This window comes from Nestor notabilis, unplaced genomic scaffold (genome assembly GCF_000696875.1).
Source record: "Nestor notabilis isolate BGI_N333 unplaced genomic scaffold, ASM69687v1 scaffold33001, whole genome shotgun sequence".
NCBI lineage: Eukaryota > Metazoa > Chordata > Aves > Psittaciformes > Psittacidae > Nestor > Nestor notabilis.
In genome coordinates, this window is record NW_009916704.1 from 5803 (window position 1) to 77891 (window position 72089).

General features: G+C 39.9%; 1 protein-coding gene across 1 annotated transcript; it reads left to right on the plus strand.

The window, feature by feature from the left end:
- The first annotated feature begins 2064 nt into the window (after positions 1-2064).
- PKP2 (plakophilin 2) lies at positions 2065-35536 on the plus strand. The gene is made up of 12 exons (XM_010024687.1): positions 2065-2172; positions 4120-4814; positions 10597-10735; positions 13124-13331; positions 19078-19255; positions 28323-28440; positions 29862-30023; positions 30827-31000; positions 31602-31755; positions 32665-32854; positions 33842-33929; positions 35468-35536. Exons 1-12 carry the CDS (start codon positions 2104-2106, stop codon positions 35534-35536), a joined length of 2244 nt encoding a protein of 747 aa, XP_010022989.1. The 5' UTR covers positions 2065-2103.
- Positions 35537-72089: the final 36553 nt, after the last annotated feature.

The following is a 72089-nucleotide window of genomic DNA, read 5'->3' on the forward strand; positions in this document are numbered from 1 at the left end:
ACCTGAAATAGTACATTGATATGGGGATTATATCATACAAGTGATTGATATGAATTTGTAGACTTTGGATGTCAGTGTATGTTGGCAGGGATGTTTTGCAGTAAAAACCAGTGTTTTTCTTTTACTGCTTTCTCATGTACTTAGGTAACCCTTGGGCTATGGTAATCTTGTAATGTCATGAAGGAATTATTGCAATCCAAATCATGAGTTTGACCAAGCTGCATCATTCCAGTCTGATGACACAAAGTTACTGTGAATGTGTCTTAACAAATCACTTAATACATGTTTAAATCTGTCTTATATGGCAAAAATGAAAGAATTGGAAAATATGATTAAGCAAGATAACTGTGAAGTATGATTGAATTAGGCCTCAAATTACTGTAGTCTGCTGTTATATGGTTTTCTATTATACTATATTATACACAAATTTGGATTTATCCAAGTAGCTATGTGCTAATGAGAATCATTCATAAATTATTGTTGTTACATGAGTCTCTCTTATATTTTCATCTTTGTCAAGCCCTTTACTAACTGTGGACAGTAAGGATCAAAGACACAGGTGTACTGAAGTTCCTAGGGATACCCATGTGCACTTAAGAAAGCCCAGGGTCTAACTCTGGACATGAACCAAAAGCCTCAGCTGTTTGACATACATACACCAGGTGTTTTCAAGAATCCCAACAGGCACCTGCTTGCATGTTTCTGACACCTGAATTTCCATGGGCATGTGACTCTTGCTGGTTTTTTGGAGTGGAGACTTCAGCAATTTGACCAAGTTAATGATTTGTTCTTTAGATTTTTTTTTCCACAGTATCTCAGGTAATACCTGCTACTGTGAGAATTCACGGCCAATTAACTTCTTTATTGACCACTGTTACCTTCTCAGCCTAAACTTCTGCAGCATACGCTGTCCTCATTTATGACTGATTTGACGTGTATCTTACTTTCAACTTCTGTTTCACCTTTTTAAACCTATGTTATTTATATTCCTATGTGTGGATTATCGTAGTAACACAGGAATCTCATGAATAATTATTTCAGCAGTATGTGTTGCTTTAGAAAAAAAAATAATAGAAGCACTTTGATGTTTTTGTTTGGTTTTTAATTAAAAGAAGAATGCAGTATTAATGAAAGAAATAATCAGAATGCACTTCTATTTACAATGCAGAATCATGGGGAAAAAGAAAGAATCAGAGCAGATACGCTGTGGATCTTCTACATTATTTGTAGGATTAGTGAACTTTTTATGTGCAGATTTGAAGTGTCATTAGACAACGCTACTTCATAGCATTATATGCCACCTGCCTGTGGCATAGAATTTATTCATGGACTTTTTGTGCTCTTGGGTGAAGCTCTGAGAAGACTGGTGAAGCATTACTTGCTCCGATATATTGTCATTGCACCAGCATGTAAGCAAGAAGAAACATGAGCAGTTGAGGTAGACAACTATGAAATAAAGCCTACACTCAGTGTATGGTATTTGTTTGCAGTGGTACATTGTGAAAATTGCTCCTCTAGGGTGCACATTAAGAGGTATACACATCAACCCATGTTTCACATCTACAATCTATAATCTACAGCTGCAATATTTTAATTTCTTGTGTACTGTGCATGTTACAGCCTTTAATGTAAACCATTCGTATATATTCAAAGTGGTTATTGTGGAAAAAAATGTTCTTAGTAGCTGCTTAGTGATACCATTTATCAGTACTTAATAATCTGTCATTATCTGCGATATTTAAAATATCTTGCTTTGTTAAAATATTTTTCATTAAATAGCTGCATGAACAACAAGGCTTCTAAAAGTTAAAAATACATCTTAAGTAAAATAAATATGAAACCAAAAAAATGGCTTGCATCCTCAGAAAGCTTTGCTTAGCCATGTTTTGCATGTGACACACCAAATGCAAACGTCTTTCCATCATTTCCTTATCTTGATTTTCAGCTTTTATATGTTAATGGCAGTGCAGACAGGGACATTTCCCTAGTAGTGAAAATTGTCCTTTTTAACATTATCGTGTTCTGTTAAAATCTTACTAATATTAGGTTTTGATTACAGGAAGTTTGCATCGTGCATCCAGTGTTCCAGAGCGTGTCTATAACATGGGGATTACTGAAAATGATTTTGCACCAAGAACTCCCTATGGTTTCTCACATTACCAGTCAAACCAGGTGAGGAAAACAAGGCAATGAATAGAAATAAATATAATATCACATGCATAGTTTCTTATTTTTTTACCACTAATAATATCATGTAGATGGTGTTTCAGGGTTTTCTTGCTTGTTTGTTAGCTTTTTAAAGCCTGAAAATGAGGTTTTTACAACTGATATGTGTTTGTTTGTCCCCTTTCCAGTGACTTCTGAGCCCAGTAGTTTAACTCAGTTGTACAGATGGGCTTTTTGCAATCCTGTTGTTTTTGTGAGAATTGGCATTGGGGTAGAAAATGAAAAAACATATTAACACCCCTCTAAGGCAAAGGCAGTGACAAGGCATATCTTTATCCATCCCACCAAGCAGCAGGTCAGTCAACACTCTGGTGGCTTGAAGCAGGGGCTATGATGCCGCTGTTGGAGGCCAAACAGTTGGAGGTTGCTAAAGGAAGTCCAGCAATCGTGCAGTGTAACTAGTGACATGTGTAGAAGCTGGGAATGTGTGGTGAAAGTGGTTAGGGAATTAAGCATCCAAAACCATGGGAAAAAAGATTGCTTTGTTTTCACAAGGACAGGCAGAGTGTTCCTTATCATTTAAAATAATCCTGTTGTAAAATGTTTTAGCATTACAAGAACTTTGGCAGTACAGTCCTTGCAATACAATGATGTTTCTAAATGGTCTATCATAAATTCACTTGTTACTTTGACCAGCTTTTCTTGGGTTCATGGCCTGAATGCTAAGATAAATGATTGGTTTTCTGCAGGGTTTGTGACACAGCTTATAACTGGTGTGAACCTTTTTGAGGGAGAAACCGTATGAGTTGGAAATCAACACATAGCTCAGTAGCAATGCTGCTGCATGATCATTAGTAAACTGAAAGCAGTTGAGCTTGAGAACAGAAATATTTTAGTAAACAACTTTTCTTTCTTGATTTTAGATTACTCAAGAATGGCTTATTGGCGTTAAAGCTTCTGGCCACTTTTTGAAGCAGCTCTGACTCTGTATGGGGAGAGTTAGAACCATTTCCTTCGATGTATTTCCTTCTCTGTCCTTCTAGCCTCTGTTCTCACCTATCATACAGTCCATAATATTTGAGATTAATTCCTTTTTTCTAGAAGAGAGCAAAAAGAGGAAAACTGGATGTGACACAGGAACCACAAGAAAACACTAGTTTTCAGGATGGTGGAGAGGGAGAGAAGTGCGGGGAGAGAAGTGGGAAAGAAGGAGACTATTTGTCCTGTGTAAAAGTCAGGATATGCAAGATATCCTTACATAGCTTTTGTAGAATAAACAGGTCCAATGATGCTTGCCTCTGCCTTCTAGTGTCAGTGACCTTTACTCCTTTTGTGAGTTGAATATCACCCTTAGTAACTCCTTAACAGTGAAACTAAAGGATTTCAGCCTGACAGCTATCTATTAAGCACTGTCTCTTCAATTAATAACTCATGTAAGCTTCTCAGTTTACTTTAAAAGATGTCTTTAGTATTACAAAACTTTAATACAGCTTGGCAATGGAGTATAGGGGGCTTTGATTTATGGCTGGATGCCACTGTACTTACTGATTTAAATAAAAACAAAGGGCCATGATGATTTGGTTTAATAGCAGATGTGGGTGTTAATACCCAAGGAGTTTCAAATTGAAACTAAAATCTCTATTAATAAGCAGAGTGTTCATTACCAGGCATAATTGACTTAAACACCTATTTTGAGTTAACGACAGAAGACTAGATGCTTAGACTTAGTCTCCTAATGTTTAGACTGTACTACTTCCTGCTTTCATTAGGCAGATGCAAAGAAGTGTTGCAGAATCCCAGTACACAATTTTGGTGAAGTTCACGTTTTCTGTTACTGACAGCAGACCTTAGAATTTTCATGTTTACTTTTTTGGTTTGGTTTCTTTGCTATTAATCCTAATTCTGTGATCTTACTGTGACTCCTGTCCTGTTCTTTTATGCACCTTTGAACAGGTTGCCTCACCATCCTCTTATACAAATGGCTGGGGGACAAGGTTTACTTACAAGACAATGGAAGAGAGAGCTCAAAGGCAGCCTCTGAAGAGACTGGAGGTTTCACCCCAGCAAAGTCCTGAAAGATTGGCATATGTGTCCAGTGATTTTCACTATGATGGAGGAATTTCAGCTGGATTCTCCATGAGGCATGGAGATAGCAGGAGATCCAATGGGACTGTCCCACCAAGATATGCTCGGTCTGAGATTGTTGGTTACACTCTTCGTGATTCAGTGAGCAGGGGACGCTCTTTTAAGAGGCACTCTCACATGGGGGCTATTAATGATGCCATCCTTGATGGTGTTTACCCCAGCCCCACTGTACCTCTGTACCATCAAGGAGGCAACAGTCGCAGTATGTCCAACCTTCTGGAGAAAGAGAACTACCTGACCTCAGGCAGTGCAATGGGACAAGTGAGATCACCGGTTGCTTCCCGTTTGGGACCTCAGAATAGGCAATCTTTAAGGTCCAACTGGTACCAAACTACTTTCAGAAGCACACAGACCAGGAGGGAAGCTTCCCAGCCAGCTTCAATAGCCAGTGTTGCTGCAGAAACAGATGGGAAGAGGATGCCATTGACAGCTGCTGTGGCAGCAGCTGGGAGAAATGGTTTCCTGCAGAGTGAACAAGTCACCATCGATGGCTCTCAGCTGGGGTAAGCACAATGTAGGATCTGCTTTGGTTTTGGGGTGTCACAGCTGAAAGGAATCTATCTGTTTAAAAGAGAAATTAAGCTGACACCTTGTGGTTCAGCAGCCAACAACAGTGTATGAAATGTTGGTGCAGAGGATGCAGAAATCCACTTCCAGTGCAGCAGAGGAAAGGGAGGAAAAAATATTAGTGTATGTATACTGCAGGGTCCATACCTCCTACTCCGATTTGCCGGAGTTTACCTTTTTGCCAAAAGTTAAACAATTTTACAAGGAGATATGAAGTAGTCACTGAGTAATTTACAGCCTAAGTCACAATCAAACTAATGTATTGGCAAATTTTGTGCTTGTAAAGACCAGATGATTTCGGCACTAGTTCTCATAAGAATAGGTCCCCACCAGTGAAGCAGCTTTAGGCAGATTGACAATTTCCAGTTAAAAAATTCTTCATGGTTTCAAGGAAACTTTTTAGTTTTGGTTAACTTCAGTTAAAACACAGGCAGAAATTTTTTTTAGCCCTGTAGCACCATCCTTTCCTAGAACAAACGTAAAATACTCTGAATCTCAGGACCCCAGAGCTGCTTATTACTATGAGATTCTACATGCTCTGAAGACAATATGTTAATTTGAAACCCAGGTAGCTCCATGGCAGAAATTCCCAAAGCTGTCCTCAGACTTCAGGAAAATAGTTTAAAACCTTAGAAAAATTCTTCTTCCTTCTTTTTTCCATTTTTTTCACCCTCCAAAATTACCTTTTTTCCCCCCGAAATTCCCTTCCAGAGAAGATTTCAGAACTTCTACAATCGATTTCATTTTAAAACAAGAAAATTTATTAGTTCTGAAATTCCCCTCAGGAGTGAATAGTTTTTTTCATTTTAGAATAATTCCAAATGTCCCCAGAGCTCTTCAGGCTCAATGGACAAAATAAACCACTTAGTAAACAGTAGATGGTTACTTGTTCTGTTTACTGTGGGTTTCATTGTTTTCATAATCCAAATATGATCCCAAGGTTTCTTATGTGAGTAAATTGTGGTGTAATTTGCAACAGTCTTATAAAGAAATGTTTCTTTTTCCATAGCTGTGTAGCTGTTCATTTTTCTGAAGGCCACCTTTCTCCTTTTCCTAACTTTGCTACTGTGTGAGATGAGGCATCATCTGATATCACTGCTATCAAAAGATCAGCTATTTTCTGTCATCAGCTGCATGTTTTGTGTTATGACTAGATTTACAAACATAGTATTTTGCCCACATCTGATCTGAATTGAAACTTTAACCTCAGGGTGATAGAAGTTAAGATATCTGGTATTTGCGATGTGACTCTTAAGTTTTCAGTCTTTACAGCAAGTGAGTCCAGAAAAAATAGCTGAGAGCTCACAACAGCTGAAGATTTGGGAGTAGTAATGTTGAAAATAGGACTTTGGGAGGACTTTGTTTCTCAATAAGACAATTTACAGACAGGCATATATCCCATTGACTGAATAATCTACCTAACTTCAATCACATACCTGAGTGAATTTCAGAGCCAGAACCAGCAATTTTGATATGTAATTTTGTGTAGGAGCAATTTTGGTTCTTTTGCAGGTGCAGACACTGGAGTCTGGTTGTCTGCCTGCACAAACATCAGCCAAAGTGTTTTTCTTCCCTGCAGATGTAAACATGTATCTTCAGTCATTCTGCAAGTGACTTGTTTGAGACCATGCTGAATTCAGGTGGAAGATTTGTGACATAATGGAAATCTTTGACAACATAATAACTTAAGTGCCAGGTTTTAAGTTCAGCTTTTGCTGGAAATTACAGAGCAAAACAATTTGAAGTGCTGTGAAAGCCTCTAAAGTTCGTATTACAGATTTCCTTTATCTTAGTACTTCTATTTAATTTACTTGTACACGTCTTACTTAGATTTCTTATTAGATTTCTTACTAGATTTCTTATTTATGTTTCTTATTAGAATCTTATGTAGATTTTCAAATGTCCTAGGTTCTACTTTAGTTTCATAGCTCAGTTTTGGGGGGAGCGAGGGGCTCTTTGTTCTACCTGAAGTTTAAAAAATTGTCTGTAAAATATAATAGCTTATGTTAGTGAAGAGGCTGGTAAAAAGCAGCATGTAAGATAAAATTCTGAAGGAGATTTGCACCACTGGATTATTAAATGATGAGGAAGAAACTATAGCCATTTTAGCTGACTGAAGACAGTAGTTGTTTCACATGCTTATGTAATAACATGTGTATGGTACCCACATACATCATTACTGGTTTTGAACATCTAAAACACACATTTAAGAACCTCCCTTGTAATTCTCACCACTGGAAGGGCTGGATGCAGAAGTGTTCAAAACATAATAGACATAATTTTTCTTTGTGGTATTAACTGCTGTCAAATCAGAGATATTTCACTGAGGTCCACCATTCCACCTCTAGTACAATAATTTCTTCTGATGAGACTTCTCAGTTTAAGAAGTTAGTAGAGACTTTCACCTTTCTAGTCATTTCCCATTCTCTTTGATTTTAAAGTTGTGCTATCTGACACATTGCTCACTTATCTGTTGCTCCCTTAATAACTGGAAGGGGGGGAGGGTGGGAAAGATAAGCTTCAGTTTCCTGAATAGTTTGATTTTTCCAGAAAATTGTACTTTTTCACACAAATCACAATTGAGGTCTTTCCAAGGCTAATTAAGAAGATGTAAAGTAGTTGTTTAAGGTTAAAGAGAAACAGTGGACTACCTGTGTATAGTATTTGGAATATATATAAAAGCATTTTCAAACTTTCTGTAGAAGAATTAGCTTATGCTAATTCAAAGTAGAAAAATCAGAATATAGAGATGCTATCTCAGTATCTTCTGATAAAGTGAAGCAGTTAAAAGTATTCTCATACCAAGGGCTTAGGAAAGAGAGAGATTCAATCTGAAGCTCTCTGGAAAAAAAGGTACTTACAGAATCTGACTTCAAAGTGTGCCATCACACAATTATTAGACAACACAGTGTTTATATCTCAAATATGTTACATTCTGGCAATTAAGGTGAAGTCAAAACTTGTAGACTATTGTTCTGTTTAACAGCCATTGCCTAACTGTCCATCTGTTTGTTACCATTACACATGCTAATCAGCCACCTAGCTATTAAGTTTTCTTGTAAATGTTTTGAGGGTAGGATGGAACAATTGAATCAAATCCTATTTTGACAGGAGTTACAGTGCTGCAACCATATCATTGAGGATCAAAGATTATATTGTATCCTTTATTACTGTAAGATAAAACAGTGAATGTTATTTCTACCTAACAAAAAGCAATCCTAGTATGGCAGTGCAGAACAGGAGAGAAAGGGTTTGGCTACTGCACATGAAAAAGTAGCAGCCATGAACAGCTAACTAACTCTAGTGAATGGTCTCAATATACACTCAGCACTTAGAAATTTGGTCTTTGGCTGTACATGTGCTGGCATTGACTATTAATGGACCTGTACTACTCAAAGATATTTTTGGCATCCTGAGGCTGAGTTCCTGCATAGATTCTGCGGTGTCCCATGAGGAATCAGCTCATACAGCAATCCTGATCTTGGGAAGTGCATGGGTAGAGTCCTTCTTTGCTGTTAATCACTGAAATTAAAAATTTAATACATTGGAGGTATCTGCCCCTCTGTAGAAGGCAACTGAATTTGGTCAAAGGGCTCCAAAGTTATTGCAGTGACTAACAGGCAGGTAGGCGTGCACACATGTACACATATATAACATGGTCATAAAACCCTTGTTGATTTAAGAAACATGACTAAAACCCAATCTTGAAAAGCCTATTTTCTCTCCCACTTTAAAGAGAGTAAGAGGAAATGTCATTTGGCTTTTTTACATAACTCACTGGTCAAGATCTTTAAATAAGTTTCTGATTGGTACCTCTAACTTGCAACTCAGAGTAACTTAATAGCTACTTTGTTTTAAATCTGGGCTGAAGTAAACTCTGAAAATCTGCGATGTGTAAGCCTTGCCATACCAGAGCCCAGGGGACTAGAGATACTAACCATCATTCTATCTAATTTCACTTGATTTAACCACTCCATTGACTTCCTCAACATACTGTCCCCTTCATTTCATCTTTATCTTGTACAAGCATGCCTCAGCATCTATAGATGTAGCATATTTGCTCAAAACACTAACTCAGAGGAGGGAGAAGACAAGAAATAATATGATTTATACCAAAAGAAAATAAAAAAGGCAGGTAGAAACCTCAGGAGTATAATTTCATTTGAAACAGGTGCATCAGAATTGTTCTTCACTTCTTTGCCGTCCTTGCAGCCATGCTAATTGTCTTTTGCCTTAGCAAAAGCAAGCAGCAGATGTTGATTTACAGTTTAACTAGCAAGAAAAATTCCAACAAAATCCGTTTTTGTCTCAGAGCTCATGAGTTCATCATAAATATTTAGGGGACAAGAACTGGATTTCAGTGCATTTCCAGCAAGGTTCCCTGTGATAAATGTGCCTTATTTCTGCATGTGTTGTCTGCCTTGCTCCTCCACAGCCTATTCTGGGCAAGCCTGGACTTCTGGGCTTTTTTGCTCCTGCCTGTCTGTTATTCAGACTGTCTCAGATCTGAAGAACTGAGTGACTCCTGGTGCAGCCCTAAAATACATGCTTTAGAAATGTTTCTTTTCTCAGTATCAAAACGTTTTGTATTTCGCTTTTCTGAAAATTATTATTTAGTATTTTTGCTTAGTTTAAAAAAAAGAATTCAATTTAAGCCAATTTATTTCCCATGCACCTATTTTAAGGTAATTGTATCAAAATTTCTAGTTTTAGATGCACTTACTGAGAGGATTGTCAAGCAAACCATTCTCATTCTCGTAACTCTGAAGGAGTTATTGCCAATAACTACTTGTTACAAAGCTGTTCACAGACTGCCCTCTGATCCCTGTTTCAACAAAATTATTTGGTTAAAAAATAACCAGAATACTCATGGGTTTGGCCACTTCCCCTCCACCCTCTTTTTTTGTCTATGTGGAGTGTATTTAAAATCAAAAGTAAATAAAAAGGCTGGGGAGCATAACTACCTGTCCCAGAGGTAATGCACCTGATTGTACCATGAATTGTTTTATGTTCCATTTTTGGGGGAAAAAATGGGTCTGCTGACTTTTCTTCCCAGTTTTCATATGGTTGTCTAATATAATCATCATTCTAACAAATATGCTGGAATTTTGGAGGAAAATAGCCACACATATTTTCAGTCCTACCACAGGCGATGTGCACACTTTATTTAATGAGTGGTGGTTTTATTTTGTCCCACCTGAAAAAAGGCAACTAGAACAAGTTGTTAAGCTTGAAAAAAGCAGATACTGCTCTGCATCTATGTAGCCTGGGAACTAAGAAACTGAAGATAGGCATGAAAACAAATATACAAATATAATAAAGCAATCAATCATCAATCAATCAATGTTTTACTACTGAGTAAAACAGGTATATTCATGATCAGTAGAAGGCACTCTAATTTAGTTACGGCCTTCTTTGGATCTTAGTCCTTCATCCTCTGATGTTTGCATTTTGGTTTTATAATCTGAAGCATGACTTGCTTTGTGCAGACTTCTCATTGCCGCAACACTCCCATTTATTATTTTCGTTTCACTCACGTTATTAGTATCTCTTAAAGCTTTTATAATATTTTCTGCTACTGAAAGGGGAATAATTTTCCAAGAAAAGCTAAAGTTACTTGAAAATTATTAAAATCCTGGCATTACAAGAATTTTTACAGGGCTAATGGTGATTTTTCTGCAGTCTTGCTTCACTATATATGTTGTTTATACTTTTAAGGAGCCCAGAAGGGGAGATGACTCTGGAGCGTGCAGTGAGCATATTGAAGAGTGAAAACACACAGTCCACACCTAGGATTCTTGCTGCAGTGACTTTCATACAGCATGAGTGCTTCCAGAAAGCAGATGCCAGAAGAAAAGTAAGTAATTATTTTTATGCCAGTTACAATCAGGTAGAGCAAATAACTTTCTATACTGTTTGGCACTGTGTGCCAACATGAAAAAGAAAGACACTCCAAGAAACCTTGTAGGGTACTGATGTTGAAGATTTTCCCTAAAATAGGCTGATGTTTTTTGCTGCAGATTCTCTTAAAGCTGTGGAATGGCACTGGTCTATGCTAGCATTTTGTGATTGAAATGTAGGGTTAGAATTCACCCAAACCATCTGTAACTACAGATCTTTATTACCAGAAAATAAATTTTCTATTATCAGAAAATAAAACTTTGGGAGTACAGTGCAAACATCCAAGGTTCAGGATAGGACTGCACAACTGTATTAATACACTGTTTGGATTAAACAAATTTGTTAAGTCTTACAAGTTTTTTGAAGGAGTGTATTAAAAATATTCTCTTCCTCCTTTTTTTAAACATCATTATCAAACACTATTATGGCTCTCTTGCTGAACAGTTCTGTACATTAATGTGTAAGGTGGTTGTTTATTTCAACCAGTTCAGTGCAGTCCAGTTCGGTGACAGCCAAACATCACTCAGTCCTTTTAACTTGCTTCACAGCAGATCAAAGTCTGTTTTGGAAAAAACACCAGTACAATTAGCAGCCTTAATGTCAATCTGAGGACACAGCTTCAGAATTGAATGTTTGAAGGTGTTTATTTATTTAAGGTGGTTTATTATTCAAACTTCTCTTGGGCAGCTTCCTAGAAGAACAAGTGGATGAGTAAAAGAGTTCAAATTGAAGCAATCAGACTTTTTTAGCCTTTCAGCCTGCCTTTCATTTCTGTGTCTTCTGATGCTTTGTTCACAATACTTGATAGTCCTTGGGTCTAGTGGCTTTTCTTTTTCTTGTGAACTTGTGGTCGTAAAGTATATTAGTCAATTTTGTCTCCCATTGAAAATTTAGAATGACCGTTCAATAGGTTTTGTAAGTTCTCCTCTGCATGTGAGGTCAAAATAGCACCACTTCTTTTAAAAAAGCTTTAATTCCTTTAAAATTACCAACAGAAAGTCTGCATATATGTTTGAAAAAAACAACCAGCTATGGTACTGGTGTCAAAAGGGCTTATCTACTGTAATAAAATAGGTCCATGTGCCTTCAGCGTGCTTTATGCTCCACTTACCTCAAGATATATATTTCTGTATTTCATTCTGCTAGCATCTAGATGATAGCTGAATGAACGCAGGGGGAATCAGGTCAGCAGTGCAGTAGCAAGAAGCTGTGCCTTTTGTACAACCATATCAGAAGAAAGGCAGACAGGCAATGTAGTTTGCCAGGGCATGAAGGGCAAAAGGCTTTGTTCCGTTTCATTTCATTGTGTTGCAAACACATCAGCTGCATTGAATTCTTTTTATCGTTAAACTCTGGTCCACTCAAAACAGTTGTATCAGATTTCTAAGTCTTTCACATGCTGTTGATTCTACGCAAGGATGAGTTTGTCCACAAAACCATGTGGCATTTTCAGATGCTGGAGGAAACTGTCCTCAATTGTACATGAATGTAATGTATTTTCCATAGTAAACTCAGTCCTAAATGAGCCAAGGCTTGCTTATGCCACATCACAGCTCATATGGATTCACCATTTGCCACAACATGTAGAACTTGGAAACTGTTTGTTTCAGTACAGCTGCTCTAAAATAGCACCTTCTTGATTCTTTGTTAATTTCAGGGCAAAACCTCATTTTCTAAAGAATTAGACACTGAAGAGTAGTCTTTGTTAAATGTAGGTGGTTCAGTAGCTGACTAGCTTACAGTATTTAATGGTCTACATTTTGAAGTTTACTAGTTTACTATTTTTTTCTCAGTATGATAAAGATAGGAAGCATTATGTACAATTGCTATTTATTTAATACACTTTCAATAAGTGCACAGAAGTTTACAGAGAAAAATGCTGTCTTTCCATCAGGCTGGCTGCTGAGAGAAAAAAAAACCCAAACCAGACTTGGCACATCAGGAACATTTCACATCCAGAAATCTCAAAGCAGTTTATAAATGTTCCAGAGTTAAATCTCAAATACCCATTTCACTAATGTGGAAGCTAAAATACAGAGCAATTAAATGCCTTGTCAGAGAGTACAGATCTTTAGCAAAGCTGGAGGAGATTTAGTTTCATTCTCTTACATTAACTATAAAAATATGATGCCTCCCTTAGTTGTGGATTTTAACTATGACTCATATGAAAGCCCAGAAGTTAACAGTCATGTCCAAATGATTCATGATCTGTGCTTCTAGTCTTTCAAAAAGGAGCAAATGAAGAAAAGTTCCTATGACTATTTAAAGGTTTGCTGGAGGGGAGGGTGGAGTTTGTCATTTGCAGTATCTAACTATTCTCTTCTGTGTTTTGTTTTCCTCACAGGTTTTCTCACTTGGTGGTATCCCCAAGCTTTTACAGCTTCTTGATGTTCAGAATGAGGACATTCAGCGGGCAGCATGTGGTGCATTGAGAAACTTGGTGTTTGAGGACAATGACAACAAATTGGAAGTGTCAGAGCAGAAAGGGATCCTACTCTTGCTCCGCCTACTTCGAAACACCAGGGATGTAGAGACTAAAAAGCAAATAACAGGTAATGTTTTCTGTGCAGTCAAGTGACCATATAAAAGAACAGTGTCACCTATTGTAAGCTTTTCTCTTATGGTGAAATTTCAAGGTCCTTACTCAGGACCAATCTTTAAGACAGTAAGAAGAGACTAGGAACTTCAAGTTCCCCTCTTAAATCTTCTTCAGAAATTACATCGGTCTGTCTGTTTTCAGGAAGCTTAAAGTCCTAGACAGTGCATAAAAGTGAGGCTCCAAACAGCAAATTCTGTAAAACCTTTTTAGTGAGCAGTGATTGGAGCAGTCCCAGAGTTGCCTGGGACCATAATAGATGCCGCTTCTTAGGCAACACCTCAGCCCTCACTTTTTGACACGATGCTGCCAGTGCATACTGGGAGGTCCTTGCTGAAGACACTGCCCCTAAACTGTCAGGTGCTGTGGATAGAAATGGTTTTTCTACTCCCCACAAACTCTACTGCCCCAAATTTTTATTCTGAGCTCCCACTTGCCTAGCTATTTACCTGAGCCTGTCTTCTCAAATCAGTGACAAGCAGAAAGCTCTGCATGCTTTCTATCTGCATAGAGGGGAGAGGATTCCTGCAGGACATCCATTTGTCTGTAAAGATCATATGGCACCACCGGTGGAGTGACCTGCATTCTGGATTCAGTGTTTGCAGGGCTAACATTCTCACCCTTTAATTACTAATGTCCTTGGGGAAGAACTGCTAAAAATGAATAGAGCCCATTGCAGTTTTAAAGGAGGAGCCCTTCAGATCAGAAACCCCATATGCCACCTCTTATTTACATCAATGTAGCAGAAGGAATGGTGAGAGGAAATATCCACCGCTTCTCAGAAAGTAATGTGTGGCTACTGCCTGGTTAGCTTTGCAGCAGCCAGTTAAGAAATGCCCACCACTTCCTCCTGGCACTCCTGATTGACCATGATGTGCCTCTAGGAATTCAACTGCTTGTGACCTACATTCATTCTAATTAGCATGCAGAGGAAGGGTAGGGTTATAAATGGAAGAAAACACTGTGAATAAATTAATGCGGATTTATTTCAAGTGATCTTTAAAGATACCAGTAACATGAGCTATTAAGATAACTGTGTTTGAAAAGATGCAGAAGGTGTCAAGCAGCCTTGAAGCAAAGGCATGTTGAGACCTTCTGTAATTCTGCATTCTTTCAAGTATTTGAAATACTGTGCTCCCTAAGCTGGAGAACAAAGCTTTGTATTGTTGGCTCTATTGGCTCAGTGAACAGCTACGCAACATCAAAATGTTTTAAAGCTTTTCAGATTCATCACATGCAAAATTGGGTCACTTAGTAACTTACTGAATAGTGTGTTGTCTCTGTGCTATTACACACCAGTGAGGGAGGCAGTGAAACTGGTGATACAGTGGCCAGAAAGCTAATGGTCTTTTCTTTATAGCAATTTCATAATTTCTGACAAAAGCTTTGACTGTTTCTCAAGAATAACTCATATGGATATTGTGAATATTACTCTCTTCCCCTTCACCAGTGTGAAAAAGGACGAAGGACCACCTTCTTTCTACAATTACTGCTGTCATTGAGCTTGAATACTTACTTACGAAACATGCAAGACACCAACAAAATATTCAGGCAATATCGAGCAGGATGTTGTAATCTGCATAGAGCAAAATATTCTTATATACTTTCATGCTTAGCAGTTGCAAAGGAGGGCCTTAAATTTACACTAAGAGAAAAGTATTTCTTGCTTTGTTCAAGACCAAATGTGCAGTCAGGAGGAAGCACACTTGGTTGTGGGTCAGGAGGGTCCCTTGGTGAATATGGCACCAGGCCATACTTTTGCCATCACTTGAGCAATTCTTCCAGCTCCCTAGCAAGTTGCAAGTAGTCTACAGGGCAAAGGGCAGTCTGAATGAATGAATTGCTACAAGAGTACTAATTTTCCTTCCAGCCACTTTCCTTCCCAGGCCACTTGCCAACCTTCAAAGGCAGGCAAGGAGTGAGCTGCAGACAGAGGTAGACAGTCACTGTTAAGCATATGCTTACTAAGGTCAGTGCTTCCAGATGATCTTGGCATGTACAGTGATATCTAGGAAACACTGGAATTGCTGTCCTGTACTGATTGACTATGTATCCCGAGAAGAGCTGCAACACAAAGCTTTTCTAAGCACACTGCAAAATACTGAGTGCCTTTCTATGAAAATGGTTAATCCCTGCTGAGCAACAGTTTCCCTGTCTGACTAATGGCTCACATACAAGTTTTGGTTTTCCTCTTGCATTGCCTTTGGCTTCCTACAAGGACTACTGGAATATCACAGCTATACATGCAATCACACTGCAGCGTTGTAACAGTTCCAAGAAAAGGTTAATGCAGAATCTTTGGGCTTCCACCTGGTTAGCATGAAAAGCCCATCTTATTTTCTACAGCATACTTATTGCTTGCCTGCTTTGAATGTAAATTAGAGACTTCCAAATGTGTGATATGATAATTAGGTGAACATCTTCCCCCATAAGAGATGAGTAGAATAGTCTTGGTACCTGATAATACCACACTGAACTCTGATGAAAGACTCCCAGCCAAGGATTGAAAGCATGTGATACTCCTTAAAAAGATGTCTAAGCTCAGCAGAGGGAAGTTCTTTCTTTGTACTGGTATGTAGGAAGCATGGTACCAAACACTCCACCTGACCAAAATACACAAAGATAAGGAAGTGTTGGGAGGAAGGAAGTTAAAACTCTGAGACACAGAAGTTTTCTCATACTGTACTTCACTACCTGTCAGAAATCTGATCTAGTACTTGTGCATATAAGTACATCTCAGCCTTAGATGTTTAACTTTAAGGTCACTTGCTTATTAGTACCAGTAGTGTTGACACAAACACTTGCCTAATATTAAGCTGTATCATATCACGTTTTCTCAAAGAATATTTTGATGGCCTGTATTAGAATACAGTCTGAGCATAGTCATACAGTGTGGTTTGTATCATCCTATGAAAAGACTGAAAGCGATAAGAGTATATGGAGATAAATGCTGATCATAGCAAGTGCTGTCTCACAGTCTATGCATCCCAGGAGAACACACAAAAAGCACAAAAGCAGTACCCCCACCAAAGTGGTTTTGTGCTTATGATGATGGTTTGAAAGCTGCCATGGACAAGTTTACCTAATGGCCCTGTGCAGAAAATAGCTGCCTGGTTTCTTTCTGCCATTTCTGTGCTCATCTGACCTCTTCTTAGTGAGAATGAGATCTCAAGATCACATTGACTGAATTTGTGAGCTTCATAAAATCATTAATACAAGTAAAGTCAAGGAACCATAGGCCCTGTCCTTTGTTTGACATAGAAACAAACTTCTTGCAAATTCCTTAGGAAAGGGATGAGGTTATTCCCAAGGAGAGGATCTCACTTAGTGCAGGAGCCAAGACAGGAATGGTATCTTGTAGTATTTGGAGAGCATACTGAGGATGAGAAAGAAAAATGGCTGTAGCATGAAAAAAAAAAAAAACCAAAACAAAAAAAAAATACTAGTTTTCGAAGATAAGCCAGATGAGCCTCCAGGGAGTATCTAACCTCTTGATCGTGTTATCATGCAGCATAAATCTAAGAAATGAAAGAAAATTTTTCCTGCAGGGAAGATTACAGCACAAACAGAACTGTCATCAAAAGAAATATACATTTAAAAGGAGACCACACCTGTTTTCCCAAATAACCATCTAAGGGAAAACTATACCCCTATGAATACATTATAGCATAGCTGCAAGGTTAGAGCCCACTCCTGAAGACATTTTCTAATGTGAACAAATTCATCCACACCCAGAATGCCATGGAGAGAATCCTTCTGAGCCCAGTGAGGCAGTGCCTGTGGGTAAGGGAAGGATTTTCGATGGAAAATTTAGAGAGTGAGCAACATCTCAATGTTTTTTTTCCTGACAATTCTATTCTAGGTGTCTGTCTATAATTTAATATGCATTTGTTCCTATGATGTTCTGTCCCTGTGCTCTTGCTTTTGTGCCATTCTGTCTCAACCTACTTCTTTACCAGTGTCCTTTGGACTGCATGTGTGGTTTCCTGTAAGCCTTGTTTATCCTTAAAGAAAGTACATACTTCCTTTTATCCCCTGATTCAGAGGTTGAAGAGCCAATCCCAGAAAAAGGAATGGGTAGCTTCTGGCTGGCTTTTGTTTTGATTTTACTATTGCTTACAATAGCTGAAATTAAAGTGTAAGGAGATATAAAAGAAACATTTTTTGTTGTGAACTGATGAAAGGAACATTCACTAATACTCTGCCGGTGTTCAGAGGAGGATGATTGTGAAACTTAGAGCAGCAAGCTGGGGAAAACAATAAATGCCTTTGTAGTGAAAAGCAGAAATACATGTCTTTTTCCAGGGGAAGAGTACTTTAAAAAGAATTTTCATCTGTTGGAATAGAACATAAGCAAAGTTAATCAGTTGTTTTGGGGTTTGGAGATTGTGAGTAGACAAGGTGTGTAGTGTTACTTAATGATTTGTTTAGTGACAAATGTCTGGACAGTAATGACCAACCATCATTTCAAAATCTTTCCCTCCTATAAGGAATTTTGCTATCAGGTGTTAGAGAAACTACTTATCTCTTGTCTTAAAGTGGATTTCCAAAGACCTATAAATTCACTCTTTGTCCCTCCCATCTATCCCCTTTGCATGTGAGTTTATTCTCCCTCTCATTGGTTTTTACTTGTTAGTTGGCAGTGCGACTAGTTCTGCCAGGCATCTAGAAAGGATGAATTCCTCCCTCCAAGTGTGGAGCATGATCACTGGCGTCAGTGTTGTTAGTCCTGTCTAGCTTGTGTTACTTTGGTAACAGAGATGATTGCTACAGATGGGCAATGCGCATGCAGAGCCATGGGAAACTGCACTTCTTGGCCAGGCATTAGACCAACTGTATAAAGATCTGGCATTAATTACATGGATAATTGTACACCTTTTTTTGTCCCATTTCCATGTCCTCAGATCAGGGCTGGCGAAATCTTATCACCCCCTTCTGAGAAACTCGACATGAGCAGGCAGTGTGCGCTTGCAGCCCAGAAAGCCAACCATATCCTGGGCTGTATCAAAAGAAGCGTGACCAGCAGGTCAAAGGAGGTGATCCTGCCCCTCTACTTTGCTCTCGTGAGACCTCACTTGGAGTATTGTGTCCAGTTCTGGTGTCCTCAACATAAAAAGGACATGGAGCTGTTGGAGCAAGTCCAGAGAAGGGCCATGAGGATGATAAGAGGACTGGAGCACCTCCTGTATAAAGACAGGCTGAGAAAGTTGGGGCTGTTCAGCCTGGAGAAGAGAAGGCTGCGTGGAGACCTCATAGCAGCCTTCCAGTATCTGAAGGGGGCCTACAAGGATGTTGGGGAGGGACTCTTCATTAGGGACTCTAGTGGTAGGACAAGGGGTAATGGCTTCAAGCTTAAACAGGGGAAGTTTAGATTAGATATAAGGAAGAAGTTCTTCACAGTGAGGGTGATGAGGCACTGGAATAGGTTGCCCAAGGAAGTTGTGAGTGCTCCAACCCTGGAGACATTTAAGGCCAGATTGGACAGAGCCTTGGGCAACATAGTTTAGTGTGTGGTGTCCCTGCTAATGGCAGGGGGGGTGGAACTAGATGATCTTAAGATCCTTTCCAACCCTAACTATTCTATGATTCTATGAAGTGCCAGGCAGAGTTCTTCACTCATTAACTTCAAGGAGCTTGAGATTAGGCATTTCAAACTGTGGGGGAGTCCTTTTGCCACTCTGATTTTGGTTTGGATATTGCAGGTTTGTTGTGGAATTTGTCCTCCAATGACCAGCTGAAGCACCTGTTGATTAGAGAAGCCCTGCAGACACTGACTGAAGCTGTTCTCATCCCTTACTCGGGCTGGCCAGATAGAGATTACCCCAAATCAAGTGTTTTACCTGACCCCGATATCTTCTACAATGCCACAGGATGCTTAAGGTGAGCACTCAGTCTACAGGTACCCAAAACAATAGTGATGATAAAACAGGCTTGCATACTTATTTTCTTTCTTCCTTTGAACTTTGATGGCTCCATTTGAAATGCTTCATGTGTATTATACCAGAAGAATTACTGCTCAATGCAATGAAAACAGCTTTCTTTATAAGGCTTCTGTGTATTAATTTGATGGGTACTCCACAGACTAAATACACCCATAACAGAAGATAGTAATCTGAGGCCTGACTGGAGCATAGTTGCACTGAAGTCAAAGAGATCCTTCACAGAATAACAGTTGTTGGTATGATGTATAGTACTAGCCCCTGACTGATGACAGTAGTAAAGCCAAAGCTTTTTTAGATGGCTGTAGGAGTGGTATTACAAATCAGCACTGGAGGCAAGCTAACAGAAGCTTTAGAACTATGTGAGCCTTTGAAAGTTATTTGAAAGACTCTAGTGCCATGGTCTCCAAACTTTTTTGATCATACACCCCTGTCAATAAAAAGCTTTTGAGAACACTCCCTCAGTACATGTATATTTATTTGTTTATTTATTTATTTATAGATTATATACATGTACTGCTGTGCTAATATATTATGTACGTTATAAAACATATGTAAAAACAGAAATTAAAAAGGGTGTTATAAAGATGACATAATTACTGTTTTATTTCTTTTTAATTTTATTCATTAATAGAATGAAAATATTTCCTTCAGCACCCTAATGGACTGTCTTGTGCACTCCCTGGGGAGACCAGTGCTCTAGCGGATGTATAGCATGGTGACCTTTAAAGCCTAGGTCTACAGTTATGTGATCGACTGATACAAACACAACACTGATACTTTCATAGGATGTGAAGTTCTTTGACCCATATAAGTATCATTTATAACATCTTTGTTAATAACTCTTCTATAAACAGTTCCTGCTTCATTTTTATTTCTAGAATTTATGAAACACAAGAAGCAACCATCCACTGGAGTCACATAAAAAATATGCCTACTCCACAAGTCAAAATAATTAAGACTCTTAATCATAGATTGAGTATTTGTCTATACTTCTGATTGGCAGAACAGATTTATGATTGTGTTTGTGAAAAGTAACAGTGCAGAACCCCATGAAGAGTCCTAGACAATAGCAGGTAAAGCAGTAAGGTTTATTTTTTTGAAAGACAATTTCTCATTTGTGCTGGAGCTAAACAGTTATAGACAGTAATAGGATTTTTATCATCCCATGCCTCCATTTAGAGAATTTAATTCCGTGAAACAAGAAACTAGTTTTATATGAAGAGTAAAGAAAATTCACAATATTCACATATCACTGTTTCCGGGCAGCCTCAATAGAAATTTGTTGTCATCCATGCTTTATTCAAGCAGTGGTAATGCTGTTTACAGTGGATAGCTCATTGTGGGCAGTTCCTTTGAGGAGTCTTGGGTTCAGACATCCAGCAGTGTTAGCGTTTCCTATAAGAACCACAAAGTTGGCAGTTTTCTCTGACAATTTTTTCCCTTTGCACTTCACTGTTGTATAGCCCTGTAAGTGCCATTTGGGCCACTGAAAGACTTAACATACTCAAAGGTTTAGTTCTGGGTGTCATAGGTTCATCAGTGGGACAAGTGAAGGGCTCATGTTCCTGGAATTTTCTTTCAAGAGAGTGAGCAAGTAATTTTCATCTGCAGCAATATTAGGTATTAATGGGACCATAGTGTTTTCTGCCATTTGTGCTAGGTAAGTTCTACTCACCTGCTATAATACCTGCTGAGTCGTACCAGCTTTACCAGGCACTTTCTACCTTTGGGTAGTAAACAGGACATGCTCAGCACTGGCCAAGTCTTTTTTTCTCCTTGTCATATAAACCACACCTTATAGTTGCATCTATAGTTGCTACTAATAGTAGCATCTCCAAGGACCCTTTGGATAAATGCATAGAGTTAATCCTGAGCCATAGTCACTTCTCATCTAAATCGATGACTTGGAAAGGGGACATGGTACCTACAAGCACATAGAAGTGTTCAGTTTTCAGCTGCTGTCCAAGATGCTTACTTTGATGTATCATAATCTATAGCTAAACTGATTAGAAAATTACTTAACCTAAATTAGGAAAAAGGCTTTTTCAATTTCCGTAGGAAGCCCTGCCCAACTTTTTGCACAACTTCAGTGAACTGAGGACAGTTTGCAGCCATGGGTGGAAGAATAGGTTTAGAGATGTGTATTTACTTCTGTAGTCAGCTAATAGCCTCATGAACAAAGCAGCTATTATAAAGAAACACACCAAAGGCCTTAGTAAATACACCCCTAAGTGGCTGAGGTATAAAACTTATGTCTTTAATAAAAACACCTTTAAAAATAACAGTGTTATTTTAATAACACATAAAAATGTGGTCCTTTGTGAACTCGAAGTCATTGCACGTTAAGTAAATACAAATATGTGTATCAGAGATGCATATCTTGTTTTTACACATTAAAAAAAATGCACGAAAGGACATAGTTTGAAATAATGAGCAATATATAAGTGCAGAGGCATGGCCTGAGTTTTAAACTCTTCTTAGTAAAGGACAAGGAATTAAGTTTGAAATTTAGAGGCTGGGAAGCTGCCCAGTTTTGCCTTACACATACCTGCTTTGCTAACATGTCCTATAGCAGAGTCGCTGTATCTGTACTGCATGAATTTTTACTGTGTAAACAGCTCTGAATCTGAGTCATGTAGTTTCAGAAGACAAATGAATTGTTAGCTACACAAAATACCCAACAATAAAGCACCTTTTTCTGCAGGAACTCCTGTCAGCCCACTAACTACTAATTAACTTCATCTCTAAGTAATAATTAACTTTTATATACTTTGATGGTTCAAAAGCAAATACTGAGAAACATTAACTACTCATAATAAAATCTCTCTAGCTAACGCTAGTGGTGTTGTCTATGAAATGAAGCAGGTTGTCTTTTTCATATTAGTTAGTCCAAGCTGTATTTCTAAAGAAACGAGTCTGGCTGTTAGGTGTGCCATTCTGCAGTGGCACGTCCTGATTCCCCACTGTGTTTGGACTCTGGAACCATCTCTTCCCTATGAGTCAGCCAAAGAGGGCATGGTATTGTTCTCAGTTTTAGCATGGTATTACTCTTTCTGAGCTTGATGGAGCAACTTGACATGTCTTGATATGTGACAAATAAGGCATAACAGAAGCCAAATTGTTTTAAAGTAGATTCTGAATGTTCCTTACTCTGTACAGAAAGTCAGTGAGTTGTCTAGATGCTGAAGGTTATATTACCTATTTTAAAAATATGATGTCCATATTCTAGTCCTTAATTTTAAGAGCTTGGACACTGAAAATTATAATTAGATCAAGAAGGGCTTGAAAATACACAGATAAGGTTGATCTGCAGGCTTGCCAACACACTTTGTAGTAGCAAACAATTTTTAGTGAGGCTTACCACATTTGTACAGACCAAATATCCGAGATTTTTAAGATGAATCAGTTTGTATCTCTTTACTGGAAATTAACATGCCTCTGAAATTAGGTCCCTAGAAGTACTCCTTCTGTATGTATTAATTAAATAAAAAAAAATTAAAAAATATCTGCACAAAGCAAAGTAGAAAACTAAAAGAGCAGCACTGTACAAAGTAATGTGCACCTAGACTACAAAGTAAAAACTACTATGCACTGAGGGAATGATGTTTAAAGGGTATATATATATGTGCCAGAATATAAATCTGTAATTAGTCTTCCCTTTTGTAATACTAACATGTTTGTTGTGCATGTTGATAAAGTCTATAGCCTGCAGCTTCTATTACAGGGTAAAAAAAGTGCTTTGAAGTGCAATACATTATTCATAGTACATTACTTAGTTATAGGAAAATGCTAAAACTTCCTTTCAAAAATTTGCATACACCTATTGACTGAAAGGGACACCCACAGTCCAGATCTAACACTATCATCCGATGTAGGCGTATGCTTTGTACCACACAGCTACCAACTAATAAATTAAAGCTCTCTTCATCCTCCTTGACAGAATTTCAGGAGGAGAACAGAATCCACATCTGGCAGATAATATTGCAGATACTGACACTGGAATGAGGGAATGACCAGAACACTCCCCATTCTGCTAACCAGTTACTGCCAGAAGTATTGTGGAGTCCTGAATCTCAGCTGCCTGTGTATGCAGTCACTGATAAGAAAGTCTGACGTCAGAAGGATTTGTTAATCACATTCTCTAGGCCTGTAATTTGTCTTAAAGCTTTGCTTCTGAGACAGATTTACAGAAATTGGACGTCACAAAACTTAACATAATAAAAAGAAGCTGTGTACACTACACAATTCTGCATTAGCAATTAGAATAAGTAATGGTATTCTTTAGTCCTGAAATATGATAAAAAGCACTGCACCCTGAATAGGCAGAATAAGCCAAATCAAAAGATTCACTCATTGCCTGACAACAAGCTGAACAAGTAAAATTGGTGTATTAAACTATCAAGAGGAGCATTGCAGACTTTTGCAGACAAGTCTTGTGGGATTTTAAAGGCAAAGCCACTTTTTCTTGTCTTGAAAATCATACACATAACAGTTCTGTCTCCATTTCCAATAAGAATAGGTAGAAATCTTGAAGGTACTTAGCCTCCTCCTTCATATGCCTTCTCCGAGTCTGAAAGGGTAAGATGCCAACAGCATCTTACCAGAGTATATGGGTTTGAATATTATTTATGTACATAAGTGAATTTCGGGCAAAACTCTGCCTTTGATTAAAAGGAAATCTTAGTAGCAGTCTGTTGGTATTATACCTTGAAAACTCATAATGATTTTCTTCCATTTTTACCTGGAAATACCTGTTTCCAAAGTTCTACCATGCTGAACTTTCCAAAATTTATGTTTAGTGGTCACACTTCCTCCTGCAAAATATTTCATTTAAGTGTTGGAGCAAGTAATCACAACTGCTGTGTTTCATTACAGAGTGCTCTTTTTAGTTGCTCTTTAACTGGAGCATCCTGTGGCCCTATGTAGCCTAATTCTTCAAATCTTTCTTCACCTATCTCTAGAATAGTCAGCTAACCTCTCTGTTCCTGGTTCCCCAAACAGTAAAATAGAAGTAACACTTCCTTTTCATTATGATTTTTCATGCTTTATCTGTCCCGGCTCCCTTTTAAGCTCTTTGTGAATTACACAATGACCCACAAGGATAATGAAAACTTTGGTTGGAGGAAGTAATATTATTGCACCTCAGACCAGGAGGCTGCATAAATGTAAACTTCCATTTGCTCTGGAGGAGAAGTGAAGCCACAGCTCTCACCGTATGTTGAAAAGCATAATGGCAGCTCAGTTTCATAATGGAAGCTTCTAAGAGAGAACATAAAACAAATGACTGATAACAAGTCTTTGAACCAAGGCCTCTTGAGTAGCATTGCCATTCCTTTATTTCCATCCATTCTTATCTTTTCTTGCCTCCTCTTCAGTTTATCTGCTCCCCCAGTTCCTGAAAGGAATTTTGTTATTTCCAGCAAGCAGCTTGCAGCCTGGAGCATGTGGTTACTAAGTAGATCCCAGATACCTTTCCCTCCTTGTCACATTTTTGAACTATGTAAGGTATGAAGGGAATAGAATTTCCCAAACTACTTCAAGAAATTGTTTCCACGTAATTGAGTTAAATTCAAATTACCAGTTTTAGCAGAATGAGTCACAGGGGCAAGAGCCGTCTTCTTATCAGTCATGTGGGTCATTCACAGCAGTGCAAAAACCTTTCCCATTGTAGTCAGCCAGTATGTGTCTCAGTGCTGGCTTAAAGGAAGTACCCCTTTCATGTGGTGCCATTTGCAATCTAACTGAACATATATTAGCATTGTTTCTTTCAAAATCACACTTGATTTTACTATGTTACATTTCTTTGTATTTACCTCACATATCTGGATCGAAGCAACATTTCCCAATAGGAAATTAGATGATCCTCCACAATCCTCCACAGTCCCCCACAAATGCCACAGGAACATGGGCAAACAGCTGTTTTGGTTACAGATACATTTATACTGTGCATGTGAGCAAGCAAGAACAGAATCAGCAAATACGGGATGAGATATATGATGCATGTAGATAGTACAGTGCATCCACATTAGCATGTGATATAGTTTGGGCACATCACCAGGATTACCATATTTAAACATGCTGGAAATCTGAGATTTTTAATAGCTAGATGACACCAAAATGTAAATTCTGAGTCATTCAAAGGAGAGCATCTCTACAAGCAGCAATCTCCCTAAGGCTGTGTTCTTCCTGTGCTGCATTCTCCCAACTATTCAATACCAATACATGGTAGAGGTATCAGAAATTGGGTAACAAAAGAATTCTTCTATGATAAGAATCTTGATTTTGACTCCAGCTGATCTTCTTTTCCCAGTGTACTTCTGATGGAATACAAGCAAAACAAACTTGCACAAGCAGAGTTCATGATTTCTAGGTAGCCATGAAGTCTCACCATGAAGTTTGCCACAAGCCACATTACTGAGCCAGCCCAACCATGGCCATTGCCCAAGCACTGAGTTTTTAAAGGCCTCCAGGAGCTCCATTACAAGACTCCAATTCCTGAGCTCAGAGGGAGGCATTCCAATTGTCAAGATCCTCAAATCTTAGGAAGCCAAGTTAGTAGTCAGTTTTACAATTTTCTAAGCAAAATGTTGCCATTGTTTCAAAAAAAAAAATTCCCTTTTTTAAAAAAAAAAATTACATTTCTGTGGTACTTCTCAGAAACTTTCTTTTTTTTCTTTTCCCCCAATCTAATATTTTTATTTCCTGGAATTTCTCAAGCTTCAATTAGCGAACAAGCTTAAACTGTTGACTGCCTGAAATGCTCTTCTCTGCCTTCAAACCAGCCTTGGCCCTATTCAGAGTAAGGTGGTTACAACTGTAATGGAGCAAGTGGAAGAGCAGGAGCTCTTCCTTTCTCAGTACATCTTGTGGTGATAAGGAAGCAGGCAAAGGTGGAGAAGGGACTGGCCGTATGTGTGCAGATGCAGGCACACACACTGCTGCCTCTGACTGGATGAACAGTAATTAATTTCTTTTGCAGAACAGGACAGTACCTCTGATTCAGGCTTTTCTCTGGCTTGTGAGCGATAAAGCTATGTGCCCCACCATATTCGTGCTAGACAGCAAGGCCAGCCGATGGCCTCTCCTTGCACAGCCACTCAGTATGATCGTAGTTGTCAGAAGTTCATGGATTTTTAGAATAATGTACTGTGACAAAACAAAATACTGGATCAGCTGAAGTGCCTTTGGCAAGAGAAATTCCACACTTATCTTTTAATAGTATTTTTAGTCTGTGTGCCTCAGAAACTATTTTTGCTATGCACTAGAAGGGCTGTAGCTCGTACATTTCTGTCAGCATAACCATAAACATATGAAAGGGTGACGTGCCTCAAATGTGACATACACAGGTAAAATTAAATTCGAACATGGTATTTATAGTAGACCATATTGAGGAATCTGAATATTAATTCTATGATATATAATTCCATGGAAGAATAAATGAACTCATAAATAGAGATATTGTGAAAAGCACGACCTAAAGTAAAACTGTAATTACAATGCATTAGTATTTAATCTGAATATGTACTTCCCAGGGGAAAATAAAAACAGAAATACATTGCCAGTATATAAAACACTACATTCATTTTACAATCACAAGCCACAGGAAAGTTTAATGTAACTTACTGGCTTGGTCATTAATAAAATTTTAAACCATTATAATTTCTAGTGGGTAAAGTAAGCATGCAAAATAAACACCCTGAAACTATCTAAAGGAATATGTCCCTCTCTGTGATGGATGCTAAGACTGGGTTATATTTAATGTTATTTCAAATAAAGAAGCTGGAATGTGATACTGCATACAGCCTTTTGGCCAGCAGAGCTGTGGGAGTCCAAAATAATGAGGACTAGGTTTACAATTCCAACATTCTATAATTCAGAGTTTGCTCAGTTGTAAAAATAATTATACCCCAAAATTGTGAGTGTTGTTACTTCCCTGGAAATCAGTAGCTTATTTAGAGCCAAACTTGAAGCAGCAAGTGTGTGTTTGGCTTTTCAAGAGTTTTTAAATCATTTTCATAATTCATTTTCAAGTCATACTTGGGTAACCACAAAGCACAGGAAATATTACTTGAAAGCCAGACAAATAGTGGCTTCCTTTGGGTCTGAAGGAAGCAGAAAGCATGCAGAGCCATGTCTGAGCCACTGTGGTAGAACAGCAGAAGGCATCTGCAGAAGGCATCTGGCATTTCCCTCTCTGACTGAGCAGCTTCTAGTGGCTTCAGCTTTTTTCTGCTTAGATGCCAGCAGCTTCTCTGGGAAGCTGTGAATCAGCTGAGCACAGCGTATTTTTAACTTTTCCTTGTCTCACACTGCTGGTCTGGCAGTGATTGCAGCCACATCATGATTCATCTCAGCCTCTCACCCAGTGGTGAGGCCAGGCTGCTGCTCTGACCTACTAGCTCAGCTGGTTGGCGTCCCTTCCTGCCCACTAGCACCCCTTGGAGCATTTCCACAAGCACATGTGAATTTAGCCCCATAACTGACTTCAATTGTCTTGATATGTTAATGTACAAATGTTGCCAGAACGCTCAGAATGTGTCTGTTGATGAGTATCTTGGATGATGAGCTGGTTTGATGTAGGTAAATGCTAAAGGACATTTGTGTGTAACGAAATTTTTACAGGTAACTTTCCTCTGATATTTTGACCTAGCTTCTGTCCTAAATATTAAAAATATAACTAAAAGTGGAATAACAAAAAAAAAAAAAGTCCAGTTTTGTTTACTATTTATAAAGGATTAATTTGACTCTAAGATGAAGATTTGAGTCAGGTCTTACATTATCCATCTAAACACAATGGTTTGCTTTTCTGGAGTATTTGTTTTTGTCTAGGAGAGCACTGAAGTGAAAGTTTTACCTAGTCAAGGCTCAGATTCTCTGACAGCTCTGAAGAAAGGAAGCAGTCAACCTTAACTTCAGTATCCTCGAGATTTAGGTAGAAGTTTGTCAGAGGAGCACAGGGAAATGTCTTTAAATCTTTTCTTACCAACATATTCCTTTCTGTACAGAAATATGAGCTCTGCCGGCCCAGAAGGAAGGAAAAAGATGAGAGAATGTGACGGCTTAATTGATTCTCTTGTGTATTATATTCAAGGAACTATTGCAGACCACGAGCCTAACGACAAGGTATTCTTTGAGATGAAAGGTCTTTTCCTAGGGTTCAGAAACAGTTGTGATGTAACTGCCAAACCTATTTCCAGGGCTGTTAGAACTGCCACCAAAGATGAAAGTCCAGGAAGAAGCTTTTTGAAGTATTTTTATCCTGAAATCTAAAAGAATAACATACCTGAGCACTGGAAAAACATTTTCAGAAAGAGACATCTAACAACTTATTTTTTTAAAAGTTACATAAAATCACAGCTTTCAGAGATACTAAAACACCTAGAGTCAGATACTAGCTGTTTAGTTGTCTCAGGGAGCTAGCTAGCTAGAAGCTTAAAGAATTAATCTGGTTACTCTCCTGTATATTGAGTGCTATATACCCCTTAGGAAATTAAGAACCTTAAATCCCTTTGGGTGGCAGTGTAATTAAGGAGCTTGCATCATTTAGAATGGGATTCATTTTCCTAAGTTATAGTTATACTTGCTGCATAAGCCAATAACTACAAGGATATGGACACCTCCAGAAACCAGTTTCTTTCATTTTCTTCCATCATTGACTGCAAATAAACCTTGAACATTGCTTAAACAAGATGCTTGTCTTTAAGCTGGGTGAAGTTGGGTGAGAAGACCAGCCATCACTTACAAGAAGGTTAGCCTTGGCCTGTGAGGCACTTCTAGTGTTCCTGCTACAACTTGTGCTGTTTAGTGGCAATTACCGCACATTTATAGCTCTTTTCTAGGATTAGTTACTTGAGCTTCTCCATCTCCCTGTGTTCAGTGCCATTAGCTTCAGGGAGAATACAGCACATTACATTTGTGCCAATAGATCCCTGCTGCATTTTGTCTTAAAACCACTCAATCCTTTTACTTTCAAGTAAGGAGGGACTGGTAATAAAGCTATTTGCTACTAGACTTATCACTCAGAAATTGTAGACCTGACCTTAGCCATGCCCAGAAAGGCATATAAAATTTAGAAAAGCATTCTAGCATGGAAATGTGCTTCTTCCTTAGAAAAGATACAAAATTTCCCTTTTGCTGACACTACGGCTTAGTGTGTATGTGATCATCTTTATTCTTAAGTTCTTAAACAGTCCTTGGCACACTTCTGGTTTGTGCCGAATAGCACTCGCCCAAACAATTCCCAGGTACAATTCAGAAATTATAATGTCCCAGGACCATTTCCAACAGGCATGCACCCTGCTCCGAATACAAGCCCTGGATGCCAGTTGGCCTCAGTACTCAGGAACATCCTAGGGCATGTTTAATTCATGAGTGTAAAATGCAGTCTTGTGGATCACTGGCATAAAGACTACCTCTTCTGTAAACCATTAGAAGCTCTGCAGTTAGTTGCTGAAAGTCCAAAAATGAAAGCTCTTCCCATGTCTATACATGTCCCTTTATCATATGCCAAAGCTTTCAAGATTTCTATTCTTTTGTTATTTTAGGCCACAGAGAACTGTGTGTGCATTCTTCACAATCTTTCCTACCAGCTAGAGATAGAGCTCCCTGAGAGCTATGCCCAGAGCATATATATGCAAAGAAGAAATACTTCTAGCAATGATAAAACACCAGGCTGTTTTGGAACACGAAGCAGAAAAGTAAAAGAGGTAAAGCATATGTTTAGTTACATCTCATTTTGTCAATCAGCTGTAGCAACTTCTGGAGAATAAGGATGTAATCTATTTAGCAATCTGTTATTGATGTTATCTAGTAGTGTGGCACTTACTTGCCCCAAAAATGCAAATTTATAATAACACTCATAGCAATTCATTGTTTCATTAGATGAGGAATACTGCCACTCAGTTTCATCCGCTCTGATGGATCTAAGTGGTATCTGTAACATGTACAGCAGTTGTGCAAGTACCCTACCGAAGAGTGGGTGTTGTGACGGTTTCACCAGTAAAACCAGCACAAGGTGACTTGCCACTTCCATGACTTGCTGGCATTTGGGCTACCTCAGGACCTCTTGATGCCGTGTAATACAGATCACAAATATTCTGGCAATGGGGCATTGTTGGAGGGAAAGCAGGTATTAAGGGAGGGCAGAAGTGAAAGATAAAGATTTATGACCCTTCCCCATCTACTGTTTTTTCTGGAGTGTATTCTGTCTTCTCCTGTTCCATCCAGAGTACAACTGTAGCTGGCCATTTCTGTTTCTCCTTGGTCTCAGCCCCCAGTGTCAGTTGCTGAGAGATGAGAATCAGCCTCCCCTGTACCTATCTCCTCTTTTTGGATGGAGAGGCCACTATAATTAAGTGTTGAAAGTTTGCATGTTGTCAGCTGAGCTCACAACTTGACAATCTTTGCATAACCTGCTCATAGAGAGTTACAAAATGGCTAGTTTAGCTTGTGATGCATTAAGTCATATAAGATCAGTGTTTCTAAAGGCTTGATCTGTTTGCATGTTTAGAAGCAGCAGGACACCCCGCTACCTGAGGAAAAGAGCAATCCCAGAGGTGTAGAATCACTCTGGCATTCCACACTGATTAGGATATATCTCTCCTTAATAGCAAAGAGTACCAGAAACTATACCCAGGAAGCATCCTTGGGAGCTCTTCAGAACCTCACAGCTGGCACTGGACCAGTAAGTCAGCTTTTTTCTTTTTCTTGTTTTTTAATTCTTAATGTGAATGCATATTGTTCAGGACTGTAGTGCAACATACCCACTGCACGGAGCTCAAATGACCACTGATGAGTCACTGGCTCGCACACATGATCAAGGAAATCAAAGAACATTGAAAGGAAAGTCATAACCAGCAGTGAAGCTCTTTCTTGCCTGGCAAATACAGAGACTGCTTCTTCTCACCCTGTGTACATCTCCATGTGTGGAATTTGTTAATTCATTGCAAAATAAGAGATGAGTGGATGTTAAAAGCACCACAAAAGTGGTTTCTTAAAATATAATCAGTCCCATGGGGAGAAGAAAGCTTTGAAGCAACCATAGATCACTTTTGTGGTGAGGAAACTAATGACTTTTTGTCTGAGGAACTGGCCAAAGAGGACATGGGAGAAAGAAGGCTCGAAACTTCTTTTACATCACCTACCTTTTCTGCTGCCTCTTATATGTAGCTCTGGATTTACACTATTTTAAACATGCTTAAATTGATGTAGAGAACCTCCTGTGGGTTTTTATGAGGCTATACATTCATGGTAATGACACACTATTGCCACATGCCTTATAACAGATGCCGTTTTCAGTGGCCCAGACTGTTGTTCAGAAGGCAAATGGCCTTCCAAGTATTCGAACTATGCTGCATGTAAGCCACCCAACAGTAAAGAAGACAGCAGTCTCACTGCTCAGGAACTTGTCCCGCAACACCTCTCTGCAAAGTGATATAGGTGAGCAAAGACTCATTGTCTCTTGGGCTTTCTTCCTCACTCTCTTTGCCTTAAAGTTTCCGTCTTTTAAAAAAAGAAATGTGTGAAAAAACTGATATGTGAGTTTAGTAGGTTTTTAGGACAGATACTTGAAGTCATTATACAGGGCTGAAAATAAAAGAGTTTTGATTAAGAAAGACTCTAACATCACATTTTCACTAAATTCTGTATTCCTCATCAGCTACTTCCATTGATGTCACTTTCAAAACTACATAATGGAAGTAAAATCTATACAGATTTGGAGAGGGGGATTTTCTTCTGCTTAAAATGGAGTAAAGGAGGGTGAGTTGTGTATTGCCACAGCTATGTAATCCTTTTCAAGAAATCATAGAATATCTGTTATTCTTCAAGCAAAGATTGTATTTTCTTCTTTTGGACACAAAGCTTTGAACTCTTACAATTCACACAGTTTTTCTGCATAAGTTTTTTGATAATGGAAGCTAGAAGGTGGTATAGGGAAGATGGTTCAGGTTTTTTAGAGGACGTTATTCCTAAAATATTATGATTATTTTCACATCAGAAGCCATTTCTCTTCTGAGTATTCTCATTTCAATTTAACATATACTTCGATTTTTTGCTGCTTATAGGATAAAATTAAGTTACATTATTTGTTTTCCTCTGTTCCCACCAAAGCGGGGCAGGTATGGAAATTACAGGCATACAGCTGATTCATGGTGGAGATTAGCCTCCAGAATTCTGCAGAACAGTCTCCTGGGCACTGTTTAATCCTTAGAGAACATTCCCTGTTAATACAAATACTGTAACATGTTGTTGAGTTGATTTCAAAGGGGTAATCCATATGGTCCTAAAAATTACAAGTGGTGAATCCCCGAGTAAGGGTATGAATTTTATCTCTCTTCTAACTTATAGCTAGAGAAGTTTTGCCCGACTTGGTCTCGATACTTCCTGAGACAGTCCCAGGGTCTGATATTGCCTGTGAAACCACAGCATCCATCTGCTACACCTTGTACAATCTGACACAGAGCAATTCACACAATGCACGGCTTCTTCTGAGTGCTGATGGCCTACCGAAGATTATTACCATCAGCATGAATGACAGGTAAGATGGCTGAGAAGCCTTCCCCTCTCCCTTCTGCTTTCCCTGGGATAAAAAGAAACTGCACTCTCTGCCACTTGGGGGATAAAAAAACTGCATCTCAAGGTACAGGACAGCTTAAGCAAGTGACTGTGATTTGAGTAGAATCGCACATATTTGGAAATACAGGAAAAACCTCTTACAGCAACTGTTCCATCCACAGCTAAATTTGCCATGTTCCAGCATTTTAAATAACTCCTCAGAAGATAACTGCACAACATTATCTATATTCTGCTATATACAGTGACTGACCAGCAAATCTTATCTGTCCCCAGAAAGTTTCTATCTTTCCTGTTCCTTGCAACACGGTCCTGATAATCTTTATCAGTAAAGTGCAGGAATACATTTTATAGAACCTACAGAACTGTGCTTTAAAAATGTTTATAAAGTGGCATTTTAGAGAACAGATTTGAAATTCCTTTAATTATTCTTTAATATGTAAACATGTGCAACCAATATTTACTCAAAATTATTAATTAATGCTTTATGAATATGAATAATTATTCTGTTTGCCTTCCTCCCTTTTTACAAAATGATAGAGGAAATCCATCTCAGCAAAGGAAGCCCTCATAAAGTCCTGAATAGTTTAAATCCCATATAACTAACCAGAGATTTTACCTGCTGGAAAGATTCATTCAAATGAATGGTATGCTGGGGTGTATTTTCCTCAACTGAAAATTTCTAGTACTATAGCTGCTCTAAGATGAAGGCTATAAAGTATTTAATTTCTTCTAAATTTTAAATAATTAGTAAAGTAGGGAGGCACCTTTCTTTTTTTTTTCAGTAGTCAAGACTGCATGAAACATTCTAGAATACCTAAAGAGCAGTAAAACAGCACTTAGGAGGAAAAAGGCAGAACAAATGCTACGAGGTTACATTTGCTGAAGTCTGCACATGCATTGTGATATGGGAATTTAAACATTGTTTATCATTCTTTTTGCAAAATTGCAGTAACATGTTCAGCAAGGCTAGTAGGGCTGCTTCAGTCCTTCTCTACTCCTTGTGGTCACATACTGATCTCCACAGCGCTTACAAAAAGGTAAGATCTGGGTTAGAACAAAGATACATGATCTGTTCTTTCAGACCTAGAACCCTCTCATTTGTCCTCTGGGGTCCTTAGCACTTCTGCACTATTAAGAAACAGCCTATGATAGGATTTCCAGTGGTCTCTGAATTTGGTGTTCCTATTACTTGTGCATAGTGCTGCACAAATAATGCATGCTCTTGATATTTGCTCGTCTGTGTTCATATTCTTTCCTTCTGTAGCTTCATATGCACTGGCAAAGTTTCTGAAAAATGTTGCTGCTGCCTGCCAGAAGCGTCAGATGGTGAGAAGTGATGCGTAGTAGGTGTCCATCCACCACTGACTGAAACAACCTGACACACAGAGCTAAGGTGCCAGCAAAAGCAAAGGAAGGGCAAGGCAGCTTCCTGCTGTAGAACCAGAGCAGTTTTGTTCTTGTTGTTTGTATGGTCTGGGAGCCCAGGTGTTAGTTATATTCAGATAAAAAGCTATGGCCTGGCAGAGGTGTTGGCAAATGGTCACTGCCACAGTCAAAATCAAAGAATGACCAGCATGAATCAGCCAACATTTTGAAGCTCCATAACTGCTTTTTCAACACACAGCTGGGTCAATTTCAACCTACATACCTTCAACCTGCATTTCAAACTGTTCGCACTCCTTGTTTTCTTGCTGTTTAGTATTTCTGCCACCTAAAATTCCCTATTACCTAAAACTATTCAATTTTTAAAAGCTCTAGCCTTTAGCATTTCTTAGTCAGCTTATTTCTTGTTGTAGATTTTTTGTTGAAATTTGCTCAGAAAAAGTTACTTTGCGTAGTATCCTTTAAGAATCTTGCATCACACTCAGCAGTATACTGCCCCACAAGCCAGAAGTCTGTGTTCAAGAATAAGGGTGCTCTACCCATATAATCTCTAACTGGATTTTGTTGTCTCTGCTTGTTTGCGAGTATATTCCTGACTTTACTGTACAGCAGTATCCCTGATGACACAATTTTTTTGAAGTCACCGGTACTTTGGGTATGCCTATAAGACACATTTGTCAGATCTGAGTTTCAAAAAATACTAATTACTTGCTGTTCCTGGGCAAATCCCCTTAGAGATACCAGATACAGCACTGAAAACTGCAGGCCACCAAATGCCTAGATGCTTTTGAAAAATCAGTCTAATAAGCAACAGAAATCACTTGATCAAATGAGACTGATAAAATCCTGAGTCATTTTGGCATTGCCCTGTAGTCTTCGTTCAGATAGGGTTAATCTCAGCTGGCATTAGTCACCTAGGAGTTAAGAGTCTGTAGAGTTGAGATAGAAGAATAGGCTCCTGGTACAGTCAGTGGAGAGAGTTAAGCAACTCCAGTGATTCATCATCTCGCCTATCTTAGACTGAATGGAGTCACTCCTGAGAGTTTCCTGTTCTGTCTCTGCTGTCTGTAGGGGACTCTGCCTAGACCCCCCACTATGGCTCCATATCTAGCTTTTAGGAAGCTGAACCCACCCTTCCCTTGCAGAGTTGCCACTGAAGATAATGAATTATTCTGTTTCTTTCATTCCAAAGGCTGACTTTAAGAAGGCAGATTTCATTAACACCCGGACCACAAAAGCCTACAACTCACTAAAAGATTGAATCAGAGCATAACACCACTGAAGACAAATGAGATCATATGTCAGTTAACGTGTCTATCTTCATGCAGTTGGTGTTGCCACCATGAACCAGGAAGTATCTCAGAAAAAAAGAGGTTGATTTTATATAAGACTGGAGTGACCAGAGGGTAGCTGGTTTGTGTTTTTAATCTTAATAACCTTATTATCACTGTATATATCAATATAAGAATAACCAAAGATGGATTCTTGAGAACGTCTGAGGTGAAGTTTCATCCAGGTTTATCACTACTCAGTCAGAGCTTCAGATGTATGTCTTTAGTCTAACAGGCATTTATACAGAGAGGTTTGAAATGCTGATTAGGAGCAAATTCTTTCCAGACTGTTTTATACAGATAGTTTTCTACAGTAGATAAGCATCAAGTGCATTGCTCAGGACATAATAGTTTTTCACTCTTTTGTTTCTTCCCACATGCTGAATAAGAATCTCCAGACTCTGTGAGTATACACAAGGAGCTGTTTCACTACTGCATTATAAAAGCACCTATGAAGTTAAAATTATTATTTTTGTATTGCTTGTATTCATGTGGCTCACTGGTTCCTAAGTCTCTTTCATTTGAGATTTCATTAGCGACAGCAACAAAACTGATTTTAAATAGGTCTTATCCCTTGCTCCTCTCATCCATGGCTGTCAGATTTAATAAATGTGTCCAGAAAGGGGTTTTTAACTAGAACCACTATAGAATCATAGAATAGTTAGGGTTGGAAAGGACCTTATGATCATCTAGTTTCACCCCCCCTGCCATGAGCAGGGCCACCACACACTAAACTATGTCGCCCAAGGCTCTGTCCAACCTGGCCTTGAACACCCCCAGGTTAGAGCATTCACAACTTCCTTGGGCAACCCATTCCAGTGCCTCACCACCCTCACAGTAAAGAACTTCTTCCTTATATCTAATGTAAACTTCCCCTATTTAAGTTTGAAGGCATAACCCCTTGTCCTACCACTACAGTCCCTAATGAAGAGTCCCTCCCCAACATCCTTATAGGCCCCCTTCAGATACTGGAAGGCTGCTATGAGGTCTCCATGCATGAACAGAGCCTGTCCTGTACCCCATGCTGAACTGCTGGCACAGGAGCTATTACAGCTGTTCTTATCCAGAAAGGGATGCATAATCCTTAAAGTAGAGACCTCACAGGGGAGATCATCAGGCCTCTTCACTTCAACACTCCTGGCCAAAGGTCTAGCTCAGAAACTTACCAACAGCAAATTGTGACATCGTGCTGTCCAAACATATTTTGAATATCAGGGAGCTAAATTTTGCTGGTAGATGCACATAGTTCTCACAGGGTTCCTAGGAAATCTCACACGTGCCTGCAGAACAGAACATGTCCTGGGGAGGTAAGCAAACAAAGCTGTTTTCCCATCACAGATCATTTTCATAGGTCTGTTAGTCCTCCACATGTGCTTTGAATAACTCAAATCAACTGCATTCCAGTAAGAGATTTTAAAAATACGATATATTTTTTAGAAGGTCATTTTCAAAATAATCCAGGTCCAAAATCAACACAGAGGAAGGGAACTTACAGCACCACATGTTGAGGAAAATGTTTTTATAATTTTTTTGAAATATAATAGAAAACAGACAATTAAAATCTAATTTTTTTTTCTTCTAACTTGTTAACCCAAGTAACACTGCATATGCCATGAATGAATAATCACCAGAAAACCTGGACAAGTCTACTTTTACTGCCCAAAAATTATCAGTAGGCAAAATTAATATACGAAAAGTAACCTTGAATACAGAGTAGCATGGAAATGAAGAACAGCACTCCAAAGATCAGGAAGGGGACTTTTAGAAATATTCAAGCATTTATTTCATTCTGTGAAACAAAACACCAATGCTGGGCATTTTTAAATGCCCTACTTAGTATATCCATCTCCCTGTCAGATATCCCTAAGTAGGAGATGCAAACTTTTCTGGGTTGTCTCTATTGATTCCATGATATTAAAGGTCTTTTCCAACCTAAATGATTCTATGATAGTGTTCCTTTAAAATCAAAGCAGTGTCCAAAAGTCACAAAGAAGTATATCAGACCTGGCAACAACTGAAAGCCATAAACAGAGATGAGGAACAGTGACACACCTTGTTATGACTGATCTCCTACTTGTATGTAATCAAAAACATTTCGCGGGACTCCAAAGAAAGCAAAGAATGTTAGTCAGAGAAATAATAAAGTGTTTTCTCTAATACAAAAAATCTGTCTTTGGTCTTTATTGTTATTCATGAACCTGCTTGCTGGGATGCAGCAAATGTATTTTCAAGCCTTAGCCCTTCCTTTAAAAGGACGGCTTCATTTTTAAATTATATCTAGATAGAGACACTTAAACTTTCCTAAAACAAGAGGGTGTTACTGACGGAAAGCTGTGTAATGCTCTTGTGGCATCAGACCGTTCCTGCAAATAACTTGGTTTTACTTACAAGATCTGTTAAAGCTTTCTTTGTCTAGTACTGCTGACCTATCAAAGCACCTGGCATCTTTAGTCTTCACCTCTCTTAAACTGGTGTTTGCCAGTAAACTTTACCATGAGCCATATCATGACTGGAGATCTCAAACACTTAAAATCATCCTCACCATAGTCTTGTCCCTGGGAAATATAACCTTCCCACTTGCTCTTTTACAGAGAGGAGATTTAACTTTAAAAATAGTGGTTAGAGTCCAGAAAGTTTTTGGCTGAATGAGGAACTGACCCCAGGTCTTCTTATCTTGAGATAATGTTCTAACCAAAAACATAAAGGGTTTTATTGCAGGAAGTATACATAGATCAGGATTTTGCAATTCTTTACAGTTATACTTTAGATATTTTAATAGGTTTGCATATGATGAGGAAATAAACCCATTTTATCTCATTTCACATATTAAGAGCCAAAAACATTTAACATACACATTAGAGGTATTGTCAGCTCAGGATCAGAAATTAGAGTTTGCTTGCATTCTTTCTTCAGCTGTATCTTCCACTGTCGTGTCCAGTGTGACTGTAAATAATTCAAGTTTAGGAACTTGACATTTGCTACGAATTTTTCCATTATTCAACCTAAGCTCCCATTCTCTTATTTGTATCCTGTTATTCTTAGTGACCTTTCAGACCAGCCTAAATATCCACACATACATACCAAAAAAAAAAAAGAAAAAAAAAGAGGAAGCAGGCATTTGCCTTACATGTCCTTAGCAGCTACAGTTGAGAGCCAGTATTTAGAGCCAAATCCCCACAAGGTATCAGGGCCTTCTGAACATGCCAGTGGTCACAGAGCAGGCATCACCATGACTGTGAAAGGGAGCAGGGACGCCAGCTGCAAATACAGTGTTTGTCATTAAGCTCTTTTTTTCCATGGCAACGACATATTCCCTCTGAAATTGCACAAGGCCCTCTCCTACCTGTGCCTTTGTTTTGCAGTCTCTAAGCTGTAACCAGCTATAGAACTATGAGCCAAGCTGCCATCCATCACGCTTTGGAAGGTGTTGGCCTCAAAAGTCTCCAGCCTGCTTTTGCTTTCTGGGGCTCAGAAAGACACCAGTGTTTAGACATCTGGGAGCCCCTGTAACTTAAATTAGAGATTTCAGGTCTCTCTCAGTTCTAGAGAGATTTAAGGGCATTGTCTGACCTTCGGAAATGGCTGTGTGTTCACCAGGAACTGAAATAGCCAAGCCTGAGCCACTGGGCGAACACGAAAAATAATCAAGAGTGAAAGGGGCTATTTTAGCTGCTGCCTGAGAGGGTTATATCTTTCAGAAAGTTCAGAAAGTTTCTGAAGCTCATGAAGGTCACAAAATAACGGGCCCCAGCCAGAATAGCTGTGTGTGTTTGGCTTGGAATATCAACAAAATAAATCAGGCTTCCAAGGTCCTTCACACTGAGCTAGGGGAAGTCAACACTGGTCTACACTTGCCTCTTGTACAGCCACAGCTGCGGGCCACCAGCCTGACCAGTCCTGTGCCTTCTGAATACACATCTGCCAAGGACTTTTTTCCTAATTACATCACTTATTTTCTACTGTTATGAAAAAAGGTGGACAGATTCACGATAATCTGGGTTTAGGGTTGTAATTAACTTATTGTGGAGGTAATTATGGATAGTAAATGGGGCATAAGGAATTCTGTAGTCTACAATATGCTTACCTATAAAAGAAGAGGTATTTAGTACACCTGAAAGGCATGCACCTGTGTTTTAGAGGCAAACTCATGGTCTTCACATCTACTGCAGTGCCTACAGATGCAGATTTTTTAAATTGGCATTAGAAAAATAAGAGAGAGAGAAAGCATAAAAACCTGAGGTAGTCTTACCTAAAAAAAGTGTTTATATATAGATTTAAAAGATGGGCCCCACTGTAGCCATTTTCTGTATTTTTCAATGGAAAAGTGCTTTCTCCACAGGGCCAGAGAGCTACCTGACTCACAGCAACCACCCCTGGCCCACCCCGAGGCCATGCAAAGCCTTACCCATCTGCTTATGCTCAGGAATAGGCCCCTTTTTATTCTCCACTGCCACAGCAAAAGTGATGCTCTCAGCCAGACAGATGCTGCATGTCAGGCTGGCTCCCTTCCAGTACCCGCTGCACCAGTGCGGGCAGGACACCATGCAGTGGGGATGCCCATGGGAGCCTTTATGGAGCGGACACGTGGCCTAAGGGGCAGATGTTTTGGCAAAGAAGGATTGTTTGAACAAATTTGGAGTGGGCAAAACACGGCAGCCTGGGAGGGCTCTGAGCAGCACAGAGGCTGCTTTCTACTCATCATGTGGGCATCCTCTCCTTGGGAAAAATGCACCTAGCAGTACTGATTACACAGTCATGTTAACTGCAGTTGGCAAAAGCCTTGGAAAGTACATGGCTTCTCTCATGTTCTTCATCAAAGTCTGCAAACAGCAGTTAGTTGATTCCGAGACAGGAAAGAAATCACAGGTAAATAAGGTGTAGCCCTGGACAATGGTCCCTGATCTCTCACTTGTTTATACCAACCACCCGCAACAGATGTGGATCTTGCTCTGTCACTGTTTGTGCTCACGCAGACTGGTTGTAGGGCTTGGCTAGAATTTTATTCTCTACAGACACACATCTAAAAAAATAAATAAAAATCAGTGTAACATCTCCAGCCAGAGAAATGTCTTAAAACAATTCTTGTTAAATATTAAATTCTTGTTAAATATTCATGGCCCTGTGATTTGGGCAAGAAGACATTCTCGTGACTGCTAACAGCATCACTGGCAAGGCTTCTTTCCTTCAACCTGGGCAGTCCGCAGGATGTTTAGCTCTGGCTCCAAACAAAGCCCCCACACGACCTGCTGCCTCCACAAAAAGGACAGCAAATATCCCATAGGTTACCCTGACTTGTGCTCTTGTCCTTTAAGTGAAGGCGTCTTTACTGGAGTGGGATAGTTTAACTTTCACATTTGTGTCACTTAATAATAGCTTTTTCAGGGCAAGAAGAGGAAGTTGAAGAGGAAAACAAAAGGAGAGTGTCTATGAAGATCTTCTCGACATTTTTTCCTCTTTGTGTGCCATTACAATAACTCTTCTGCTGAACTAAGGAAAATATTATTTTTCCCCCACCTACTTCCAAGATAAATTAATCAATGTTTTTTTAGGAAAGACTCTATGCACCAGGCTTGCTGAAAACTGCACGCATGCTATGAAGTACAAATCATTTTTGCTTTGGCTTAGAAGACAATGCCTGAAGGTGACATCTCACTGACAAAGTTGAGATGAGAAATAATCCAGCAGTTCCATCTCTGCTCCCACATCAAAGTCAGTTCCACCTCCTTCATTGAGCAGTGAAGCCAGGGTAACATATTGCTTAGCTCCATAAAACCCAAAAACACTCCCAAACACAGAACAGTCAGCACAGGGTGAATGGAAGGGAGGGTCCCAAAATAGAGGATGTTGCAAATGTGGCTGGAGGATTTTCTTGCCAAAACGAAGGTAGATGCATTTGTTTTGTCCTTCTTCATTACAACAGTAGCTGTGTTAATACAATGGTTGCTCATGGGTGTACAAGTTCTCCCCAGGTGGGGAGGGTGGAGGTTTTAACAGTTCAGGAAAGACCCATGAACACACATATAGACACACACATTAGTGTTTTGCAATATGTCTATACAGAAATAATCCTCCAGGATGGTGACAAGAAATTTAAGAACATGGGCCCTGTAAGGGATACCCCTAAAACAAGGGATATCTCATTGTTGGTGGTAAGAGGTTTCTGAAGCTCCCAGCATTGCTTTCCAACTTGCCATTTCACTGGAAAGGGATACATCAAGAGATGCAGCCTAGCTCACTAAAACTGTTCATATGCAAGATCATTTGTGAAGAAACAAGAGAGCCATGGCAAATGTCTTATGCCCATTTATTATTCCCTGAGGAGCTCTGATGGGGACCATCTTCAGTAATACTGTTCTAGTGGTTGGAGTCCCCTATTCCCCCAAACATACTTCTCAGAAATTGTACCATAATGTCTAAGGTGATGGTCTGTGGGAATACAGAACATTTCTCTGTAAAGTGGTATTTAAAAGCCCTGCATGCTGACATTCCCTCTTGGTGCCAGGTCATTTACCTGTCACTAAATTTCACCCACAGCTGAAGTCAGCAGACCACCCCCATACTGCATCACTTGCCACTTTCTCCTTCCCACTATGACTTTTTCAAACCTGTGAATGCTTCTCTTTATAGCTCTGACGCTTGCAATTTGCAGGTAAGGAAACATAACAGCTTTCTCACACCTGTGCTGTGCAGTACCTAGTTCTTTGCACCAGACTTTGAACTGCATCCGCTATGGACATTTCATAGGAAGAAGACTGTTTCGAGTCTTTCTTAAAAGTCTCCTTATATGAGATACCTGTCCCCATAAAGAGCGTTCTACTCTAAGGGATTCTGGGGGTGTGGGAGGGGTAGGTCTGTGAAAACCAAGCTTGTACTTTGATATAATCAGTGATGTAGTAAAACCTCAGATTGTAAAAAAAATTAAATCACCACACCTGGAAATTTCAAGTTCTGTTAAAAGCTTTCTATAAATGAAGCTATAACTCCTCCCCTCCCCAGCAATTTGAACTGTTTTAAAATCCTTCACGTTCATTGGCCTATAGTTTTTAAATGCCTGGCCTTAAAGACAACTATTTCTGGGGGCTCAGGAGCTTTGCCATCCTGTTTTTTCATTGGTGTTCCACAGACAGGCATGTTTGGGTACAGCATCTACCCCTTTTATCACATACCTTATACGTTATGCATGTATCATTAGAGGTGGCCAGCTCTTCCATGAATTTGTTGCTCTCCAGAGCAAACATTCCATTTCTTTCAGTATGTATTCTTGCTTGTCTCTTCAAAACACAGGCATGCTGGTGTAACAGCCACACTGCTGCTGCTGGTGCTGCACTAGACAGAGGATTTGGTCAGGGCTTACTAGAGGAGATACTAGGGATTTTGCCACCCAGGAGTATTACAACAACAAAACAAAACAAAACAAAAAAAAAAACCCACCTGAAAAAGTGTGAAAATAACTTCAGGTTTGGTTATGAATAGTATTCAAGAGAAACAGGCTATAAGTTTTACAAAATCAAGTTTCCTAGGAAAACTCTGACCTTTCTCAGGAGTGGAAACAAGACTAAGCTGTGTTAGGATCTACAACAGGGACATCCTCACCTTGACACACAGACTCAAGCACTGGGTCAATAAATATTTCGGTGTTCAAGAAGTGCAAATCTCTGTACTGGGTGTGGAATAACCCCAGACATCAACGCCTGCTGGGATTGACCAGCTGAGCAAATGACTCTGGAAGTTACAATGGAAATCAAGTGAAAATTGAACCAATGGCACACTTACATTGTGAACTGGGGAAATGGCACAATGGGCTACGTTTGAAGAAGCATGGCCAGCAGACCAAGGGAACTTGTTACTCCTGTTTGGCAGGGAGTAACACCACAATGGAGTCCTGTGACTTGAACCCTCATAGATCAAGAAGAGGGATGCCAAGAAGCTGGAGAGGATCCAGCAGAGATCTACAACGGCAGTAAGAAACCTAGAGCACATAAGCTGTAAGAAGAGGTTGAAGGAAATGCATTTGTTTGGCCTGGGTGAAGAGGAGGCAAAGCAAGGCTGTAAAGCAACCTGTAAGTACTTGAAAATAAGTTCCAGAGATGACAGAACCAAACTTGTCACAGTAGTGATAGGTGGTGAAGCAAGGGGCAAGAGGGCATCAGCATCATGAGGTTTTGGAGATTCAGACTGGGCGTTAGGAAAAAAATTACCAGGACAGCGATGCCATGCTAGAAATGGCTACCCAAAAAGGTCAGAGACACTTCCACCTTTACCACCTGTGAAGACTTGGCAAATAAAAATGGCATGGTACCATGGTATTTCCTACTCTGTGCAAAGTACAAATGGTGACATCTCCAGTGCAACCAAGACAGTTGTTGACAGTAGATTACATTTCAGTGGTACTTCTGGTTTTGCTCCCTTTTAGTACCATATAATTTCTACAGGATTTTCAAAGCTTCTTGGCATAAGGCCAGGTTGGAGAGGGCTTTGAGCAACCTGCTCTAGTGGAAGGTGTCCCTGCCCATGATAAGTGGTTGGAACTAAGTGATCCTTAAGATCCCTTCCAACCCAACCTATTCTCTGATTTTATGATTCTATAATTCTATAATGTGAAAGAATAACAAACCATTTTAGGTTCATGTGAATAGAAAGAAAAATTCTTCAAGATAACTTTAGCTGAAGATCAGGAAATATTTTCCAGTTGAAGGCAATCTCATGCACTAGTTGGGTATTTAAATTCTATGTGGCCCTGCCTAGCTACAAGAAGCAGACCAGAACATTTGTTCCAACTAACATTAGCACTAATTTGTTTTGGCCAATGACAAGATGCTTTGACAGTAGCATAAAGAAAATACTTTCCTTATTCCCTAGCACAAAGCTTAGCTACACAGCAAAGCAGATAGATAGATTTTCACAAGTTTTAACTACTTCTATACTGCTGTGTTGTTCTAATCAAGCCAAGAGTTCTTCCTCCATGAAATTTCATACAAAACTTACCTGAAAGGAAAAATACATCTTGAGAAAAAAACTTTCCTGAAGTGGAACTTAAAATTGTCACTACAAAAGATCTTCCCTATACCTATTTCCAGAATCCACTGTATTTTTGCTTGAGCTTTGATTTTTCACAACGCTGACAGTTTCCTTTACCATACTTTTATGCAGTTGTCGTCTCCTTTCAGTATAACTCTCACATTACAGCTGTAATAGTCACCGCCAGTCAGATCAGGACAGTTTTACAAATTCCTTTAATCAACTCACTAACCAGGGCCTTATATGTGAGCCCCACATCAAGAAGCAGTCTGATCTCTTAAAGGACTTGGACTCTTGCCTAGATGATGAATGAGCCACTCAGTCAATTGTGAGAAAGGCCTCAGATAAGGAGGAAATCTAACCTTATTCATTAGCTGTTTTCACCAGCTATAATCAATAGATGGTTCCAGACAGATACAAATCTCGGGCCCTCCCCGTAAATGTTTGCATAATGTGGCACTTGTTTTTCTTGTTACAGTTAGTACATTAATTTAATTACCATATTCAGTAGGTAAAAGTATTAAAGGTTTTCATTCGTTAGAGTGCTAGAACTTGGATGTATAGATTAATTTTGGTTTATGGGTCTTCATTCTTTTAATTGTGGGGTGTTTTATTTTCCTTACAGATTAATATCAGGGAGGAAAGGGGAGAAAGATAATAACATACTGTAGAAATCACATTCATTTGACTTTTTTGGAGCTTCTTTTGTAACTAATATGATAACTTAGAGGTTATTTATTCATTCATTCATTTATTTATTTAACTGCTGTCAGTTAGAGATGCTAGGTATAAAGAAGTGGTGGTTAAAGAAGTGTCCATGGAGATTGAGCCTGTATTTTTAAACATATTTAGAAACCTAGTACCTGCCTTATGTAAGGGAAATGGGAAAAGACCTGGGCCTGTGGGTAGCAGTTGATAGATGGGTAAAGTTTTACTGCATCTGTCAGTAAATGCTGAACAAAGAGAAAGGAAGGAATAGATATTGTACCTCAGGAGAGAACAGCCCAAAATCATGTGAAAGAATTTCATAATTTAAGTAATATCTGCTAAAATCCCCGTGTCTCAGCAATTATGCTGTATTGATCAGCCTCAGTTATAGTTCTGTGAAAATATATTAAATAGTCTGCAGTTATTACTAATAGAAGAGTTAGTCCTGCCCTTACAAAACTGAGATTCATGCTACTCTGAAGAGCCCAAGCAGAGATTCCAAATATGAGGAATTGAGTAAGTGGAGGTAAGTGGTTTAGGAACCACCAAAGACCTTGTCATGTAGGAAAACCTCACCCTGGAGTCTTCCTTTCAACATGTTTGAGGCCTTAAGAAGCCTAGTTGCCACCAAGAGTCGTACATGAAAATTGGAACTTTTATTCCTAAGGAATGTAGGAACTTTAATTAAAAATCATATAATGCCATTTAGGAATAGAACTGTCCTTATATATGAAAATACAGAGGAAATAACAACATGAAAACTATGCTCAAACTTCATTCTCTGTATCAGTGTCATCGTTCAGAATGTACTGCAGGAAAAGACCAACAAGTTTTACCTGTTCTTGAAGAGTTTACTGGATTCCTGTGCCCAAAGTTAATCTATTTGTTGTTGCTCACCTGCCAGATCAATGAAAGGCTCTTGGCACTAGTAAAATCTGTTATGAACTAAGTGCCCTTCAAAACAACTCTGCTCTGTCGTCATCTAGAATAGCAGTGGATGAATTAACCTCATCTTTGCCATCTCAAACACACAAGGACAGAGCTCCATTCTACCCTAAAATATCCACCTCGAGTAACTTTCCAGTGACAATCCATGCCACTTCCTCAGCAAAGTACTCATGCAGTAGTTTGTTGTTGTTGACATTGCTTTTTAATCCTTTGATAAATCTTATTGAAAAGACTATTGTTACACCAAGTGGAATTATCTCAGTGTCTGCTAGAAGCCCACATGTATGTGAAATGAATGTACAGGGCTGTATGCCACAACAAAAAAAAAAACGTCAAAGACACTACCAAAGCTCTTCTTTAGGACAATGGGATTATCCATAGCAACTCAGTGTTTCAAAGCAGTGTAACAGTTTAGAAACAAAACAATCACCATTCCTGGCAATAAGCACTTATCCCTGTGGATCTGGAGGCAGTAATACTATATCAATCAAATATTTTCATTAAAAAGTGTACAGTTATATGACCATAAACTAACTTGTAAATCTGCTGCTTTGTGGGTTGATTTTGGGTTTATTTATTTTATTTAACAATCTTCTCTGGTTTCAGTAGATACACCACTTTGGCAGGAAGCTGCTCTTTACTGATATCCTGTAGCAGCAATGGACACTGTGGAGCCCTCCTGAGCATAAACCACACGTGTGTGCAATGCTATACATCAACTTTTCATCCTTGCTGAAAGAAATAAGAAAGGGAAGATCTACATAATTTACAGATTGGGCAAGAATTAGATAAAACAGAAATGTATTGGTTTAGGGGTGGGTTTTTTTTCATAATATAGTTTATTCTTACTATTGTAAAAATGAATGAGATTTTCCAAATGTGCAAGTCATCCATCCATACTACAGCTCAGCATGCCTGACCTCAGCTGTATAAACCGCCTGACTCAGACAGTCCTGCAGCCCAGAGTCAGCCTCAGACTAAGATTAGGAAAGTTACATAATTGCATCTCAGCCATGTGACCAAAGACCTCGAGAAATTTTTCAAGAGATCAGAAAGGCCACAAGGATATGGATAAATCTGTCATTCAACAGCACTTCTTTATAGTTCAGATTGACTGTAATTTCCATTATTTCTATCTATCTCCCTGATCTATCTTGGGCCACTGAATAGCTGAAGATACTTGCAAGAGGGTGAAGCTTAGAAGTGCTCTGCTGCCTTTGAATGGTGGCAACTGGCAGACTCACTTGTCTAGTTTATTTATTTGAAACAGTGATTATACATATATGGACATAGATCAAAAGTACCTGCTTCCAATAAACACATTTCTTTTGCTCTTTCCTTATAAATAACTTTTGATAGTTATTAAACAAACTTGATCATCAACAATAAAAAGCATTGATGCTCCAAGAAGCACTACCTGTGTTCATGAGCATTTGGACTGCTGTAAGTACAGGAGGTTCAGGAGTTGGTTGGTGTTACTCCACCTTCAAGGTCAAATAACTATCAATGTTTTTGTTTTTTTTTTCTTTTTAGATTTATTATTTCTGGTGGACAAATGTAGATTAAATATGTTCAGCAACTTTCACACATATTTATTGTAGGAGCTTCCTCATGCAATATGGTAGCTCAAGGGCATCCTTTTGCCAAGAGAGCTTTCGTATCAGCTAGGTTGTTTCTAGGAAGGTGTGAAATCTATTCAGGCACTCCAAATTCCAGTGTGGCTCTATATATACACCTGTCTGTGTTTGTGTGTATCTGTATAAATTCATGCCATTGGTTATAAGAAGAATGTCCTCAGGAATGTCAAGCATTGAAAATTAGGAAGGACCAGCAGTAAAACTACATTTTTTAGTCTGTCCTTTCATGTTTCCAGCATATGTTCCGCATTGGAACAGAGAGGAAGAGCTTAATCTTGAAACTGAATTACAATCTTAACGACAGTCTCATGCCTTTGTTCACAAGAATTCACAGTACTTTACAAGTAACAGCCTTTGTTGGCAATAGCCATTTTTGACCCTGTGTTACTGCTCACGAAGATTTCAGTTGGTTGAAACGCTTAGTTGCCAGCTGTATACTAGCAGCAGATTATAGTTCTGAAAATTAGAGCACTTTCTTTTTCTCAGCAGTGTTAAAAACCGCACAGGATAATTAATTATTCCAGTTCTGCAACTCGGGCAGAACACTGAACCTGCCTGAGCCATTCTCACTTGAAAGTGACATACCAATCACAAGTTTCATTTGGCTAGAGGCTTTAATTTATTACATTTCAACATTATGCTGAAGTTGTAACTTCATTTCACACTGCACAGGCCAATCCCATGCCAAGAGAGGGCCAGATGCAAAGATAAATCCTGAAGAGAACTTACTTTGGCAACCCACACCCACAATCCTGGAAGGAGGCATTTAGGTGCCAAGTTTAGATATAAGCTTCTGCTTCATTTTGAATATTGCCATTAAAACACATTGGTAATATGTTCACGACCACAAAGTGAAATCCTGTGCCAATAGTTAACTGTAGAAAAGTGAGAACAAGGCCTATTTACAGTATTACTTTGAAATGCACACTGCATGGACAAGAACAGCAGTGACTTATCCGCCTACCAGCTCTGCAAATTCGCCTGGCACCTAAAAAAATACAAATATAGAAAAACAACAAGATCCTGTCTCTCACTCATGTTGCAAAGGAGACTTAGAAGGGTAAACAGCTCAGGTAAACTAGAACAGCTGGTTTTTCTAGCCTGGTTTGGGAAAGGAATCCCTTGTTAGAAACAAACTGTATTTCAGAATACCCTTCTCATAATGATAACAATAATCACACATGAAGGCATAGCCTTCCAAAACATGTTTCTGCCAGAATCAGAAAATTGATTCTTTTAACATGTGAAATGCTGAGGAAGCTACTGCTCATGTAGGCCAGTTTTGAACATATCCAGAGGGAAAAAATTTTACACTGGCTGCACCAGTGTGTCAGAGCAACCCTCTGGCTCTCCAGACAGCTAGCAACAGCTTTCCCACAAGGTGTGTGTGTGAGTGTTTGGTGGGGAGGTTGCCTAAAAGTGACACTGTCTTTATAGGCAGCTTCAGTACAGAAATCTGCACCTGGGGCTGTCACTGAAATACTAGCGTGGCATTTCACTACCCACAAGGATGATAACCCACCAGTGCTCCTACCATGCTGCTCTCCCCTGGGAACAGAAAGCCAGGTCTGCCTGTCAGGAGGACAGAATCCAACTGCTTTTTAAGAACTATCTGGAGATCCTGACTGCAAACTGCTCAGAGCATTTAAGGCTTTGTGCAAATGCAGCTCCTTTAATTACAACACTAAAAACATCTTCTAAGCATTCAAGAAAACTACACTTCATGTAGGATGGAACATTCTACATTTCATGGCCAGAATGGAAGAAGACAGCTTAATTAAAATGACCAGGTTTTCAGACAGAGCACAACGTTTGGTATTTCAGCTCTATAGTTTTATGGCTCTATAGAAATTATTTCACAGTAGCTGAGATCTGCTCAGATTTCTTCTTAGGATAATACGTTTCCTTTCACACGGAATGCTCACCTTCATGTTTATGCTAAAATCATTCCTCATACTTATTTCACCTGTGCTGTATATTCTTTTCCACTTCTAAATTGAAGAGGCAAAGGAATATAATTGTTCCATCAAGGACTGTAGCATGTCCAGCCATGTAGCCATCTAATAAGTTTGAACTCATTAATTTCAGCAGCCTAACTGCTTTTCTGTTAATCTCAGTACAATATTAGAATTGGCCAAGCTTTTTCAACTTTTCACAAAAAAATGAAGTAGTGCTTTAAATTCCAGATCTCAAAGCAGCTTCTGTCACCCAAATTCGAATAATTTTTCTGCCATTGAAATTAATCTGGAACAAAGGTCGGAGATGGCAAATCCTGATTTGCCATCATCTCCGGATCTTCACACGAGCTCAACAGAAAGACTGACATCAAGCAAAAAGATGTCCTGTGAATTAAGGTGAGATTTAATTGCCTTTGAATTGAACTGAAAGAGGAAAAAGAGGTGGATGAAACCTAAGAGTGATCGCCTCAAGGTATTATGAACCATCAGTTAATTGTACTTCGACTCTCTTTGTAAAGAACACCTCTCCAGTCTGACCCAGTTGCTGACTAGGTTTTCAGTTAGTTGCGAATGGCAAGTATTTGTAATGCTTCCTTAATTAGGTTATTCAACACATGACCATTCAGCAGTTTTATGGAGCACTTACTTAGAAGTCCAAAGCTTGCATTTGCACTGGGGAACATTTACTGTGGACAACAAAGTAAAGGCAGGGAGCCACAACAGCATCCTACAGGACAAGAAAATCCCGCGTTTCGATTTGGATGTCATTGCTGGCTCAGAGTGGGGGTTTCACAATAGTTTAAACAAACTTAAATGGTTGGTTTTGCTCCCTCATGAGTATACTTTCCTTTTGTCTTCTCTTGCATCAATTCAGGCATTTACCCAATACCTCATTCTCTGTTTTTCACCTTCTTTGCTGTGGCTCCTTTGAGCCTGTGTATCTCTCCAGACACCTTGCCTGGGTACCAGGCATGTGTGGCATTAGGCCAGGGCAGGCCCCCCAGGGCCAGGGACAGGCTGAGGCTCTGCCTGCAAATGCCCTGGCACATTTGATCTGGCATGTCACCAGCCTTGGCTGTGGCTCTGACATGCATGACCTGACAGGCACCGTACTCATCAGAGGAGGAAGACATGCTGCAGTCCTCAGGAAAAATCAAGATCACAATGACAGCAACTGGATCTCTTAGCTATCCTCTTTCATGTTATTATTTCATGCAATTGATTTATGTATGCCTTTCGTGAGGTGTCTACCAGCCAGTCTCATCCCTGGCCAGTTTGTGGAGCCACAACTGCAGGTCAGGGCTTTCAAGGAATGACAAAGTGAGCCAGGTCCAATGAAACCCAGTGTTAGCTAACAGGAAGAGAAGCACTTCACGAAAAGTGTATCTCAATGTCTGCGTGCATGCCTGTCATACAACACCACCATGCTCTGTCCATTCAGTAAGCCAGGTCATAATCTTATATATAAATCTGGAAAAAGCTTCTCCTTCTGTCTTTCCTTCAGAGGGCAGGAGGAGTCATCCCTTTCAAGTCTCTTCTTGCTTAAAGCTATTTGACTCAGGTCCCAGACCTGTACTTCCTCCCTAGGGAGATGAGAAAAACCAGAAGCCTTGTTGCTTGCATTGTTTCATGATCATGGATGATGTTAATTGCCCCCAAAGTAATTAATTTCAGGAAGCATTCGCTTAGATTGCCCACTGAGTCAGGAGCACAACCACTAAACAAGCCAGAAAGATACATATCATAGCCCATTATTTCATTAATCCTGGAAGAGCTGCAGTAGCATGCATTACGTGCTGTTTGAATATTACCTGGTAACTTAAAGCCTTGGTTCTGAACTGCTGGCCAAAGCAATCTCCTCCTCTGGATTAGCTGAGGACTTCCATCATAACAAGCTGCAGCATCAGACCCCCAAGAGAGTACAGCATCTCAGTCACAGGTGAGCCATGCACTGCCAGTCCTTAGTCAGAGCAGTCATCCCCCAAGAGCTGACAGGATTTAGATGAGGAGCTGACTCAGTATTTTGAGGCTTGAGAAAAGTAGAGGTGCCCAAGTCAAAACCTGACCTTGTTAAGGAGGGACCTCATTAGATACTGCCAGGATTCACTAGGACAGTTTCTGTGGTGTAACAGGGACCAGCTTTTGGAACTTTATTAAAAGAAAGGGTTGTATATCAGGCTGTGTACCAAAATACCCCTGAACAGCGTTACCACACTTCCCTGGTGCCCCCGCAGTCTTCTTGAACAAGCCTTAAAGCAAGAAAACAAGAGGCCCAGCTGTGCGCGTTTCAGCCATTCCAGATGTGTGATGGGAATAGCAGGTGCTCTCCTCGCTCCATGTCTGCCTGAGCACAGAGGAGTTAAAAGCTTGGGTGGGGCCATATTTATGTGTTTGCTCTGTGCTCTATGCACTGAACAAAGAATTGATGTAACACGGTTTCTCTCCCCTGAGTCATTTGTCTGTAGCTGGGATTTGGCACCCCTAACCACAGTTTATCTACACTTGAGGAGTGGTATCTGATTACTCGTAGGAATAAAAGGCTGTCAGACCTATTTCATTTAAGGCTGGCCAGCTGAACTCTAGGCAGGAAAGCTGCACCCAGCCTCAGTTTCAGTTTAAATGGGATTCTCTGGCTTTTCACAGGTAATTTCCACTGAAGGTCTCTCCTGCACTTTACTGCAGCCACAACTTATGTACGGCAAATCAACACATCCCTGTGAATTCACAGCTTTAAAGGAAATCCCCCTCAGCAGAAGGAGAGCAGGGCCCCCTCCTGTCAGCCCTAGCCCATGCCCAGCACAGCCCTTCATTGCTACTGGGACCGACCACTGGGTTTGCTCAAAGCAGCAAGGGGAAGGAAAATGTTGGCTCTGTCTCGGAAGTGCATCCTCAGAGTGGAGCACGCAGTGACGCACCTGGCGCTGTTTCTGCTGCCAGACCTGGCAGGCTTATCAGGAGGGGCAATGTTTTTCAGCAGAGTCACTGATAAAAGGATCCAGCCCCGACACTGGACCTTGTGCTTATTGCTGCCTTGTGCCTTACCTGTCATTGCAGAGGCAACAACAGCATGGCTGAAGCAAAGCTGGGTGTACGGGCTGAGGGTAGAGAAGAGGACACAGGAGAGCACAGCAAGGCCTCCTGCTCTGCTGTGCCTTGTCTCCCCAGGAGTCACCTTGCAGAGAAGGCACAGCTCCACGGGCTGCTCTGCTCTCCTTGATCAGAGATCTCATCAGAGGTGATCTCCGGGATGACCTGCAGACAGACACTGCATGTGACAGAGGCTCAGAGCGGGACTGCATGAGAAAGAGGCACTCCCAGCCAGCCCCGTGAGCCTGGGCTGCAGCTCCCTGTCCCCAGTATGCCAGGCAGAGTGGGAAGAAAGATGCCTTCCTTCCCAGTTGGGTCTTCTGTACCCCCAATTGCACTCAACCCTGCACTGTTTTCCCTACTTGCTGGGCACGCACTCCTCCACTGCCACTGCAGAGCTGATCCCCAGTAGTATTTGCCATTTGCCTTGGAAGAAGAAGTGTGATGGTTTCTCTTATAAACTACATCTCAATAGGATGAAGGGAGAAACCACCATTTCAGAAACACTATAAAAGGCTTCAATAAATTTTTACAAGAAAAGGAAAAAACACCTTTTTTGGAGGGGAGGAAAAAAAAGAGGTATTTTGGACTGAACTAAATATTTTCCTTCTTCTAGCTCTTTCAGTTTTTTGTCTTGCCAAAAGCAGAGGGAAATGGAGGACACATAAAGACACGAGATACACAAAAGTCATCAGTGGTCTCAGAGGAAAAACACCCCAGGGGTGGGAGAGCCCCAGTTAAACCTCTGCAGCTCAAGTGCCCCAGAAGCCCACTAAGCACATAGCAGCATGTCCCTCGATGATGCAGTGTGATAGGACCAGCCAATCTCTCTTTCACAGATGGTGCTATAAATATTTAGGCCTAAGGTAATGAAACAAAATAGAGCAGAATGAAATACTTCCAGAGCACTGGCAGGAGGGACTGGGCAGTCGAGGACCTGTTCTAGTGAGCCTTTCTCAGGAAGATGTAACATAATACTGACAGGAGCAATTTGCCTCAAGCATTTAATCAGAATTCCTGTGCTGCTGAACAGCGAATTTCCAGTGGTAACAGATTGCTTCTCGTGAAATCCTTTGGTTAACAAAGGACGGCTAACCCGACCCTTCCCTTAGCTTCTTCAGTGGGGTGGACTCATGTGTTTTCCCAATCATCAACATAGTCATCATTTTTCCAGGAATTTTGCAAGAGGACATGTAGCCACATAAGGCAGTTTTAGTGAATGTGAGCTGGTCCCAAGAGCGTTTTGACATCAAGGTTAGTAGCCTTGGCATAACAGAATCAAACTATTAAAGGCATTTAGGGTGTGCATGTAACTTGAAACATATTTAGGAAATAAAACCTGACAGGCTACCACATAACAAAGTAAGAGTATTGTTTCGAGATCTCGTAGGGCGTCTGATTCTGATAAGGCGTCCAAGTAAAACAAGAGGAATTCTGACAATAAAATTGGTGTTTACTGATCAAAAGTTAAGAACTGTAAATCTGCAGTTTCCTGTGCAAGTGTGCCTATTCCAACTGTGAAAACTATCACTAAAAAAAACAGAAAAGGGAAAAAATGCATTCGGCCTAATAAGGTAAATGCACTTTTAGCCAAACACTCATTCCTTTTTGCTATACAACACCTGTGATAGGCGAAACTCCTCTGTGACAGTCCTTTGACAGTCCTTTCAGATGGTATTGAGCACAAAAAGTTATAGGGGCCAGAGATGCTGCTGTCTGAACATGCTCCTGCTTCCTCCAAAACAAGCACATACAAATGAGGAGAGAAAGGAATTAAGCCAGAAAAAGACACTTTTGACCCTGGCACTCTATTCAACTTGCAATATTATTGCTGAGGAAGTAAAAGCAGTTTAACTACAAACCCTCTCCCCCATACCAACAATTAGGCTTTGAAAGGCATGATTTTAGCGCCTTGAGGCAGTTTCGCAAGAGTCACTTTGGCCAGGAAAACAAACATAGGGTGAAAAAGAGAGAGTGGGAAAGGAGAGATCAGAAAATAAAAGCAGGATGATGAGGCTCAATATGAGACAGGAAGATGGCAGCTCCAGGTTCATACACTGTAGGTGAGTTGGCTGAAGACAATGGGCCTCTTTGCAGGAGGGCGCCTTTTAGCTTAAAAGTAAAATCTGGCTGCATTTTGGGACCCTGAAGGTCCAAGAAAAGGCACTGGTCTGGCAGCCCTGGACTCCTTAGTGCTCCCCAGATGAACAGCAGCTTACGGCCACACCTATGGAGGTGCCCCAATCAAAGCACTTCAGTGGTACAAACCCTATTGACATCTCTTTCTTCTGCCTGTTTTATGTTGTTTTGTGGGAAGTGTGGGGGTTTTTTGGTTTTGGTGGGTTTTTTTAGTTTTCTTTTTGCCAGGTACCTGGAAAACACCTTGACATTGTCATTTCAAATCCAGCAGACCAGTTCCAGCCTGTTGTTTGCCTCCATTTTTCATTTATTTTTGTGAATGACTGCATATGAACAGTCTGAGCTGGACTTCAGTACATTTTCCCATATAGACTCAGGCTGCTTGCACCAAGCTGTGTGCCAAACATCATAGAAGGCAAGAAACTGGTTTCTGAAACTTTTTGATGGATAGCAACTCTTTAGGTCAAGACTCCCTTCCCCAGGACTTCTTGTAGAGTGAGGAGATAACAAACGAGTGGCACAGGCTACCTTTCCTTTCAGTTACACACAATTTGGGGATATTGTGGTTAATATGGAGTATGTAAATTTTGATTCTGAGGAGAGTAAAATGCCAGGGAAAGGAAAGAAATAACTATAGACAGCATGAATTGGGCAAAGGCCCCTTAGCCAGACAGACCACGGCTAGGTACCCTACATCAAGTTTATAGAGGAGGATTCCCATTCTCCATGGGGGACAGCTTGGAGGAGAAGGGATAAAAGAGGCAACCTGGGGCAAGTTCACTTGGGTCCAAACCATGGAAAATGGTAGCTAAACAGAATTACTGGGGAGGGCATCGCTACCCAACACAAGTGCTATAATATCTTCAGCTGGATAGAGACAAACAATAAATAAATAGGATTTCAGATACCAGGAATGCTGTAAAAAAAATGCAAGCAGGAACCAGTGGAAGGTGCTGGGCTGCTGCCTTATTAGCACTTCACAACTGAGAGGAAAGCTTGAGGCTGGGCCCTTCACCAGCATACCTGAGGGGAATTCATTTATTCTGCTTAAAGAATATTACTCATGGAGGTCACCCAGACAGATGACCAGGGTGAAGTGATAAAATGAAAACCTCATGTTCCATTAAGAAATCTGCCTCAGCAGTTGTTTTCTCTGTGCTTCAGACTGAACTACGTTCCTGTATTTATGCCAAGTGCCTTTTCCTATGTCATATATCTTTCAATTTAGCCAGACAAAGGGGAAGTAATAAATTGTAGCATATAGAACAAGGGAATAAAATGTAGAAGTTTTATACTGCTGCCTCATCAGCCTGAGAAAACAGATGAGATCTTGGCTCAAGCAATGATCGAGAAACACACTGAGCAGCATTAATTCCCCTCAAGTGGTTTCTTGAGAAACAGCTTCTCTTATCTTAGCCCCAAAGTTACCTCTGTTCCTTACAAATTTCTGCCTTAATCCCAGAAGAGGGATGGCTACAATTTCAGTAGTGAAAAATTATTTGCAGAGATAACAAACATATTACAACTGAAATGATGGACGGAACTGCTAACCTCAAAGGGAGGAAATGCACAGACCTAAAAATTTCCCATTTTAGTAATTTTTGCACATCTCTCAGTCCAGCTATTCATCCTACATTAGCACCAATAGTGGGGTCACAACAGGTTCAAGACATGCTCTCACCAATTACTGAACAAGTTTTTTTTGTGCTCTAAAATCTGTTTCCTCTCTGGATTAAGGGAGGAAACATGATTTGCACAATCAATGTTTAGAAAACTGATGAGAGATTGGGACTGGTTTTATATGCAGCCCAGCTACAGATTTATCTAGCTTTGAAATATTTGATTTTTTTTTCACTAAGGCCTACCCTCTACCTCTTCTGGTTGGAACATCTGGGTTATAACGCTGTGAGCAGAAGTCTGCATGTAGGATGTGCAGCCAAAATTTTAGGCAGATAGGCACAAGCAGGTATTGAGTGAGAGTCACAGATGTGATTTGTGTCACGTGAGTGTTACTTGTCACTGTGCGAGAACAAACTTGACAGAAGCTGGTGTACTGTCCCGGCAATACCAAACAAGAGAGAGACTGCTGCTGGGCTGGACTCCAGCACACTTCAGCTTCTCTCGGCCCAGCACAGGTAGTTATAAAACCCAAAAAGAGCAGGATGAGGCCTTTTACAATGCTGTACATGCATACAACCCTTCCTGAAAGCTTCTCTACAAAATATGGGCAAGGCCATCTTGTCCAGGGGCAACCCATTTGCTTGGTCCGTTTACCTCAATATGAAGTCCTTCGCAAAGCTGATCTCTGTTTGTTGCAAAGAACTGACCTGCAGGTCAGGGGTTTCACTACTCCTACGCAGCCTATCCAAGGAGATGTATTGTTTTAATATAGAAAAGCTACAATTCCAATTTTCATTCTAAAGTCTGTGTGAAATAAACCATGCACTAAAATGACTGTGGTTTGCATGGGTCACTGAAAACACTTGAAAGCCAACTTTATTTTTAATATTTAGAACTCATATATATTTAATTTGCCATTTTTGCTGTTTTGAGAAACAGTAATGGGATATACACTCCCTCCCCGCCCCAGGCTAATTTAAATTACAGTGAACAAAGCATCTGCTTCACCTCTCCAAGAAAATGAGTTTAAAGCCTTTTACAGAATGGATTGCATTAACCTTTCTAATTGTTTTTCTCTTGAGAAAACATTTCCAGATTTCTCCTGACAAAACATATTTCACTCCTGAAGCATATTTACCACCAGTAATTAAATCCAAAATGAGGTGCACACACATACACGCTCTTGTAAAACAGGCAGCTCAACAGCAGAACTGCAAATGCTGAAGAGCCTCACGGCTCCATACAACCTTGGAGCTGCTTGTAACTACAACTGATAACAAATTCTATCCAGCACAATGTGTCTGCTAGCTACAGATTAACCAAAATAACCAAACTCCATTAGGTTAAGATCTGACACTGGGAATATATTTAGTCCTCTCATTTAAAAAGTCCTACATTTGTGTTAAAAACAGATTCTTGGCGTGCTGTCTGTGCATTCCAGTGTGGCAGAGGATTGGTATCTACCACCAAAACAACCCCAGGAACATCCACAGCATCTTTAAATGACTGAATCATATAATCATAGAATAGTTTGGGTAGGAAGAGACTGTAAAGGTCATCTAGTTCCAACCCCTCTAAAAACAGTGTCTGTCTGTCCTCCCTTTCTCCCCATACCCCAAATAGTTTACAACTCTGTTTTATCTTACTCCACAGGGCAGCTAAGACACTGGAGTGGTGTCTTCCTACGAGAAATACTAATGCATATATTGGGAACTCAGCATGTTCACAAAAGTGAAATGAACTGAAACGACAGTGCAGTGAGTCACCCAGTGGCTGCTCCCTTTGAAGGGATGTGGAAATCAGAGATAGCAAACTAGAAAGGATCACCTTTCCTCTGCCTCCATCAATGCCATTCACATACCACTCGAATTTTTAGCTCAAATCTACAAAGGAAAGAATTCTTTCATAATGGCCACATTCAACTGCGAAACAATGGAAAATTGCTGATTTGATTCTATTATAAAACATACAATTATTCTGGACCAGGCACAATAGTACTAAATTCTGTTTCAACTTGGTATAATTATAACTGGCCATTCATACACTGAGCTTACATCAAAGAGTAATTTACTTTGACTAATAACACATAATTCACCCTAACGTGTGTAATTAGAAATGAAACACAACATGTGCCCGTGTTGCTTTCCATTGAGGGAGAATGGGAAGTACAGACTTTTGAATTCGTACTTTGTAGGAACTGCTTAATAACACAACTGGTAAAGATTTATCATCCATCACAGTGCAACAGATCCAGTAATATTAAACAACTAAACAAAAATCAAGCTGCTCAGCACAGAGGAAACCCATTATAAACACAGTGGAAATTACATGTGCCAAAGCTCAATTAATTCCTGGTATAACTCCACAATTAAGGCGGGGAGTGAGGAGGAAGAAAAAGAATGTGCCCAACATAAATAATAAACTTGGGCCTCTGCTTCTGCAGCATGTGGTATTCCCAAATACAGGCTGAAGCTCTGCCTTGGCCAGAGATGGCTACCCAGCCTACCAGGACAACAGCTCTGGAGTAGCACCCCTCTCACCCCCCAGCGACACATCTGGTTTGGAAGGACCAACAGGACAGATGGATGGCAAGGGCAGCCTGGACCCCACCACCCATCCCCTCTGCAGGACCACGGTCCTGGTGGTGGGAGACACCACAGTGGGAAGGATTAGGGTGGCCACATCCCAGCACCACAGAGCACCTGACCAGTTGTAGGAGCCTCCAGCAAGCTCTGAGGGATCTCAGCTGAACCAGCAGCAACTGCTTGGGCTACAAGCAGCCCCTGAGTGTCCACAAACAGCATGGGTGCTCTCCAGGGGTCCTGGATTTGTCCTGCTGCTGCTTGTTGCATGTTACAGCTAGCCAGGTGAAACGATGTCTTAATTTCTACAGCAAAACCCTCCACACCTGAAGTCTTTTTCTACCCCAAAGTACTGCTGATTGGAAAGTCAGCTTCCCCCTTCCCCCTATCTGCACATAGTTGTCATGATCCTTTATGTAAACACTAAAAGATAAAAGGACCATGCTACTGTGTACCAGGCAGCAAACAAAAATAATAAGCAATATGAAGGGGAAGTGCTGACATGAAAATCTCTTGTAAACTGGAAAGAGTAATACATATGAGCAGAAAACAAAAAGGCTTTCAACTATTAAAGTCTTACAAAAAAAGAAAATATGCTGCTTGCAAAACATGGTGACTTACCTGCTTCAAATAAAATAAATTAAATAGAAATGTCACTGTGGTAAAATGTCTATATCGTGTAGCACATGGGGAACAGGCACGATTCACAGCAAAGCATGTACCTTGTCCCAGTAGCTGCTGCATAGTATTTTGAGCTGGTTTGTCACTGAAGTTTTTGTAACTAATTTATAATCTAATAATTTTGATTGCATTTTATGGATTTACCAGTTACCTTTGAATGGCTGCATTTAAAGCCTCTCTATCCTGGTAATTTACAAATATACTCTTTGATTCTGTTTTGCTATCTATCATTCAAATCAACATTGAAATTTGGCTTCAAGAAGTAACTGGGCCTTGCAACAAAGAATTTCTGGTAACAGAAGGAACAAGCCGTTTTCCTCTTTGTGGATCCTGCTTTTGAAACGAAGATTTTTTCTTACAAACCTAGCAGAAACGTTAATTTTAAGGTTTCTTCTCCTCCTGAATTCCACTCAGCCCATTCCATTCTGATATTTCCATGGTGTCTGACAAGAGAGATTAGATACAATAGCACCTTGATACTTTGATACTTGATACCTTGACTGCTGTAGCTGAACCCAGGACAACAGCAAATCTCTAAGTGTGATTAGATTAGAGCAAACTGAAATGTCTTTGGGAGCTCCTATCAACTTCTCATCAACAACCATTTGCTAACCACCTGCTTTTCTACATTGTTTATAGGTATTTCAAGCAGTGCTGATCTTAATGTAGATCCATAAGGGATTTCATTTGGGAATTCCCCTCCCCTGTGAAAAATGAACATTTTTCGTTATCTTTTATGAGTATTTGTAGCATGCCTTATCATGTGTGTGGAGGAGCCTGTGACCTGTTGGGGGAACTCCCACAGGCTAAACGATTTCAGGTGGAATCGCTTTCCTTAATTTGCTCTTATCACATAGCAATACAGAGGATATGGAGAGCCTGAACAGAGTGTATTGATTAACAACTCCTGGGAAGAAAGAGCAAGCATCTCCCTCTTAGAAGTGGAGCAGTATTATCCTTCAGACCACAAAGCCATCAAATTAATCACCTGTGAACATCAATGACAGTTATTTATATACATGATGCAGTACAAGGAATATAACCACCAACCTGGAAGGAAAGCTGACACTGTTGTCTACATCATGGAACATCATATTTCATCACTTGCTTAAATGGTCACCAAGTTCCTGCTCTTTGGTTCAGACATATACTAAATACCTTAAATAAGAAACAGAAATGTGCACTATGACAAATATTCAGTACCTATGTCAAGATACACAGAAGAAAACCAAACTGCTTAATAAGAAAAGACACAGCATCAAGTTACGTATAAATGACAAGTGCTGCAAAATGTTCCAGTTTTCTCCTGGAAATACAGAGACATGCTATTGATAGCTAAAGTTTACTCAACTTGAAAACTCTAGTTTGCTTAGAGTTTGAAAACCACATTTTGAGGTGTAAAAGAAGGAAGGGAAAAGGGAGTTGGAGAGAATAAGGAATATTTTATCATCTATACTGTATATTAAAGAAGATATTCTCACTCCAAATCACTGAATGTTTTAATATGTCAAGTCAAAGCCGCATGACACCTTCTGATATCAGCTAAATACAAGCTAAGTGTCAGCAGGATTTATTTGGATGTTGCTACTTAAGGTCAATTAAAAGTGACTTCATTGAAAGCTGATTCCCAGGTCAACAAATGCAGAATAGACAGATCGAAGTCTGGAGGAACAGAGGTAGAAGTAATATGCTGCTCTGAATAGAGCCTGGAGAGCACTTCACTTCCACTGCCCAAACCCCATCCCAAGCCCCACTGAAAAACTTTGGTATAGTCCGGGAAGATTTTCTGGGTTGTTCCTGGGCAGATAAGCAGAAATATTTCAGTAAAGCTTTCTGTGACCGTCTCTGAATGCTTACATCCTTTCCTCTTCTCTGCTTTTGCCATATCCTATCCATGCTAGTGAACACCAAAATTTAGGGAAGAAAATAATGGCTGATACAGGAAGCAGTACACTAAAAATCCTCATTCACAGAGAAGAATTTACAATACAGAACACTCGGCATTTCCAATAATGGTTTTATTTTTCTGGAAAAAAAAATACATGGTGTGTAGTCTCTCTCCTTAGTGCTATGCTTTCAGGCTAGTGGTCATATTCTTCTCCTCTCTTACCTTTTAATTCTCTTTCCCCATACATACATGCTACTCTGTACAGTTGTCAGGGTAATGTCCAAACAACATGGATTAATAAAAGCATGAATATACCTTCTTCATTTAGGTGGACAGAAATACTGTCAGTTACAGTTGACAAGGACTTGAGTTATCTGTCTGCTCATACAGCCAATTACATGCCATCTCTGAGAAATGGCTCACATCAGGGTTTATATCTAACACCTCACCCACGAGCTGGTGAATGTGACTGGAGAAAGCTGTAAAGGAAAGGCAGTAGCCACGCAATTTCTCAAACATCACATCCCAAAGCTCATTTTCATTGCTTCAAACACTAGCCAGCTTTTTAAAGCTTATTTTATGTAACCTGCCAGGAGCACAGCCTGAGGTTTGTGTGGCTGCAGGCTGTGCAGTGTGTAAACAAGAAAGCTGATACACGCATGTAAACAATTTCCAGAAACAGAAGAGGCTTGAGGTATTACGCACGTTTTCCAGAAGAAATCTGCTGTTATCAGCTTCAAAGACAAAGTTTGTTTATCAACTGTCTAAGCAGGCAGCTTGACGTTAACAGATAAGGTTAGAGATACACCACAACCCAGGTGCCTTGCAAAAGTATGTGTCCCTGCCAAACACAGGTCCCCATTTGTGTTAACTGTTAAAACTCACGGTCAGTATTGTGTGGAGGGCAGATCAGCCAACTGTTTCCTTCAAGCCTTAGAAATTGTGAATCTCGAATTCTGAGGGGCACTGGCACACATTCACACGTGTGCCAACACCCCTGGCCCAGCAAGAACTTTGAACTGACACAGGCCGCCAAGGGGCTTGTAGAAGTAGCTGTATGCTGTTTGAAATACACAGCAGTTTCAGCATGCGTGCCCACAGCTGATCTGACAGCCTAACACACAGCTCACATGCAGAATTTCATCTCAAATCTTTCTTATAGAAGTTCACATTTACTCACTGTTTCAAGACTCCTTACTGTGTTCCCATCCTTTACACTGCTATTTATCTACTAAACCACAAACTTGCGTGTATTTGAAAGACGTATTTGCTAACACAGTGACTTCAAGATGCATCATCTGATTGAAAACAGGATTTCCCATAGAGTGCTCAGAGGAAAACTGATACCATGTCAAGAGAAGGCAGCAGCAGGCTGTTACCACTTTGTACAAAATAGCAATCCATATTAATATATCCATAATAACTTCCCTAGGTCCAAATAAATACTGTGGTAAATATAGTGACATGAGACATCTGCCAAGTCCACAATCCATTTCTTAAGCTAGAAGTTTTTAGTCTATCTTATTTAAATGAGAAAAACAAACAAAAACCCCACAAAAAAGCCCTGCCTTCTGAAAAGCTGTAGCTTTGTCTTCTACCGAAAGTAACATCAAAATAGAAAATGTCTTAAAATACTTTCTCCATTGCAGTGGTCAGAAAAGTAGTCCTTGAAAGTAAGTGTCAAAAACAGGTGTTTTCTACAGATGTTAATATTTTGCCTATGCCTGCAAACAAGACAAATACTTCTAATTACAAGAAAGGATGGAAAAGGCTGGAAATCAACTGTTTCCACCTGACACCACATTTGATTCACCACTGAATGCTCTTATAATGCAAGAAAACAAGAATCAGCCATACCGAAAAGTGAAGCAAAAACCTGGGTGACAGAAGCAGACTTTAATGGAGCGAAGCAATCAGCTTTCTGGGAAATTCATACGTATGAGGTGTCCAGGTTCCTTTGGACCTCATGAAGGTCAGGACTTAAAAGCAGGAGAGGACTCACAGCAGGAGGGCTGTTTGTCAGCAGTGCATCCTCTTACCCAAGATATTTTGGTTTTAACAGCAGCTGTGTTCTTAGCACAACATTTCTCATTGACTACTGGGCCACTTAAATACACATATCAACTATTAGTCACATAAAAGGCATAAATTATTGATCCAGAAAATTAGCTAAGTCTTCCTTGGCTTTTGCATTATGTCAGCTATGCAGATGCGGAACACATAGTACACACTGGCATGCAGAGACAGACTCTGCAGTAACACCGCAAATATATTTGCTTAGCTGATTCCCCAACGCCAAACCTGCGCGAATGCCACGAATACCCGCAAAATTGAGCATATCAAGCTCTTGTATTGCCACCTCGTGGCTAATGCACGTATAACTTCGCTTTGTTGTGAGGAGGAAATTTGAGGAATTCCGTGTGCTGTGTAACAAGCTAATAAATACTGGCCTAAACCAAAGCAGAATTTTAAATATAGTTACATTTAATAATGGTACTTTTCAATGGAATGAGGCTTTCCTGTGCAAGAAGAATAGGAATCAAATACTAGGTGAAAACTTAAGTAACCACCCCAGTTGTGATGTACCAGTTGTGCAGTACTCCCTCAGCCTGGCATTCTTGCTGGTGGGACACAAAAGACAATGTTGCCACTAATAAGTAACCTCTAAATTAACCCAATTATGCAATTCTTCTGGGAAATTTTGGCAATAGTTTCCAAGGCCTCTGAGTGATCTGAAATTCAATTTATATAGAGACAATTATGGTTTACAGGAAATGTTACCTTCTTTTGAGAATTAGATCCCACAATACTGTAGTGGTTACACTTGATATGTCCACATCTAGTGTAGAACAAGGAAAGGCAAAGGATTAGTGGACCCAGTGAAAAGAAGGAGGAAAACATAGGTGGAAGTGGCATCAGTGATTGACCACAGAATTGTTTGGGTGCTCACCGGTGTCCACAGAGGCTTTTCATACCAACCTTTTGTATTCATTTTAATTTCACATAGCAGTTCTCTGAACGCTACAAGTAATTTCCTTCAAACCACTAAGGTGCTTATGTACCTGCACGAGCAAGCAGAGGGAGTTTCAGTTTTCACATATGTTTTTATAATCTGAAAGCAGAATTGTTTCCTCCTTCACTTCAGTGTCAGCACCATCCCGAATCCAAAATCAGATAGCAGGGATAAAGGACTCATCCTTGAACAAGTAATTTGGAAAAAGAATAACTTTCTTATTCTCCTTATTAGCTATTGTTAGTTCTTGTTTTAATTTATGTTATTTATCCAAGTATATTGCCATGAAAATAATTATCCTTTTGTGGCTCTGCTATTTATCACAAGGAAGGCCAATCCTTTACTATCAGTTCTGTATTTTTTTTGCACAAATGCTTGCAAAATGCCTGAAAACATAATTTTCTTACAAGGCTAAGATAAATTGCAATATGATTAATAGGCAGATGATCACACACAAAGCCTGATGATTTATAATAAAAAGGCTAAGCACCTTTATCTTCTCTATCTATATGTATCCACATTTGTTCTGCTTAGGCTTAGCCTGTCTTCTAACAGGATAAAGTCCTGAATACCTCCTACTTTCCCTGATTATATTACTGATATCCCATGATACAGCCAAGAGAGATCACCGTAGGCTTTGTCTTACTTTTTTAAGAGAATGGTTCTTAGAAAAAATAATTTGACAGTTACAGTATGGGAGGGTGGTGAAATAGTCATAAGAATTTTCTCAGTAATGCCACAAGCAAATATTTTATTAGCAAGTGATACCAGCTGTAAGCTTCAGGAGGAAAAAAAGATATTATGTGCATATATACACAGTTTGATTATTTACATTTTAGTGTCATTAACATAGCATGACACTTTTTAAAAATTATACACATAAAAATATACATAATTCAGTGATTAAAAAGGCAGCATCTGACAAGTACAAACATAGCTGCTGATAGGTAAGTTCGAGTATTATGCGGTGAGTTAGTTGCAGTCTATCGACATTGGCTGGAAGAAAATGAGTCCTTTGAGCAGTCTAGCACCCTTTGTAAACTTCTCCTACACAAGTTCTTCTTCCATCTTTGCCAAGAGTGAAGGGCATGCACCTAAAACATCACAACGTGATGGAATTTCAATGGGGATAACTTTTCTGATTGTTTCATGGGTTTCTACATCACCCAGGGAAAGCTGTTGCAGTTAAAATGGGAGATGCACAGCTTTCTTCCCAAGACTTCATCTTACTTTGAAATTGAGCTTGTGGAGAATGGAGAGATTTTTGACTTATGATACTATCATGTTATTTTACATACAGCATTTAGCTGTATAAAGGTCCTCTTAAAGAATGCCTGTAGCACAGCTTAGTCGTACCTACATTGCAGAATGAGTGGCATGTCCTTGGAAATTATGGCCACTCTTCAGTTCCTTGCTGCATGCATACATGTACACACACACACACTGCCATGTTATATCAAAATCCTTTTTTTGCTGCTACCTTCTCTGTTTCCAAACCAAGCACTAAGCACAGAGCGTACATGTGTTTTCATACCAGCTAACAGAGGTAAAGGTTGAAGTGAAGAATAGAGGTTTGTCCAAGACTTGTATGTACCTTGTGTGAGGGAAACAAATACATGCCCAGTCATAGCAACATCCACTCCAACATGAGGACCAAGTACTATCATGGCATAGGCCGTGCCATTTGGTTTGTGATAGTGTGCTCTTTTCACCTCCTAAGGGAACACAGTCAGAGGACATATGCTGAAACTGCAAACAAATTTTATCTTTTTTTAATTACATAACTTTCAATTTAATCCCATGCAAAACACTTTGATGATCTCACTCTAAAGAGGCTGTATAAAAGGAATAATTGCTGAAAAGTAACAAGCCACATATAATAGCATTTTCACTATGATATTTAAAAAATCAAGAGGATTTGCACAATTGATTCTAGGTTTGGGGTTATCCTAGAAAATCCCAGCATTGAAACTGCAGTTGAGGGAGTCTAAAGGCAAGGACAAAGGCAGCTGCCAGCACCACAGTCTGCAAACCCCTGACTCATTTAGAGCAAAATGATTTAGCCTGGAAAAATAGGAAAGCATGGTCTATATTAATTGATCTGGTCTTTCAAGGACGGACATCAAATTAAAGTCTAAAACGTGATCAACATGGCACAAAGATCAATTAAAAACTAGTATGTGCCTCTCAGAGCACATATAAAGAGGCCCATGAATAAGAAACAAAATTAAACAATGTATTACACCAGGGAAGAAGAGGAGAAGGAAGGGGAAAGGACATACAAGCACCAAATACCCCTTGGCAGAGAGAGACAAGGAAACAGGGAATTAGTTATTTTTCAGCTGAATAAAGATGATGGTGGGGGAGGAGGGAAAAAAAAAAAAAGGATATATTGAAAACCAAACCAAAACAATAATAATAATACTAAAAGTGAGGGAGGGTGGGAAACTACAGTAAAGGAAAAGGAAAAATCCTCATTTCAAATGCTCTGACTAATCCAAGAGAAGAAAACTTCCTCCAGACGGAATGAAAACTGCAGAAAATAACCACTGCCTTCATAGCTACAGACACCACACAGTTGGGCATGGCTACTCCTTAGAGGTACGTTAGAAGCAAACACTTTTTCCACCCCTAAGCCACAGAAAGAAACAAATCCTGATGGAGCACAGCAGAAGCAATAGTAAGAAAAGAGGTGGCAGGAGTATTGGTATGAGGTGTGTTTCTGGAAAGGGGTGGGCACATCCAGAGCAGCTGCCATCACAAGGTTATTATTCCAACACCACTGAATATACTGGGGGTCTGAGAGAATTGGATTCTAAAGCTCATGTTGATGTTGTGGAGCTTTGCGCTGGTTCACCATCAGCAGCAGCCTCAGATCACCCCTGTGAAATGAAAGCAGGAGACATGAATATGGAACGACTGGCAAAAATGAGCTCTGTTACTGAATTAACTAGTTCACTGCAAAGGGAAGGATGTTAACATCCCAAAGATTTCAAAGAAGTAATTTGATGCAATCGCCGTATCTTTTCTGCTTCCAAGTTGATGTGAGCTGTCCCCATTTCAACAGACCATTCCTGTCATCGTGTCACATTTAGCATATGTCAAGACCTCACTCCATTTAGTTTTTTCCAATCCTCTTTTGGGATGGCCATATTTCAGAGCCATAACAATTGTAGCTGAAAGTTAATATGACTGGTCCTTTTCATATTTGATATCATCTCATTTGAATATCATTACCTGAAGGATCCTCAGTTAATCCCCCGGATCGTTGATAAGAAGAGAAAACAACACAGTAAGTGACAAATGTATAATATGCACCATTAAACAATATGAGAGACTTTCTAAAACAATTTTCTGATTTCATATTTCTATTTTTGTATTGTCTGACAGGCTTTTATCTTTATAAACTAAATCATCTAAGGTGCACATTAATAGTGTGCTAAAAAGCCTTTAAAAATCAAGTTCATTAAAAATAATTTGTTAGTGAGCTATGTTTTGATATAGAAAAAAAGAACTCTACTTCACTAACTCCATCTCATATCAATAAAACTGTATTATCTCAGTTCTAGAGAGACCTGTGTGCACACATCCACTGAGATAATTCTTTGCAAGAATGAAAACCAGTAGTCCCAATGCACTCTATGAAATACAGCTGTGTTAATGTAGATTCAATGTCGTGACATGATTTATGTCCAGTGATACTTATATTCAAACTTAGATTTCCTGCAGCAACTGTTTGACTTCTTGATAGACTATCACTTTCATGTTGGAAAGAAAGCCCCTGAATTCATTTCCATGGTTTAATATTGAATGCCACTTTGTTGAGAAGTTCTCATGGTTTTTGACTCATGGACCACCATGCATCCTGTGCTGCTAGTGAGAACTTTGCAGCTTCAGGAAATTACGAATGCACTACTTGTTTGGCATCACAGTTCTTGGGCAAATGCACATAAGAGGCTTCTTACCTTGCAATGGCATACATGTCATGCTGGGTATTTTACATACAACCCCATTCTCATCTAGCCAGTCTCAATAAAAGCATTCAATATGTCTTTACTCACCAAAAAAGCATTATTCTTAGCTTAGATATGGTGGTGAATAAGGAAACACTTGTAATCGCCTATGTTAGTGCTACCAGCACTAACCATCCACTTCTAAACTAGGCATTTACCTGAATCCACAGCAATAACTTTCCATCATCACTGCTTTTACTAACAGTTAAATGTGCTACAGAATAGCAGCTTCAGCTGAGTGTGAAAGTGGTGCATGGGAGAACATTACCAGGCCCTTTACAAGATAATGTATATTATTTTTGGTTTCTAATGTGCAACAACTAGATATTCTTCTATTGTCAGTATTATTTGGACGGTGAATAAATTTTTCTCATTCTGTACAGTATTTTCTTATTGTTCTCCCTCTTGTATTATCACCTTCGCACATTACTTCAGAGAATGACAAAGATTTTAACAATGTTTATAAAGTCCTTGCTACTGTCTTGAAGGTAGCTGCCCCTGCTAAGGTATTTAGACTGTAAGACAGGTAGAGCCTGTATTTCTAGGGAGACATGCACATGCCTTAGCAGAGCATGACCTGTCCAGAAAGAGTACGTGGCTTCACATGAGGATCTGCCACAGCCAGTAGGCGGATCCTAGTTAGGTGTCCAGTTGCCCTACCCCGAGATAGGTGGATAGGAGGTCAGAGCCCATTTTGGGAAGAAAGAGGGCAGGATGGGCCTGTTGAAGGTCCAGCTAAAGGCTATGTGTTGACCTTCCCCACTTGCTGAAGGAGATGAAGGACAGATTGTGAGCACAACCTTTTGTCCCCATCTTCTTCCCCTTCAGAGTGGGAGCAGCCACCTCTACTATCTGTACCCCCATGTTAAGTGTCCTTCTCCTGGCACTCAGCCCACCTCCAGTGGTGCAAACAAGCTGGAAGCTGGCAATGCAGAAGAGACCCCATCCTGAAAGGGTGAAGAGTGTACAATTCCTCCCGAGCAAAGGGAAAGTACAAGGTTTTTAGGAAGATGTCCTCATGGAGGGGACAAAAGAACAGCAAGCCTTGAATCATGACTGTCGTGGTTCAAGCCCAGCCGGCAACTTGCAACCACGCAGCCGCTCGCTCACTGCCCCCCTGCTTCCTTTCTCTCCCCGCTCCCGGAGGGATGGGGAGGAGAATCAGAGGAATGTAACTCCCACGGGTTGAGATAACAGCTCTCCAGTAACTAAGGTATAATACAAACCACTCCTGCTACCAATAATAATGATAAGAGGAATAACAAGGGAAAAGGACACAACCGCTCACCACCCGCCGACCGATACCCAGCCCGACCCGAGCAGCGATCTGGGCCTTCGGGGTAACTCCCCCCAGTTTCTATACTGGGCATGACGTGCTGTGGTATGGAATACCCCTTTGGTCAGTTTGGGTCAGGTGTCCTGTCTCTGCTTCCTCCCGGCTTCCCCTCCTCCCTGGCAGAGCATGAGACTGAGAAAGTCCTTGGTCAGGGTAAACATTACTTAGCAACAACTAAAAACTTCGGTGTTATCAGCGTTGTTCCCAGACTGAAAGTCAAAACCACAGCACTGCACCAGCTACTAAGAAGGAGAAAAAATGACTGCTATAGCTGAACCCAGGACACATGACACATGGCTTTTAACCATCTCTAATGTCACCTACGTTTCTGTCTCGGAGAGGCCAAATGACTTTTGCTATATTCTTCGCTCGGATCAGTTTCAGACAGTCATGGCAGGGTTCACATGTAGTGATGAGTTCAGCATTACACAGGTCTCTCTCAGAACTGAAAAAAACCAAACAATATTGTCACAATTACAAACAAGATGTGCTTGCAGGAGGAATTATTTCACTTGGAATCTAGAGTGGCTTCTTCTCTTATTTTCTCTTCAATCACTGGCCAAGGGAAGTGAGTAAGGGATCTCCAGCCCATGACAAGCAAATACTTGCAGTTCATACAATGAGCTTGTCAACTGAGGAAATGGATCTACCTATTCTTTGTGTACTCACAGCACCATAAAGACAGATACTGTGGTTTATGAAATGCATATCCAGGAATCATTTCACCACCAAACCACAATCACCTGCATAATTAAGTAGATGACAACAGAGCATTCAGTCAATACACTTCCCACTAAGTAGACAGAAGAGGGTTGTGTCTTGGACCTGTGCACAAGCTTTTGCAACAGCACTGTCAATCTGCAGAGAAATTTCCCATGGGCAGGAAACTTCATAAAACTCAGTCTGCACGTGTCAATGGACACGGTTCAAATTGATCACCCAGCTGTGATGATCTGCATTTCCAATGGCGAAGTAATACCACAGCCCACACAGAAGCAATAGCTCTGCTACTGGCTACTCCCGTCCCCAGCACGTCTGAAGACCCCTGCCCATGACTGCCCACAGGAACTGGGCTTACACATGGGCAAAGACAGGGGACTAGCAGGAACCTCTGAGACTCTGTCCCGTAAGTTGGATGCATGTATTAGAATATAAGATCACGTGGGCCAACATCTCTGTAAAAAACAATTGTATTCAGTGGCTTATAGGACTAAATCCCTTTCCATGCTATGCAACATTATTTCGCCTTTCTGTGCTTTGAAATTCCCATGCTAGATTAGTCAGAGAACTATTTCTTCATTAATAAAGCACCCAACACCAAGCCTTCTTTTGTCTAATTCCTTCAAAAAATTTAATGAGTTCCTACCTCATAATAATTGCATTAGCTTCTGCACAGACAATTGCATGCTGGTAAAAATCAACATCTGCCTTCTTGCAAAATAAACTAGTCATTGCCCCTTTTGGATATCCACTGTAGCCCAGGGCAACCTTGAAAGAAACAACATACAAAGAAATAAAAGGTAATGTTGTTCTGGGACCTTTAGTTATTTACAGCCTAATCCAACTCCTAAAAGTTGTTAATAACTTCAGAGAGAGTTCTAATATGATGCTGTTTGGTAATGTTTATGCAGATCTCTATTCCAAAGTGATTGATTATAAATCTCAATCATGTATTTGTATGATACGTGAAGTTTCAGAAAATCATGAATTCTTTTTTCCACCAAAGGAAAATTTGTCCTTGTTACCAGAAATACATTTTCATATGAACAGTTCAGACATTTTTAGAAGAAAAGCACAATTTTCTAAACCAGATAAACCTTTACTTACAATGTTGTCTTCCTTGTAAATCACTGTC

What these genes read in the sequence shown, in the direction of transcription:
- PKP2 (XM_010024687.1), top strand. Translation starts at nt 2,104, where the DNA reads ATGGGGATTACTGAAAATGATTTTGCACCAAGAACTCCCTATGGTTTC. An exon ending in AAGCAGATGCCAGAAGAAAA is followed by an intron (nt 10,736 to 13,123) that starts GTAAGTAATTAT and finishes TTTTCCTCACAG; the next exon opens with GTTTTCTCACTTGGTGGTAT. An exon ending in TCACAGCTGGCACTGGACCA is followed by an intron (nt 31,001 to 31,601) that starts GTAAGTCAGCTT and finishes GCCTTATAACAG; the next exon opens with ATGCCGTTTTCAGTGGCCCA.